Source organism: Lolium perenne, chromosome 3 (assembly GCF_019359855.2).
Source record: "Lolium perenne isolate Kyuss_39 chromosome 3, Kyuss_2.0, whole genome shotgun sequence".
NCBI lineage: Eukaryota > Viridiplantae > Streptophyta > Magnoliopsida > Poales > Poaceae > Lolium > Lolium perenne.
Genome location: NC_067246.2, coordinates 24,236,857 through 24,308,945, shown reverse-complemented (window position 1 = coordinate 24,308,945; position 72,089 = coordinate 24,236,857). Strand labels below are relative to the sequence as shown.

Here is a 72,089-nt window from a genome sequence, read left to right as displayed (position 1 = left end):
AAGGTTGGCGAAGTTTGATGCTATAGCTATTGGCAGGGAGATGGCACCACACTCGTCTATTGAAGGCCACTTGCAAAAGAATGCAACTACATCATCACAAACCACACGAAACACAGCTGCGGAGGTTCGTCCCGCTGCAACCTTCACCATGCCGGAATCATTATCATAGAGGACGGTCACACATATTGGTCCACTCGTTCCATCTTCAACGCGCTACATGCCCGACGTCCATACTGGGGATCGCCTGCTATACAAGGGAAACTTATTTGAGAAACGTAGCAGCATGGTCGGCATCATATGAAGCACATCTTACCGACATTAGAAGCATATACCCAAAAAAGAAAATCTTGATGAACCAAAGGTTGCCGCCAAATCAACACAATGTCTCATTAATATATAATGCTTCAGAAGCATGGACTAATTGAAACATAAAGTTCATGTTCACAGAGGATACTAAACAATATGTAGAAACCAAGGAGAAACATGGATGGCAAGATAAGAATTCATACAATGGCACTAGTTGAAGAAAATCTAGTAGGGGAACTTGCCTTTTGCAAATTGGCATGCTTCTGGATAAATTTAGTAACATAAATTTGTGACTCAAGTGATGTCACGGAACATCTCTATATTAGAAGCATAAGTTAGAAATCAAGGATATGTGCTTGAAAAAGAAGTGAAATCATACCTTTTGAATTGCCAAATTTATTTGCTTGCGGCAGAGCATGCATTAAAAGCACATGCAAGAAACAAATGAAGCATTAGTAAAATAACATGAAACAAAAAATATCTTGCGAAGCATGTAGAAATCGAAGCATAAATTCATGACCATGCATCAATGGAAGAAGTATGTCGAAAAACTTTTTAAATCCTAAAATTAACAATGATTTCTCCAGACATTACGTAATACATGCGAAGAATATAAGGAGACTATATAAATCTCATCTGGATTCGTGTGTGCTTGAAGAAAAAATACCGAGACAGGGACTAGTGGAAGCAGAGCCACCTCCTGCTGTTGATCCAACCACTAGTAGAAAACAGGCTTTTAGTCTTGGTCCATAAAGGCCTTCAGTCCCAGTTTTTCAACCGGGACTAACTATTCGGGACTAAAGGCTCAACCATTTAGTCCCGGTTCAAATATACACCGGGACCAAAGGCCCCGCCACGTGGTGCGGTCAGGGGGCTCGTGGTGGAGGACCTTTGGTCCCGGTTCGTGAGACGAACCGGGATTAGAGGGTCTCTGCCGCGGCAGAGAAAATGGCCGTTTCTCTGCCGCGGCAAAGGTTTAGTGTGGAGCAGCGTTTTTCTGCCGCTGCATAGAAACTGGCTGTTTCTCTGCCGCGGCAGAGTTTCAGGGTTTTATATTATTCATTCAGTTCTGCAATGCATACATCATTCAAGAAACCACAAACATCGTCATGAATATATAGATATCGTCATGAAATACAGTACACGTAATGCATGTTTACAATATAAAGTCGGGCCTCTTTACTATATCTATCTCATATATGCCTAATGATGTTGATCAAGATCTATGAACTCCCTATGTGACAAGGGATTAACTTATCAATGCCTACGGATTGTAGACTAGGGTTTTAGCGGAAGTAGAGGGCAAGTAGATCTCGAAGGTTTCAGCCGAAAAGTACTAGACGATGTAAAAGCTAGGGTTGCGTGAAACAATGAATCGATCCTCTCTTTGTCCCTCGACTTCCCCTTATATAGGAGGTGGAGCCGAGGGATTCACAATATACAGTTTACAGAGTCCGGAAAGGTTTCTAACTCATCCCGTAAGATTACAAGTATGTTTTTCATAATACAACTCTATCTTTCCTTAATACTAACTTGGGCTTCCGAATCTTCATATTCATCGAGTCGTGGGTCTTCAGTAAACCCCGGGTACCATCTTCGGCAGGCCCATTGGGGATGCCTATGTCACTATGGTATTCTCCAGTTCGAGCTATGACCTCGCTAAGGAAGAATCCCGCAAGTTCCTCTTGAATTGCTCGTATGCAATCCTCCGTTAGGAGAGTGTCCCGCAGGCGTTCCATCTAAATTTAAAAAAAAGGAGATCAATATATATGGATGGAACTCAATACAATTGATGGTAATAAAATAAGATTAATTGTGAAATATTGTTCACGTACATGAATGGCTTGTATAGCCTCGTCCGGGTCCCTGTGGCAGGTCATCTCGCGAATGAACTCGCAGACGTAGTATCCACATAAGTTATTCCCGGGTTCCTGCTTCAAACACTTTACAAAAAATAGTTCGATCAAACTAATAATCAAGCATCGTATTGAAATAAAATATCTATATATATAGTACTACTTACAGCGCGATCTTTAAATATAAGCTCCGGTTTCCATTTACCCGGAACAGTATGGATGAACCGTTTCCAAGCCCTGCCCGGTAAAGAAAAAATGAGTAAATGAGTTATTGATTAGTTGATAATATCATCAAATGAGAACAGATGAAGATGTCGATACGATATTGATTGAAATTACCTCTGGAGCAGGGCAGCCATGTTCGCCCATTCCCCATAGTCTTTACGTTTCGAGTCCATGACAAGTACTACTCCTTTGTTAAGCTGAATGATTAGGAGAATATAGTGGAAGCTGCACACGCATAACTCGCCGGATTATTTAGACTGCTTCACATCGAGTAAGCGAAATTGAATGTATGTAAGACAGTTATAACACTCACCCGAAGTTGTAAGGAAAGAATATTTTCTCTTTATTTGCTTGCTTCAGTAAAAACATTAGCAAGTTGTCCTCTGTGTCCTTGGCGTACTGTCGAACCGTAACTTCATGAACGGTGTTTGGGTCAATGAACCCAATGTCATAGAGCCCGCCTCTTTTGCATTCGAGCATCTTCATTCTGCATAATATATAGCGTACAGAAAGAATATAGTGAGGATAATTATTAGTGCAAATGAATGAGCTGACCTACAGACTTAATTACATAAATAAATCACTTACAGGCAGTAGCAACTGATAACAGATTTGTCGAGGGCGTCTTGATTGAATAACTGAAATAGTTCTCCAAACTCAATGTTTATCTCCTCCTTCAAACTCAATGACAGCTTTGGCTCATCGCATGCATTGTATCCCTTGTTTGACTGTCCTGAAATGTTACCAAGAGCAAGCCAATCATTGATGGTTATGAAAAGCATCGCTCGTAGGTCAAATTCCTCCTGCTTGTGCTCGTCCCACACAACTACACCTATTATGGACCACAGCTATAGAAGTTCTTCAACTAATGGCTTCAGGTACATATCAATGTCGTTGTCGGGTTGCTTCGGCCCTTGGATGAGCACTGGCATTGTAATGAACTTCCGCTTCATGCACAACCAAGGACGAAGGTTATAGATACAAAGAGTCACAGGCCAAGTGCTATGGCTACAGCTGTGCTCTCCAAAAGGATTCATGCCATATGTACTTAGACCAAACCTTAAGTTCCTTGCATCCTCTGCAAAGTACAGGAACTCTCTATCGATTTTTCTCCACTGGGACTGATACATCTCAAACGTATCTATAATTTCTTATGTTCCATGCTAGTTTTATGACAATACTCACATGTTTTATATACACTTTATATCATTTTTATGCATTTTCCGGCACTAACCTATTAACAAGATGCCGAAGCGCCAGTTCCTGTTTTCTGCTGTTTTTGGTTTCAGAAATCCTACACAGGAAATATTCTCGGAATTGGATGAAACAAAATCCCACGGTCTTATTTTCCACGGAGTCTTCCAGAACACCGAAGAGGAGACGAAGAGGGGCCACGAGGCGGCCACACCATAGGGGGGCGCGGCCCCACCCCTGGCCGCGCCGCCATATGGGGTGGGCCCCTCGGACGTCCCCCGACTCTGCCCCTTCGCCTATATAATCCTTCCGTCGCGAAAACCCTAGTACCGAGAGCCACGATACGAGAAAAGTTACTGAGACGCCGCCGCCGTCAATCCCATCTCGGGGGATTCTGAAGATCGCCTCCGGCACCCTGCCGGAGAGGGGAATCATCACCGGAGGGCTCTACATCACCATGCCCGCCTCCGGACTGATGCGTGAGTAGTTCATCCTTGGACTATGGGTCCATAGCAGTAGCTAGATGGTTGTCTTCTCCTCTTGTGCTATCATGTTTAGATCTTGTGAGCTGCCTATCATGATCAAGATCATCTATTTGTAATGCTACATGTTGTGTTTGTTGGGATCCGATGAATATGGAATGCTATGTCAAGTTGATTATTGATCTATCATATATGTGTTGTTTATGATCTTGCATGCTCTCCGTTGCTAGTAGAGGCTCTGGCCAAGTTGATACTTGTAACTCCAAGAGGGAGTATTTATGCTAGATAGTGGGTTCATGCCTCCATTGAATCTGGGACAGTGACAGAAAGTTCTAAGGTTATGGATGTGCTGTTGCCACTAGGGATAAAACATCAATGCTTTGTCTAAGGATATTTGTATTGTTTACATTACGCATGCACTTAATGCAATTGTCTGTTGTTTGCAACTTAATACTGGAAGGGGTGCGGATGCTAACCCGAAGGTGGACTTTTTAGGCATAGATGCATGCTGGATAGCGGTCTATGTTCTTTGTCGTAATGCCCTAAGTAAATCTCATAGTAGTCATCATGATATGTATGTGCATTGTTATGCCCTCTCTATTTGTCAATTGCCCAGCTGTAATTTATTCACCCAACATGTTATTTATCTTATTGGAGAGACACCACTAGTGAACTGTGGACCCCGGTCCATTCTTTTACATCTGAAATACAACCTACTGCAATCATTGTTCTCTGTTGTTCTTTGCAAGCAAACATTATTCTCCACACCATACGTTTAATCCTTTGTTTACAGCAAGCCGGTGAGATTGACAACCTCACTGTTAAGTTGGGGCAAAGTATCTTGATTGTGTTGTGCAGGTTCCACGTTGGCGCTGGAATCCCTGGTGTTGCGCCGCACTACACTCCTTCACCAACAACCTTCACGTGGCCTTCATCTCCTACTGGTTCGATAAACCTTGGCTTCTTACTTAGGGAAAACTTGCTGCTGTACGCATCACACCTTCCTCTTGGGGTTCCCAATGGACGTGTGCTTTACCGTCACAAGGAGCTACTTTCTGGCGCCGTTGCAATCCCTGTCGCACGCCAGCAGCTACTTTTCTGGCGCCGTTGCCGGGGAATCTGAAAAAAAGTTACACCACAGAGATTGCCAACTCCCGCGGCAACAGCAGCTACTTTTCTGGCGCCGTTGCCGGGGAGAACAAGACACGCTGCAAGGGGAGTCTCTCACACCCAATCTCTTTACTTTGTTTATTGTCTTGCTTTATTTTATTTTCTATCTTGTTTGCTTTCTTTATATCAAAAACACAAAAAAATTAGTTACTTGCATTTACTTTATTTATCAGTTTACCTTAGTTTATTTCATCATGCTTCTCCCTAAGTTCACTTTGAAAGATATATCAGTAGGACGTGGGTCTATCATTGGAAGAGATAATATAGAAGAATTTTTCACTCATGTTAGTAAGGTTAAAGATTTTGAAGATAGATCCTTGGTGGAACTTGCTCCTAATTATTAAATTGTTACTGCCTCTTTAGTGCACATGTTGGAAGCTAGATTTGTTAATCTTAATCCTATAATGCAATATATGTTTCTTACACTCTGTGATATGGAAGAAGGAGAGAAGAAAGATTTTGTTTTAGAAACCCTTCTTAAAGAATTTGATGATGTAGCTAGAGAAGCTAGAAAAGTCTTTATTCAACATAAGATGCTTGACTTTTATACCAATTTTGCAAGTACCCTTGAAAAGATGGAAAAAGATAGGCTAAAGTACACAAATGAAGCCAATTGTGAGGGGGAGACTAAAGTACCAATACCTTATAAGCTCATAAGAATGCACGAGGCACTAGAAAAGAATTTTGATTGGATTGTTCCTGAAAATTTATTTGAGGAGGATAGTAAGCCTAAAAGTAATGAAAGAGGAGCTTCTGAAACTTACATAGATAAGATACAATGCATTGTTGAGAAAACCCCCAACTCCTCTGTTGATGCTTCTTCTCTTGATGTTACTTGATTTACACTTTCTGCGCCTAGCTGAAAGGCGTTAAAGAAAATCGCTTATGGGAGACAACCCATTATTTTATTTCTGCAATTTTTGTTTTATATTTGAGTCAAGGTGCTTGTTACTACTGTAGCAATACCTTTGTATCTATACTTTATTGCATTGGTGTGCCAAGTAAAGTCTTTGATAGAGAGTTGATACTAGATTTGGATTTCTGCGCAGAAACAGATTTTTAGCTGTCACGAATTTGAGTTGTTCTCTCTGTAGGAGAATCTAAAAATTCTGTAAAAATTCATGAGTAATCCTCAGATATGTACGCAACTTTCATTAAATTTGAGCTTCTTCATCTGAGCATGTTAAGTGCCTCGAAAAAATTCGTCTTTACAGACTGTTCTATTTTGACAGATTCTGTCTTTTATTTCACATTGCCTCCTTTACTGTGTTTGAGTGGATTTCTTTGCTCCATTAAATTTCAGTAGCCTTGGGTAATGTCCAGAAGTGTTGGGAATGATTGTGTCCTCGCTGAACATATGAATTTTCGATTATGCACTAACCCTATAATGAGATTGTTTTGAGTTTGGTGTGAAGGATGTTTTCAAGGATCAAGAGAGGAGGATGATATAATATGATCAAGAAGAGTGAAAAGTCTAAGCTTGGGGATGCCACCGTGGTTCATCCCTGCATATTTCAAGAAGACTCAAGCATCTAAGCTTGGGGATGCCTAAGGCATCCCCTTCTTCATCAACCACTTATCAGGTCACCTCTAGTGAAACTATATTTTTATTCCGTCACATCTTATGTGCTTTACTTGGAGCGTCTGTGTGCTTTTATTTTTGTTTTTGTTTGAATAAATTCGGATCCTAGCATTCCTTGTGTGGGAGAAAGACACGCTCCGCTTTTTCATATTGAACACTGGTGTTCTTAGTTTCACTTTTAATTTTCATGACGAAAGTTGAAAGCTGCTTCATTTATTGCTATTTGGTTGGAAACAGAAAATGCTTCATGTGGTAATTGGTATATTGTCTTGAATAATTTGATACTTGGCAATTGTTTTGAGCTCTCAAGTAGATCATGTTTAAGCTCTTGCATCATGTGGTTTAAACCTATTAGTGGAGAACTACCGTAGAGCTTGTTGAAATTTGGTTTGCATGATTGGTCTCTCTAAAGTCTAGATATTTTCTGGTAAAAGTGTTTGAGCAACAAGGAAGACAGTGTAGAGTCTTATAATGCTTGCAATATGTTCTTATGTAAGTTTTGCTGTACCGGTTCATACTTATGTTTGCTTCAAACAACCTTGCTAGCCAAAGCCTTGTACTGAGAGGGAATGCTTCTCGTGCATCCAAAACCTTGAGCCAAAACCTATGCCATTTGTGTCCACCATAACTACCTACTATGTGGTATTTTTCTGCCATTCCAAAGTAAATTGCTTGCGTGCTACCTTTAAAAATTCATTCCTTGTCTTTGCAATACATAGCTCATGGGAAAGTAGCCTAAAAAACTATTGTAGTAAAGAATATGTCGCTTATGTATCTTAGTTCTTATAAGTTGCTTGTTGAGCGGTAACCATGTTTCTGGGGACGCCATCAACCTGTCACACCTTTGTTGAATATCATGTGAGTTGCTATGCATGTTCGTCTTGTCTGAAGTAAGGGAGATATGCCATGAGTTAAATGGTTTGAGTATGCATATTGTTAGAGAAGAACTTTGAGCCGCCAACCAAAGCCATGTATCATGGTGGAAGTTTCAGCTTGGACATTAATCCTCAAATCTCTTATGAGAATATTATCTGTTGTTGAATGCTTAAAGCATAAAAGAGGAGTCCATTATCTGTTTTCTATGTTGTCCCGGTATGGATGTCCTCAAGTTGAGATCTATCAAAATTGAGAGATCAAATGCGATCTATCTCCTTGGACCTTTGTACAGATGGCATAGAGGTACCCCTTTGTGACACTTGGTTGAAACATATGTAATGCAATGATAATCCATGGAAATCCGATCTAATTAGGACAAGGAGCGGGCACTATTAGTATTCGATGCATGAGGCTTGCAACTTATAGGAGGTTTTATGCATAACACATATGAATTATTACTACCGTTGACAAAATTATTTCCATGTTTTCAAAATAAAAAGCTCTAGCACATGAGTAATCCCTGCTTTCCTCTGCGAAGGGCCTTTATTTTACTTTATGTTGAGTCAGTTTACCTACTTCTTTCTATCTTAGAAGCAAACACTTGTGTCAACTGTGTGCATTGATTCTTACATACTTGCTTATTTACACTCATCATATTACTTTGTGTTGACAATTATCCATGAGATATACATGTTGAAAGTTGAAAGCAACAGCTGAAACTTAAATCTTCCTTTGTGTTGCTTCAAAACCTTCTATTAAGAATCTATTGCTTTATGAGTTAACTCTTATGCAAGACTTGTTGATGCTTGTCTTGAAAGTACTATTCATGAAAACTCTTTGCTATATGATTCAGTTGTTTAGTCATTATCTATTTGTTAACAAACTATAGACCATTGCTTTGAATCACTTCATTCATCTCATATGCTTTACAATAGTATTGATCAAGATTATGATGGTAACATGTCACTTCAGAAATTATCCTTTTTATCGTTTACCTACTCGAGGGCGAGTAGGAACTAAGCTTGGGGATGCTTGATACGTCTCAAACGTATCTATAATTTCTTATGTTCCATGCTAGTTTTATGACAATACTCACATGTTTTATATACACTTTATATCATTTTATGCATTTTCCGGCACTAACCTATTAACAAGATGCCGAAGCGCCAGTTCTGTTTTCTGCTGTTTTTGGTTTCAGAAATCCTACACAGGAAATATTCTCGAAATTGGACGAAACAAAAGCCCACGGTCTTATTTTCCACGGAGTCTTCCAGAACACCGAAGAGGAGACGAAGAGGGGCCACGAGGCGGCCACACCATAGGGGGGCGCGGCCCCACCCCTGGCCACGCCGCCATATGGGGTGGGCCCCTCGGACGTCCCCCGACTCTGCCCCTTCGCCTATATAATCCTTTCATCGTGAAAACCCTAGTACCGAGAGCCACGATACGAGAAAAGTTACTGAGATGCCGCCGCCGTCAATCCCATCTCGGGGGGATTCTGAAGATCGCCTCCGGCACCCTGCCGGAGAGGGGAATCATCACCGGAGGGCTCTACATCACCATGCCCGCCTCCGGACTAATGCGTGAGTAGTTCATCCTTGGACTATGGGTCCATAGCAGTAGCTAGATGGTTGTCTTCTCCTCTTGTGCTATCACGTTTAGATCTTGTGAGCTGCCTATCATGATCAAGATCATCTATTTGTAATGCTACATGTTGTGTTTGTTGGGATCCGATGAATATGGAATACTATGTCAAGTTGATTATCGATCTATCATATATGTGTTGTTTATGATCTTGCATGCTCTCCGTTGCTAGTAGAGGCTCTGGCCAAGTTGATACTTGTAACTCCAAGAGGGAGTATTTATGCTAGATAGTGGGTTCATGCCTCCATTGAATCTGGGACGATGTGAGAAAAGTTCTAAGGTTATGGATGTGCTGTTGCCACTAGGGATAAAACATCAATGCTTTGTCTAAGGATATTTGTATTGTTTACATTACGCACAGTACTTAATGCAATTGTCTGTTGTTTGCAACTTAATACTGGAAGGGGTGCGGATGCTAACCCGAAGGTGGACTTTAGGCATAGATGCATGCTTTGGATAGCGGTCTATGTTCTTTGTCGTAATGCCCTAAGTAAATCTCATAGTAGTCATCATGATATGTATGTGCATTGTTATGCCCTCTCTATTTGTCAATTGCCCAAATTGTAATTTGTTCACCCAACATGTTATTTATCTTATTGGAGAGACACCACTAGTGAACTGTGGACCCCGGTCCATTCTTTTACATCTGAAATACAACCTACTGCAATCATTGTTCTCTGTTGTTCTTTGCAAGCAAACATTATTCTCCACACCATACGTTTAATCCTTTGTTTACAGCAAGCCGGTGAGATTGACAACCTCACTTTTAAGTTGGGGCAAAGTATCTTGATTGTGTTGTGCAGGTTCCACGTTGGCGCCGGAATCCCTGGTGTTGCGCCGCACTACACTCCTTCACCAACAACCTTCACGTGGCCTTCATCTCCTACTGGTTCGATAAACCTTGGTTTTTTATCGAGGAAAACTTGCCGTCGTACGCATCACACCTTCCTCTTGGGGTTCCCAACGGACGTGTGCTTTACCGTCACAAGGAGCTACTTTCTGGCGCCGTTGCAATCCCTGTCGCACGCCAGCAGCTACTTTTCTGGCGCCGTTGCCGGGGAATCTGAAGAAAAGTTACACCACAGAGATTGCCAACTCCCGCGGCAACAGCAGGGACCCATTAGCAGGGTGTCTCAACATCTCGTCTTTCTTACGGTCTTCTTTGTGCCATCGCAACAACCTAGTGTGCTCTTTATTTCTGAACAAACATTTCAGCCGTGGTATTATAGGAGCATACCACATAACCTTGGCAGAAACCCTCTTCTTGGGGCGCTCGCCCTCAACATCACCCGGGTCATCTCGTCTGATCTTATATCGCAATGCAGTGCACACCGGGCATGCATCCAAGTTCTCGTACTCACCACGGTAGAGGATGCAGTTATTAATGCATGCATGTATCTTTTGCACGTCTAATCCTAGAGGGCAGACAACCTTCTTCGCTTCGTACGTACTGGCGGGCAATTCGTTACCCCTTGGAAGCTGCTTCTTAATTATTTTCAGCAACTTTTCAAATCCTGAGTCAGTGATACCGTTCTCTGCCTTCCATTGCAACAATTTCAGTGTGCTACCTAGCTTTTTCTGGCCATTTTCGCAAGTTGGGTACAACAATTTGTTGTGATCCTCTAACATCTGGTCGAAGTTCAACCTTTCTTTTTCAGTTTTACATTCTCTCCTTGCATCAGCAATTGCCCGACCAAGATCATCAGCAGGCTCATCTGGTGCCTCTTGATCTTCTGCTTCATTGTCTTCATTGTCTTCTGATGGAAAACAACCCCCCTTTGCAGTATCACCGTATTCAGGGAACATGGGATAGCTGTCATCATCCTCTTCTTCTTCATTGTCTTCCATCATAACCCCTCTTTCTCCGTGCTTTGTCCAACAATTGTACTGGGGCATGAAACCGGACCGCAGCAGGTGGCCGTGAATGGTACTCGAGGAAGAGTAATTTACGACATTCTTACAGTCAACACATGGACAATACATAAAGCCACCATGTTTGTTTGCCTCAGCCACGACGATAAAATTTCTCATGCCCGAAGTGAACTCGTCAAAGCGTCGGTCAATGTACATCCATTGCCGATTCATCTGCATGATATAATTAAGCTTATCAAAAACCATTAAAGAACATCATGATTAGTGAAACGATGTATATATATACACATGCATTTTATCAATGACAGATGAAAGGATAAAGTTGTTAACCTCGATGGAGAAGAAAAAAGACAGTTAAGTGTGGCTTGTTTTGTGTGAACTCAAGTGACAAAACCTTTTAGGCATTTCATCGAACACCTCTTGTGCATATGAAGAGGGCAAAGCAACATACACCCATCTTGTGCTAAGAAGTGGAAAATGGCTTAGTGTGGCTCACACTTGGGCAGGGACAAGGTATATGTAGGAAGATGGGCACTTGGTCCCGGTTGGTAAGGCAAATCGGGACCAAAGGGTTTCGAGGCCTGACACGGCCTGCCACACCCTGCTGCAGCCCATTTAGTCCAAATCGGGACCAAAGACCCCAAACGAACCGGGACTAGAGGGTGGGGTCACCCCGCGCCGAACGAACCGGGACCAATGCCCCCACTGGTCCTGGCTCGTTTTAAAACCGGGACTAATGCTCTCAGGGGTGCTGGACAAAAGGTATGTTTTCTACTAGTGAACGAGGAGAGAAGGGCGTCATGGTTGGCTCCAGGATACACTGCCTGCAACCCTAACAAACCGGCCCCCGTTAAGCAGGTCGGCGCCGCTGATAAATCCCCGCGGCAGAAGGGCATGGCGTAGATCTTGGAGGAAAAGGGCAGACTGGCATGAGTGCAGGTTGCAGGCAGCGGCGATGGCCAGGCCGGTGCGCCGGGGAGATCAGGGGCGCGTTTGGTAGGCTGTGAAGCCCTTTTTTGCATGGGTTGGAACGTGGAACGGGCCGTTTGGTTGCCTGCAGGCCGCCGCGTTGTTGCATCGCACGATTCTCAAAGCAGTGTTTTGCCTGCATCTGGAGGAACGCCCGAATCGGCAATTTCTCCAGGGTCAGGCCCGTTCTCGCGCCACTTTGGCTCCACTGATGCAACGGTTGCACGTGCTATTGCTTACCCTCACTCTCCCTTACACTACTCCACACACCCTCTCTCAAATCAACACAAACATAGTCCGAATTGAAATAAGCTGTACACGAAAAAGATGCGTGTCGATGATACGAACCAATTCCCATAATCGGTTTCGAGTTTCACCGGTTGTAAATCGTCAATTTTGTCTATGAAGTTTTAAGCGAATTTTGCCAAATTTGTCGCACACGCTCAACCGTTTGAAATTTCCTTTGAGGAGTAGGTTCACCTCACCATTCCGCATGACTTTCATGTTGACAGGTTTTTGTTTTGGTGTACATACACTGATAGATAAATGACTCACAAGTATACTGTAATATGTATCTATGTGTGAGTAAGGTTTGGACTACTTTTGCTCAACTTCTCGCTCGCCATCTTCATGGACGGCGACGTGGTGATGATAGGTGAGAAGTGAGAGGTGATAATCCATGGTGGTGGAGTCATGGTGGTGTTCGTCTTCGTGGTCGGCAATGTGCTGTGACCGACGTGACTGGCGGTGTCATGGTGATGTTCGTCTTCGTGGTCGGCGATGTGCCCATGTTTGTGACCGGCGTGACCGACGGTGTCCTGGTGGTGTTCGTCTTCGTGTTCGGCGACATGGTGATGCTTGTGACTGGCTTGACCGACGGTGTCATGGTGGTGTTCTTCTTCGTGGTCGGCGACGTGCCCATGCTTGTGACCGGCGTGACCGACGGTGTCATGGTGGTGTTCATCTTCGTGGTCGGCGACGTGCAAATGCTTGTGACCGGCGTGACCGGTGGTGTCCTGGTGGTGTTCGTCTTCGTGGTCGGCGACATGGTGATGCTTGTGACCGGCGTGACCGACGGTGTCATGGTGGTGTTCGTCTTCGTGGTCGGCGACGTGCCCATGCTTGTGACCGGCGTGACCGGCGGTGTCCTGGTGGTGTTCGTTTTCGTGGTCGGCAACATGGTGATGCTTGTGACCGGCGTGACCGATGGTATCATGGTGGTGTTCGTCTTCGTGGTCGGCGACGTGCCCATGCTTGTGACCGGCGTGACCGGCGGTGTCCTGGTGGTGTTCATCTTTGTGGTCAGCGACATGGTGATGCTTGTGACCAGCGTCACCAACGGTGTCATGGTGGTGTTCGTCTTTGTGGTCGGCGACGTGCCCATGCTTGTGACTGGCGTGACCGGCGGTGTCCTGGTGGTGTTCATCTGCGTGGTCGGCGACATGGTGATGCTTGTGACCGGCGTCACCGGCGGTGTCATGGTGGTGTTCGTCTTCATGGTCGACGATATGGTGATGCTTTTGACCGGCGGTGCCATCGCCGACGTGCCGAAGCTTGTGAACGGGGGTGCCATGGTGGTCTTGTGATAGGTGAGGTAAGGTCACCATGTTGCCATATAGGTGAGGCTAGGAAAACCATGTGACCAACCAATCAAAGTTTCACTTGGGTGCCACCTGATGCAACCCAGCCTATCATACGATGTGCGATTCGTGAATAGGAGCTGATACGTCTCCGACGTATCGATAATTTCTTATGTTCCATGCCACATTATTGATGTTATCTACATGTTTTATGCACACTTTATGTCATATTCGTGCATTTTCTGGAACTAACCTATTAACGAGATGCCACAGTGCCAGTTCCTGTTTTCTGCTGTTTTTGGTTCCAGAAAGGCTGTTCGGGCAATATTCTCGGAATTGGACGAAATCAACGCCAAACCTCCTATTTTTCCCGGAAGGCTCCAGAACACCGAAGAAGAGTCGGAGAGGGGCCAGGGGGCCACCACACCACATGGCGGCGCGGGCCAGACCCTGGCCGCGCCGGCCTAGGGTGTGGCGCCCCCAGGTGCCCCCCTGCGCCGCCTCTTCGCCTATAAAATCCCTTTCGACCTAAAAACGCAGGACCAATTGACGAAACTCCAGAAAGACTCCAGGGGCGCCGCCGCCATCGCGAAACTCCAATTCGGGGGACAGAACTCTGTTTCGGCACCCTGCCGGGACGGGGAATTGCCCCCGGAGCCATCTCCACCGCCGTCTTCACCGCCATCTTCACCGCCATCGCTGCCTCCATGATAAGGAGGGAGTAATCCACCCCCGAGGCTGAGGGCTCCGCTGTAGCTATGTGGTTCATCTCTCTCCCATGTACCTCAATACAATAATCTCATGAGCTGCTTTACATGATTGAGATTCATATGAGTTTTGTATCACTATTCATCTATGTGCTACTCTAGTGATGTTATTAAAGTAGTTTTATTCCTCCTGCACGGTGTAATGGTGACAGTGTGTGCATCCGTGTTAGTACTTGGTTTATGCTATGATCATGATCTCTTGTAGATTGCGAAGTTAACTATTGCTATGCTAGTATTGATGTGTATTATTCCTCCTACATATGCATGAAGGTGACAGTGTGCATGCTATGTTAGTACTTGGTTTAGTCGAATTGATCTATCTTACACTCTAAGGTTACTTAAATATGAACATTGAATTGTGGAGCTTGTTAACTCCGGTATTGAGGGTTCGTGTAATCCTACGCAATGTGTTCATCATCCAACAAGAGTGTAGAGTATGCATTTATCTATTCTGTTATGTGATCAATGTTGAGAGTGTCCACTAGTGAAAGTGTAATCCCTAGGCCTTGTTCCTAAATACTGCTATCGCTGCTTGTTTACTGTTTTACTGCGTTACTACTGCTGCAATACTACCACCATCAACTACACGCCAGCAAGCTATTTTCTGGCACCGTTGCTACTGCTCATATATATTCATACCACCTGTATTTCACTATCTCTTCGCCGAACTAGTGCACCTATTGGTGTGTTGGGGACACAAGAGACTTCTTGCTTTGTGGTTGCAGGGTTGCATGAGAGGGATATCTTTGACCTCTTCCTCCCTGAGTTCGATAAACCTTGGGTGATCCACTTAAGGGAAAACTTGCTGCTGTTCTACAAACCTCTGCTCTTGGAGGCCCAACACCGTCTCTACAGGAAAAGGAGGGGGAAGTAGACATCAAGCTATTTTCTGGCGCCGTTGCCGGGGAGGAAAGGTAAAAGGTACTCACACTCCGGACCTCGGCTACCAAGCTATTTTCCGCCGTTGTAAGTACTCGAAGCTATTTCCTTTAGATTCTGCAATTGCATCTTTTTGTTTCTTGTTTACACTAGTTAGGCATAATGGAAAACAACAAAAAAATTGGTGAGCTTTTTAATCTTTTTCCTGATTTAGAATTGTTTGATGCGAAAATTAAAAAACCTATGGAACCTTATTTGCATGCTAGTAGCGATGTTATTAGTATGAATGCAATTACTGCTAATACTATGGATAAGTCTAAGCTTGGGGAAGCTAGTTTATATAAAAATAATCTTTTTTGCTCCTCAGCTTTGGAAGAAATATTTTGCTCTGATAATGCTTTATCTCCCATATGCGATAACTCTAATGATGCTTCTGATATTTTAAATCCACCTGCTGAAAGTATTCCGTATAAAATACCTATGAAAATTATTGAACGTGTTATGGACAACCACTATAAAGGGGATGGAACTGTCCATCCTGGAGATCATTTACTGTTTTTGCATGAATTATGCGTGTTATTCAAGTGTGCAGGTATCTCTATGGATGAAGTGAAGAAGAAGCTATTCTCCGTTTCACTGTCTGGTAAAGCGGCGCATTGGTATAAATTGTTGGAGAATAGCCATTCTCTTAGTTGGGAGGAAATTGTACCTCTCTTTTATTCTAAATTTTATCCTCCTCATGAAGTGCATATTGATAGGAATTATATTTATAACTTTTATCCTCGTGATGGAGAGAGTATTTCTCAAGCGTGGGGGAGACTGAAGTCACTAATGCTCAAATGTCCCATTCATGAGCTCCCCCGTAATGTTATTGTTAATAATTTTTATGCGAGGCTTTCAGGACAACATAAGGACTATCTGGACGCGTGTTCGGAGGGATCTTTCACAAGCAAGGAGGTTGAAGCTAGGTGGGATCTTCTTGATCGGATTGAGGACAACGCTGAAGGATGGGAGAACAACAAAGGTAAAGAGTCAGGTATAAATTATGATTATGAATGCATTGAAACTTTTATGGATACCGATAAATTTCGAAATATGAGTGCTACTTATGGTCTTGACTCTCAAGTTGCTGCAAATCTTTATAAAGCCTTTGCTTCTCATTTTGAATTGCCTAAAAAGAATTTTGATAAGTATCATGAACCTTTTAAAGAGGCTTGCATGAAGAATGAAATTGTTGTTAATTATTGCAATAAGCATGCTCAAACTCCTAAGAATGCTATTTCTTATAAGCATGTTAATTTTTGTGGAATACATAGACCTTGTGGAATTAATGAAATCAAAGATGAATATTGTATCCATCATACTACTGAAAAAACTAGAAAGTGGCTTAGGGCTCTAGATGATCTTGGTAAAAAAGTTTGTGCCCTCTATCCTTTTATTTGTGAAGTTTGCCATGAAGTGGGTCATTTTAATTTTCAATGCTCCTCCAATGATAATTTGAACCCAATGAGTGCTGCAAATTTGTATTGTGATGGTAAAATTACTCTAATCAGCATGATGAACTTACTTTATTTTTGGGGTGTGAAGAACTGTCGAGAAAAATCTCTTTGTTACATATGAGTGATCTTGATATTGATGATGTCCTGCATGGGTGTTTTTCTTATTGCATTGATAATAGCCATACAAATACTTACATACAAAATATTTTAGAAGATGACACCTTGCCAAAATATGATAGGACCGCTGTGTGTTTTCAACTAATTAATGAAAAGGAGGGATCCTCCCAAGTTTCTTCTATTGTTTCTGAAAGTAAATCAGGTTATGCGGACAAGCCACCCTTCAAGCCTCTTCCTCCTAAAGAAGGAAACGAGGAGAAGGAAGAGAAGAAGAAGAAGAAGAAGAAGGGAACGAAGAAGAAGAAGAAGAAGAAGAAGAAGAAGAAGAAGGAGAATAAAAAGAAAGAGGTAACGGCGTATCCCCGCGTGAATGAGATAACGCTAAGTAACCGTAAGTATGTTGCTCCTAATGATTATTGTGATAATGAATCTAAATATGATGATCTTCCTATGTCCTTTACATACATTAGAGATCATGATTTGAATGAGCACACTACTTTTGATATTGCAAATCTCTGGGAAACTAATTCTGAAAATGATGATGATAATAATTGCCATAGTGTCAGTGCTATCCATGCTTCCTCCCATAATGATATAGAAAGCTCTAAGCTTGGGGAAGAGGTGTTTGAAAATCCTTTTGCTACTGATCATTATGTGTTTGATACATCTCCTTCTAATAACAACGATGGTATGGTCATAGATAAACCGACTGTGAAAGATAACTATTCTATTTCTTATGATGACACTGTGCCTCCGATCTTTGATGATTATTATAAAGAATGCTATGATATAGGTTATAACTACCCTCATGAAACTTGTCATAGTCATGATTGGATTACCAAAAACAATTCTTTTAATATGCAACTTGTTTACCATGTTCAAATTCTTGATAATAATCTTGCTCCAATTACTATTAATGAGAATAACTTTTCTTATGCCAAATTTAATGATACTTCTATGCATATGAACCATGATAAGAATATTTTAAGTGATGGGTATATTGTGGATTTCATCAATGATGCTACTGAAAGTTATTATGAGAGAGGGAAATATGGTTATATGCATCTTAATAATATTAAGTTTCCCCTCTTTATGTTGAGAATCTTGAAGTTACTCGTGTTTTATCCTCTTATGCTTGTCACTTTGTTCTTCATGAGTTCATTTGTGTACAAGATTCCTCTGCATAGGAAGCATGTTAGGCTTAAATTTGTTTCATACTTGCCTCTTGATGCTCTCTTTTGCTTCAAATACTATTTCTTGCGAGTGCATCATTAAAACTGCTGAGCCCATCTTAATGGCTATAAAGAAAAGAACTTCTTGGGAGATAACCCATGTGTTATTTTGCTACAGTACTTTGTTTTATATTTGTGCCTTGGAAGTTGTTTACTACTGTAGCAACATCTCCTTATCTTAGTTTTGTGTTTTGTTGTGCCAAGTCAAGCCTCTAATCGAAGGTTGATACTAGATTTGTATTTCTGCGCAGAAACAGATTTCTATCTGTCACGAATCTGGGCTGTTTTCTCTGTAGAAAAATCAGACAAATATGCCAATTTACGTGCGTGTTCCTCAGATATGTACGCAACTTTCATTAGTTTTGAGTTTTCTGATCTGAGCAACGGAAGTATTTATTAAAAATTCGTCTTTACGGACTGTTCTGTTTTGACAGATTCTGCCTTTTATTTCGCATTGCTTCTTTCGATGTGTTGGGTTGATTTCTTTGTTCCATTACCTTCCAGTAGCTTTGAGCAATGTCCAGAAGTGTTAAGAATGATTGTGTCACCTCTGAACATGTGAGTTTTTGATTATGTACTAACCCCTCTAATGAAGTTTATGAGAAGTTTGATGTGAAGGAAGTTTTCAAGGGTCAAGAGAGGAGGATGATATACTATGATCAAGAAGAGTGAAAGCTCTAAGCTTGGGGATGCCCCGGTGGTTCACCCCTGCATATATCAAGAAGACTCAAGCGTCTAAGCTTGGGGATGCCCAAGGCATCCCCTTCTTCATCGACAAATTATCAGGTTCCTTCTCTTGAAACTATATTTTTATTCGGTCACATCTTATGTACTTTACTTGGAGCGTCTGTATGTTTCTTGTTTTTGTTTTTTGTTTGAATAAATACTTGTGTGGGAGAGAGACACGCTCCGCTGGTTCGTATGAACACATGTGTTCTTAGCTTTACTTTTAATGTTCATGGCGAAGTTTCTCCTTCGTTAAATTGTTATATGGTTGGAATCGGAAAATGCTACATGTAGTAATTGGTATGATGTCTTGAATAACTTGATACTTGGCAATTGTTGTGCTCTTGTTTAAGCTCTTGCATCATATACTTTGCACCCATTAATGAAGAAATACATAGAGCATGCTAAAATTTGGTTTGCATATTTGGTCTCTCTAAGGTCTAGATAATTTCTAGTATTGAGTTTGAACAACAAGGAAGACGGTGTAGAGTCTTATAATGTTTACAATATGTCTATTATGTGAGTTTTGCTGCACCGGTTCATCCTTGTGTTTGTTTCAAATAACCTTGCTAGCCTAAACCTTGTATCGAGAGGGATTACTTCTCATGCATCCAAAATCCTTGAGCCAACCACTATGCCATTTGTGTCCACCATATCTACCTACTACATGGTATTTCTCCGCCATTCCAAAGTAAATTGCTTGAGTGCTACCTTTAAAATTCCATCATTCGCCTTTACAATATATAGCTCATGGGACAAATAGCTTAAAAACTATTGTGGTATTGAATATGTACTTATGCACTTTATCTCTTATTAAGTTGCTTGTTGTGCGATAACCATGTTCACTGGGGACGCCATCAACTATTCTTTGTTGAATATCATGTGAGTTGCTATGCATGTTCGTCTTGTCTGAAGTAAGGGAGATCTACCACCTTATGGTTAAGCATGCATATTGTTAGAGAAGAACATTGGGCCGCTAACTAAAGCCATGATCCATGGTGGAAGTTTCAGTTTTGGACATATATCCTCAATCTCATATGAGAATAATAATTGTTGCCACATGCTTATGCATTAAAGAGGAGTCCATTATCTGTTGTCTATGTTGTCCCGGTATGGATGTCTAAGTTGAGAATAATCAATAGCGAGAAATCCAATGCGAGCTTTCTCCTTAGACCTTTGTACAAAGTGCATAGAGGTACCCCATTGTGACACTTGGTTAAAACATGTGTATTGCAATGATCCGGTAGTCCAAGCTAATTAGGACAAGGTGCGGGCACTATTAGTATACTATGCATGAGGCTTGCAACTTGTAAGATATAATTTACATGATACATATGCTTTATTACTACCGTTGACAAAATTGTTTCTTGTTTTTTTTAAAATCAAAGCTCTAGCACAAATATAGCAATCGATGCTTTTCCTCTATGGAGGACCATTCTTTTACTTTTATGTTGAGTCAGTTCACCTATTTCTCTCCACCTCAAGAAGCAAACACTTGTGTGAACTGTGCATTGATTCCTACATACTTGCATATTGCACTTATTATATTACTCTATGTTGACAATATCCATGAGATATACATGTTATAAGTTAAAAGCAACCGCTGAAACTTAATCTTCCTTTGTGTTGCTTCAATGCCTTACTTTGAATTATTGCTTTATGAGTTAACTCTTATGCAAGACTTATTGATGCTTGTCTTGAAGTACTATTCATGAAAAGTCTTTGCTATATGATTCACTTGTTTACTCATGTCATATACATTGTTTTGATCGCTGCATTCACTACATATGCTTACAATAGTATGATCAAGTTTATGATGGCATGTCACTCCAGAAATTATCTTTGTTTATCGTTTACCTGCTCGGGACGAGCAGAAACTAAGCTTGGGGATGCTGATACGTCTCCGACGTATCGATAATTTCTTATGTTCCATGCCACATTATTGATGTTATCTACATGTTTTATGCACACTTTATGTCATATTCGTGCATTTTCTGGAACTAACCTATTAACGAGATGCCACAGTGCCAGTTCCTGTTTTCTGCTGTTTTTGGTTCTAGAAAGGCTGTTCGGGCAATATTCTCGGAATTGGACGAAATCAACGCCAAACCTCCTATTTTTCCCGGAAGGCTCCAGAACACCGAAGAAGAGTCGGAGAGGGGCCAGGGGGCCACTACACCACATGGCGGCGCGGCCGCTGCACTCGGCCGCGCCGGCCTAGGGTGTGGCGCCCTGTGTGCCCCCCTGCGCCGCCTCTTCGCCTATAAAATCCCTTTCGACCTAAAAACGCAGGACCAATTGACGAAACTCCAGAAAGACTCCAGGGGCGCCGCCGCCATCGCGAAACTCCAATTCGGGGGACAGAACTCTGTTTCGGCACCCTGCCGGGACGGGGAATTGCCCCCAGAGCCATCTCCACCGCCGTCTTCACCGCCATCTTCACCGCCATCGCTGCCTCCATGATAAGGAGGGAGTAATCCACCCCCGAGGCTGAGGATTCCGCTGTAGCTATGTGGTTCATCTCTCTCCCATGTACCTCAATACAATAATCTCATGAGCTGCTTTACATGATTGAGATTCATATGAGTTTTGTATCACTATTCATCTATGTGCTACTCTAGTGATGTTATTAAAGTAGTTTTATTCCTCCTGCACGGTGTAATGGTGACAGTGTGTGCATCCGTGTTAGTACTTGGTTTATGCTATGATCATGATCTCTTGTAGATTGCGAAGTTAACTATTGCTATGCTAGTATTGATGTGTATTATTCCTCCTACATATGCATGAAGGTGACAGTGTGCATGCTATGTTAGTACTTGGTTTAGTCGAATTGATCTATCTTACACTCTAAGGTTACTTAAATATGAACATTGAATTGTGGAGCTTGTTAACTCCGGCATTGAGGGTTCGTGTAATCCTACGCAATGTGTTCATCATCCAACAAGAGTGTAGAGTATGCATTTATCTATTCTGTTATGTGATCAATGTTGTGAGTGTCCACTAGTGAAAGTGTAATCCCTAGGCCTTGTTCCTAAATACTGCTATCGCTGCTTGTTTACTGTTTTACTGCGTTACTACTGCTGCAATACTACCACCATCAACTACACGCCAGCAAGCTATTTTCTGGCACCGTTGCTACTGCTCATATATATTCATACCACCTGTATTTCACTATCTCTTTGCCGAACTAGTGCACCTATTGGTGTGTTGGGGACACAAGAGACTTCTTGCTTTGTGGTTGCAGGGTTGCATGAGAGGGATATCTTTGACCTCTTCCTCCCTGAGTTCGATAAACCTTGGGTGATCCACTTAAGGGAAAACTTGCTGCTGTTCTACAAACCTCTGCTCTTGGAGGCCCAACACTATCTACAGGAAAAGGAGGGGGAAGTAGACATCAGGAGCTCGTTCGGAACGAGATGGGAATCCCATCTCGCTGACGCAGTGAGCAATGAATCACATGCAGCCTACCAAACTCCCCCCAGCTGGCGGACGTGGGGAGAGGAGGGTGAGAGGTGATTTGGAAACTGATACGGAATGGTTTGCAAAAAATCCGGTTGGAGATAGCTTCCTGTCAGGCGTGATTAATGGGTGTTCTTTTTTATCGTTGATTAATGGGTGTTTTAAACGGCGGAAGCTACGACTGAGAGCCGTGCGATCAAATAAAGATGTAAGTTGGTCGATACGTCCGATAATTTGTTTCCAATCGGGTTCTGATATGTAGTGTTTACCTAACATTTACCCTCCTTTAAGATTTCATGCAGCCTCTTTATTACGACAACATTAATTGATTTATTGTGCAACGGCTTATTGGGTAAATCGGCATATAGAAAGGGATGCATTCAGGCGTAATAATATCATGGGGCAACTTTATTACCATGAAAAATGAAGAATACAAAATCGCCCGCTATATAATGTGCCAAGTACAAATAATCACTAGGCAACCTTAAAAAAAGATCACTTGGCTTTCTGCCCAAATATTCTATTGAGAGTAGCGGCTAATCGGACGCCGCCTTGGGCCAGCCTCAAGTTGACAACTGGCAGCCTGCTATCAAAATAGTCATCTGCAGCAACAAATCATGGAATTAATTTAGTTAATTAAGTAATCAATTTTATACATTAAAGGCCTAATTATAAATTACATAGATAGACTAATAAATTATATAAATATATCGTGATTGATATATACCTGATAGAGTTGAATCTTCCGTCACATTCTTGTATGCCCAGTCACATGCTGCAGTGATGCCCTCGGACGCATATCTTGCGGTGGGAAGTGATTGGTCAAATCATTAATTGAGATATAATACAATAATAATTTGTAATAACATGATCAAATATTTTTATTTTTATTTTGATGTGCTTCTGATGAAATATTTATTGATTGCCGCTAATCTTACATAGGAGTAAAATATTTCTGGATACGATTTGAATCCAATAATACTGATCATTTTTGTTTGTTAGATTGTGTGTGAGATGGAAATAATAATTTGTAACAGAAGGAAATATTTACAGGCTGTTGGTAATTATACAGAAAATATTCGTGGATACCAATTAAATCGAATCAATGGCATTTTTAGTTACTACCTCCATACCGGTTTACAGGGCAATTACGCATTTTGAGAACGAAATTTGACTATAAATTTGGTCAAGAAAATATGAGATATATGCCATAAAAATTATACCATTGGATTCACATTCAAAACAAGTTTTCATAGTATAATTTTTATGATATATATCTTATATTTTGTTGACCAAATTAGTAGTCAAAAGTTTTTTTAAAAATACATAATAGCCCTTTAAACCGGTACGGAGGGAGTAGTTTTTTTGTGCGAGAACGAGCGTGTAGAACATACATATCAGGACACGCCGTCAGGTTCTTGCTGCACTCTTCCCACCCCTGCACTTTCCCTGACCACTCTCCCTGCGAGGAATTAGTCAGTGTCTGTCAGTTACCGTGTCAAAAATATTGAAGAGCAGATCCACGTGATGAGGCCGCTGAATCAGCTATATATAAATCATAATAAGAAACAAATCGTCAAAACAATTTTGCAATCCCCACCGTTATGTTCTTGTTCAGAGCGTCGACGAATTCGTCCGTTCCTTGATCATAGTAGTCCTTTTCTGCCGTCTCGATGATATTCACGTCCCAGACCTGACGAAGCATAACAATGGTCAGAAAGTAAAAGATTTCAGCACTGACATGCATTTTATCAGTCTGAACTATGAAATAGGATTACATGGTGCAGCACGGTCTTCCTCCTGTACCAGTGGACGTCGATGGTGTTGCCTCCTCTGTCAGAGCTGAATCCGACGTGCAGTGGCTGCAGTTGCGAATTTGCAGTACGCAAACAAATATGAGACAACAGCTAAACTTGCAAACTGGAAAAGAAACACTTGCAAAATTGACAGTCGTTGAAACAATTCGATCGTGACGTACCTGGTGGACGTCTCCTATGAAGTGCGAGAGGAACAGAAGTGCCTCCGTCAGGTTATCTTCAGTATTCGAGGACGATTTTATCATCAGTAAAGACTAAAGTCCCTGGCTAACTGTGCAAACAACGATAAATTGTGCTGAACTGTACTAGGATCGAACTGAACATTACATTGACCGGAAGAAGAAGATGATGATGGTGCGTAGGTGAGGAGCTGGGAGGTGTAGTTGTTGATGGCGCCGGCGACACAGCGGTCTTTCACACCCTCCTCGTCCTTGCAGTCCCCTGAACCCAAAACCCCCGTGAGAAACCGTGGCCATTTCACTCGCTACGCAGAGATCTAGTCTGAGTGGAAGTGCAGAGCGTGGCTTACTGTCGTAGTTGTAGGTGCAGAGGTTGTCTGGGGTGTCGATGAAGTGCAGCGGCGCGGACCAGTGGTACCTGAACCGGACCTTGTCGGCCCAGGAGCAGAGGCTGCTCAGGTTGCCGCTGGCGTCCGACGGCAGCAGGTCGTTCACGGCCTTCGTCGCCGCGTCGCTCAGCCGGCCCTGCACGCACACACCGCCATCATCATCAGCCGCTCAGTCGCATCTTCCTCGACAAGATTCAGAAACCAACGGGGAACGACGGAGGAATGGGCAAGCATGCGTGCGTACCTGCGCGATCTGGCAGATGATGAGGTGGCCGTCGACGCCCCAGCCGTGCGACGGCGCCGGGAGCGCGGCGACGACGACGGCGAGGAGTAGCAGGATCACCGCCGTGCGTTGCTCCATCGTGTTGTTCTGCAGATGGAGTCTGGGAGAATGGCGATGATCTCTGCTGCTCTTTTTATGCAGGAAAATTGGAAACGGCGATGCCGCGTTTAAGGAAAGGAGGAATCTCTTGAGCGACAGCGTACGCCGTAAAGTGTGCAATATCTTGAGAATTAATAGTGGCCATGTACGTACGTACGCCACCATGTTTTTCCTCCTTTGGAGACAGACGTTCAGAGCATCCCCACTCGTTGGCGCTCCCCACGCCTAAATCCGGCGAAATTTTCGTCCGGATTGGAGGAAGATTTGGCGTGGGGGGTAGTATATTTCCAGTCGTGTGCTCCCCAAGCGGCGTTTTTCGGGGAAAAATAGGACGGCTCGGGGAATCCGGACGAAAGAGGAGACACGTGGGCGTGGGCGTAGGGCTGGAATTCGAGCCGAGCCGAGCCAGCTCGGCTTGACTCGCTAAAGCTCGATCAACAATCGAGTTAGCTCGACTCGACTCGTTTAACAATCGAGTCCAGATTTGAAACTCAGCTCGACTCGCAAAGCTCGCGAGTAACTCACGAGTAGCTCGTTTAAAACAGTCAAATAGAACATGTAAAATGTACAGTGCATTTTCTCTGAATATTTGAGCATAAATGATGAACAAAGAGCATTAGTAATATGGTACCATAAAAATATAAACCACAACGATCAATATATCATCAGCATAATATTGCCAAGTTGAGAAACGCCAAATATACTTGCGCATTTTGGTGGGCCTGGGCCGAATTCATTTTTACCGAGCTAAACGAGCTACTCGCGAGTTCGATGAACTCGGCTCGTTTAGCTTGAACTCGTTTAACGACAAAATATAAAACTCGGCTTGGCTCGTTATACACCGAGTTCGAGTCGAGATGAGTCGAGTCACGAGTTACTCGTTTAGCTCGCGAGTTTCGAGTTTTAATTCCAGGCCTACGTGGGCGGTTGGTTTAGCTTCATCCGGAGTCCCCGAGCGCTCCCCGGGGGGCCGGGGATGGCATGGGGAGTCCGGACGAAAATAGGCTCAAATCCGGATCAAAACGAGGAACCGGGGGCCTGACTGGGCCGTTTTTCGCCGTCCGGATGAAAAAAAGTGGCCGTGGGGGGCTCTGTGGGGAGACGAGTGGAGATGCTCTCACACCTCGCCGGAAAAAAAATGCACGCAGATCATGTTCATACCGACGCGCGCGACGCCCGGATTGTCTCGTATCGGAGCATTGAAGTTCGTGAGCAGCACTGCAAGCTGGTCCTGCTGCTCATTCATGTCAACATTATGATTTTCTGTTTTTGATCTTTCCAGAGTCATACTACATTTTATTCAGAGAATCTCTTCATGGGAGATGATGGGGTCATAATTAGTTGCCAATTTGAATAGACTATTAAAAAAAGAATTAAAAAATATAACTTAAAATCCGACCAAAAATTAAGTTTGACTTAACATGCATCTTTATGTTTCAATTGGTGCCACAAGCAGGGCATCAGATGACCATCGTGCCACCTGGAAGGCGATACGGTGGTGCCATGTCCTCTAAAGGCACCACTTTCGCCTGGAAAGTAGCTTCAAAAGCGCTCGCAATATGGGATAACAACGTATATAGGTTTCTGATATACTCCCTTCGTACTCAAATAAGTGCACATCTAGTTTTCAAACTTTGTCTTTAAAAGAGTGTACTCACATCTTTCCAATGCACTTTAAAGTAGCTAAAATTTCTTCTCTCTCATCGCAAAAAAATCAAACCCAATGATATTAAACACATGTTTTCCTTATTTTCTACATGCACTTAGCTCATTGGAGCTGAAAGTATTAAAGAGAAGAGATGCATCTGCCCAATGTATTTTTTCACTCCACTTCATAATTATATTTATCTTGAAAAATCCGTATAAACATTTATTTGTAAACGGAGAGAGTATGTGTTTTTTTGATAGATATACAATACTCAAAGGGCGTTGCATGCTATATATTTATCAAGGAAACGGAAGATAGCACAAGTGACAAATAACAAGCCGCAGAACAACCAGTAACAAAGAAAATCATACTGAGCATCTTCTTCCTTTGATTGCTCTTAGACAACCAGATTTTGAAAAATACAGTGAACCTACAAGCATATATCCTCGCCATAAAAGACTTGGAGATCGCAATAGCCACTTTATTGGCGGAGCTACTGTTATATTGTGATTCAAATTAATAAGAATACTAACTTCTAGCAAATAAAATGAGGCCCGTCACCGAATAGACTTGGGCTGAAGCGGTCTAATGTTAGCCCACAACATGGCCAACAGGGATACCTGGGCCCTCCTGCGCACTACTAGGAAAAAGTCTATAGCCGCACGTGGTACCGCTGGCGCACCAAATAAGTGGTACGCCGATGGTATTTACCGCTGGCGCACCAAATATGTGGTGCGCCGGTGATACGAAGATACTGCTGGTGTACTTGAAATATATTGCGCCGGGGATAATTTTTTCTTAGACACACACCTATGCACTTCAATACAGCCGGCGCACCATACTTTTAGATGTTACCGCTGGCGCTCTAACAGAGAGATACGCGGTAGCACTTGGTGACCGACCCACTTTTTTCTGTCAATCTCTGTCCACTGCATTTTCTTCTCTTTCCTTATCCTCTCTTTCCTTCCTCTGAATGCACTCCAGCACGAGTGCCCCTCCAGCTACACCTGGGCATTTCTCGGGCCAGGCCCGAAAAAGCCTGAACGGAAATTCCCAGGCCCGAGCCCGACCCGGCCCGACCATCGGGCTTACAAATTAGGCCCGAACCCAGCCCGAACTGCCAAAAGCCTGGCCTGGCCCGACAAGCCCGGCCCGAACTAGGCTTAAACTGTGCTTTATGCAAGGCCGAACCCGGCCCGACCCGACGTTTGGGCTCGAAAATCAGGCCCGAACTCGGCCCGATGTGCAAGCCTGACCCGGCCCGGCCCGGGATTTTCGGGTCGGGCTGCCCATGCCCTCCAGCACACATACCAGACACGCAACTTTCCCCAAATCAAAGCGCGCAGACGGTCGCGGAGGTGGTGCATGGGCTAGCGACGACGACGGCCGCACGAAAGCTGCTCCGGCCGGCGAAGTACTCGCCTGGTCTATTTTCCGCGGCCGCAGCCCCGCCGCGCCCGCCGGCCACCGCCGCCCTCGACCTCCCTTCCACGGCCGCAGTCCCGCCTCACCCCTGCAGGCCGCTACGCCACTCCCGCACCTGCCGCCACCTCCGCCATCCGCCGCCCCTGCAGGCCGACGTGTTGTCGCCCCTGCAATCCGTCGCGCTGCTCTCACACCTGCCTCCACCTCCGCCAGGTTGATGAGGAGGACGCGCCTACCTCTATTTTCCGGGCCGCCACCTCCATGGATGCCATCTTCGTGGAGGCGCCAACTAAAGGGAGGCCGTCGACGCATCCCGCTCTGGATGGTAGCTGCCGGAGCCGATGGCTTCGACCGCGCATCTACGACGGCCACGGCGGCGAGCAGCGGCAAGGGCGACCACACGGAACTTCGGCCGGCGGTGGTGGAGGAAGAAGCTTGAGACTTGATTGCGTTTTTTTAGGTTGTTCTTTGTAAAAATTTCCTGCCAGTTTTTAATTCTTTTTACTACTTTGTACTGTGATTTGACCAAGCGCAGCCTGCGGCCACGCGTAGTGAGGCCGAGTGAGGCGGGCGCTTGACCCTTTTTTTAATTTCAGAAAAACGGATCGCTGGCGAACTTAACCTCGTGCGCCGGTAGTATGTCTATACACCGCTTGCGAGCTAACATGTGCGCCAACGGAAGATAGTTAGCATCGGCTTGTTCCTGCTGGCGGCGGGCGCTAGTGCGCCGTCATAGCTTATTTTGGTACGCCACCAATAGCTGTTTTCCTAGTAGTGGCGGGTCCCCCTCGCACACACACACACCCAGGTACGGATCGTCATCATCGCCTATTTCTACCTCTTGTAAGCTGTCGGCAAGAAAAAGATAACCATGGTGTTTATAAACACTCCTCAATTTGGATAGTTGGTGCTAGTGGTTTTTACCTCTTTTTGTTGTATAGGATTTTCCATTTTTAAATATCGTGTTTCATGCATGTGTTCTTTTACGTTCTTCCTTATTTGGTTGTCGCGTTTATGCCAGCTATGTAGAGGCCAAACCAGGCTACATCCCACCCAAGTTTTTGGCAAAAAAAAATAATACTAAGTAATACGATCTCAAACGTATCTATAATTTTTGATGCTCCATGCTTGTTCTACACCAATTTACATATGTTTTGTTTACATTTTGTTTCACTTTTATACATTTTTCGCAACTAACCTATAGACAAGATGCCACAGTGTCAGTTCCTTGTTTTCTGTTGTTTTTGTATTTCAGAAAAATTGTACAGGAAATATTCTCGGAATTGGACGAAATAAAAGGGAAAGTTCCTATTTTACCAAAACGAAGACGGAGTCCAGAGGAGAGACGGAGGGGCGCCAGGAGGTGGCTATGCCAGCCCTAGGCGTGGCCCCCTAGCCGCGCCTAGGGGTGGTGTGGGGCCCCTAGCCACCCCACCGACCTCGCCCTTCCGCCTATTTATTGACGATCTCGGAAAAACCAAAACACCTGAGCCTCCATCCACGAAAAGTTTCGTCGCGGCCACCATCACCGAGCCTAGCACGGGAGGGTTTTGAAGCTCTTCCTGGCACCCTGTCGGAGAGGGAGATCATCACCGGAGAGCTCTACATCGCCATGCCCGCCTCTGAAGTGACGTGTGAGTAGTTCATCCCTGGACTAAGGGTCAATAGCAGTAGCTAGATGGTTGTCTTCTTCAATTTGTGCCTCATGTTTAGATCTTGTGAGCTGCCTATCATGATCAAGATCGTCCTTATGTAATGCTACATGTTGTGTTTGCTGGGATTCGATGAATATTAAATACTATGTTGAGATCGATTATATACTTGTCATATGTTATTGTGATCTTGCAAGCTCTTCGTTGCTAGTAGATTCTCTGGTCAAGTATGTACTTGTGACTACAAGAGGGAGTATTTATGCTCGATAGTGAGTTCATGCATCTAGTAATCTGGAAGAATGACAATAACTTTTAAGGTTGTAGATGTGTTGTTGCTACTAGGGAGAAAATAAAAATGCTTTTTCTAAGGATAATTCTATTGTTTACTTTACACACATTCCTTAATACGATAATCTGTTGCTTGCAACTTAATACTGAAAGGGGTATGGATATGCTAACCGGAAGGTGGATTATTAGTCATAGATGCAGTTGGATTATGGTCTATGTATAATGATGTAATGCCCAAATGAATCTCATAGTAATCATCTTGTCATGTATGATCTTTATTCTATCAATTGCCCAACCGTAATTTGTTCACCCAACATCCTATTTATCTTCATGGAGAGACACCTCTAGTGAACTGTGGACCCGGTCCTTTCTTTTACACTGATGAAATCATCATGTTCTGTTTACTTACCGCAAGCACTATTCTCTTTAATTCCACTGCAAACAAACATCTCTTTCCACACTATACTATTAATTATTTGTTATCAGCAAAATCAGTGAGATTGACAACCTCACTGTGAGTTGGAGCAAAGTATTGTGGTATTGTTGTGTGCAGGTTCCACACGTTGTTGCTGACGCCGGTAGTGTGCCCTGCCACAAGTCAGCCAGCAATACCTTCAGAAGTCACTCCTTTCTCCTACTGGTCGATTAAAACTTGGTTTCTAACTAAGGGAAAACTTGTTTTTGTGCTCCTCGCACCGTCCTCTATGTGTTTCCCAACCTCTTTTATCAAGCACCATCGAGATTTTTGGGCACCGTTGTCGGGGAGAAAGAGGATTTTGATACGTCCAAAACGTATCTACTTTCCCGAACACTTTTGCTATTGTTTTGCCTCTAATTTGTGTATTTTGGATGCAACTAACACGGACTAACGCTGTTTTCAGCAGAACTGTTCTGGTGTCTCGTTTTTGTGCAGAAATCCAACTTTCAGGAAAATCCTCGGAATTTATGCAGAAGGTCCTATTTTCCCAGAACATTGGCGGAGCCAGAAGGGCAAGCCAGGTGGGGGCTCGAGGGCCCCACACACTAGGCCAGCGCGGCCCAGGAGGGGCCCGCGCGGCCCTAGTGTGTGGCGGCCTCGGTCGGCCCCCGACGCTCTCCTTCGGACTACTTATTGCCTTCGACCTAAAAACGCACGGGGAGAGGCAGAAGTCGCCAGAAACCCTCCAGAACGCCGCCACATCGCGAAACTCCGTCTCAGGAGCCAGAAGTCTCCGTTCTGGCACTCCGCCGGGACGGGGAATTGGAGGAGATCATCGCCATCATCACCACCGACGCCTCCCCATCAACCAGCCATGTTTCCCCCATCCATGTGTGAGTAATTGCCCCGCTGTAGGCCGAAGGGGATGGTAGGGATTGGATGAGATTGGTCATGTAATAGCATAAGATTGTTAGGGCATAGTGCCTAGTGTCCGTAATTGGTACTTAGATGATATTGGTGCAACTTGTTATGATTAATGCTTGTCACTAGGGCCCGAGTGCCATGATCTTAGATCTGAACATGTTATTGTTTCATCATGATATTCATTATTTTATGATCTTACCTGCAAGTTGTATACACATGTCGCTGTCCGGAACCAATGGCCCCGAAGTGACAAGAATCGGGACAACCGGAGGGGATGGTAGTGATGTGAGGATCACATGTGTTCATGGAGTGTTAATGCTTTTCTCCGGTACTCTATTAAAAGGAGTACCTTAATATCCAGTAGATTCCCTTGAGGCCCGGCTGCCACCGGCTGGTAGGACAAAAGATGTTGTGCAAGTTTCTCATTGCGAGCACGTACGACTATATATGGAACACATGCCTATTGATTGCTTTGTACTTGGACACCGTTTTATTATTATCTGCAAATGCCCTGCTATGATTGTTACATGAGTTTCTCTCATCCATGCAACGCCCGTTATCCGTCCCCGTGCCTACAGTATTTTAATCCTGCTGTTTACTATAATTACTACTGCTGTCTCTGTTACTCTGCTGCTGTTATTTCACTACTGCTACTGCTATAAAACTGTTACTACTGATAAACTCTTGCGAGCAAGTCTGTTTCCAGGTGACATAGGCATCCCAAATGGGACTGCCGAAGATAGTACCCGGGGTTTACTGAAAGCCCATTACCCGAAGAATAAGAAGATTCGGAAGCCCAAGATATTATTAAGGAAAACTAGAGTTGTAATAGAAAGTCTTATTTGTAATCTTACGGGATGAGTTAGAAACCTTCCCGGACTTTGTAACTTGTACAGCACGAATCCCTCGGCTCCGCCTCCTATATAAGGGGGAGTCGAGGGACGCAGAGATCATCGAATCATTGTTTACAAACCCTAGTTTTCATAATCGTCGAGTACTTTTCGGCTGAAACCTTCGAGATCTACTTGCCCTCTACTTCCAACTAAACCCTAGCCTACAATCCATAGGCATTGACAAGTTGATACCTTGTCAATTGGCGCCGTCTGTGGGGACTAGAGGCGTAAGGATCTGATCTCGATGGCACGTTCAAGATCTTCGACATCATCAACCGCAAGCAACGCAATGGATCGAGGTAAACAGATCGCTGCTGGTTCTGTCGATTTTGTTCCTCACCCACCCTCCCGTTTGGGTGCATATGCGTATCTGGCGGAGCCTATGGAGATGACGTTCGGAAGGTTTCACTTTCGCGTCGAGAAAGAAGGATCGTATCGTGTCGAAATTCCGATTTCGTCGGGATCATCGGCGGTCGATTCCGATTTTTCAAGCTATACATCATCAACCAAATCAGGAGAAGAAGAAATTTCGTCGTCACGCTACATCAGCATCAGGGCAAGAGAGAAACTCGCCAAGATCTTCAGCGACATGTCGTTTGAGTCATCTGCGGACTCATATATAAGCGATGGCTCAAGCAAAGGTTTACGCTACGACTTCATCGACAAATCTACTATAGTGGGCAAGGTCTTCACCAATCTCAACGATGGTGTCACCAAACCCAACATAGATCTGAATACAAAATATCATCAGATTTATGTCATTGGAGAGTCAAGCAATGACCAAGAGGAAACATCCGAGGCTTTCGACGATCTGGGAAATCCATACGTCGATCCCTCCGATCTGCGACGAGGTTTGGGCAATAAATACGTCGGGCCACAGCCGCGACACAGAGTTCGACTCCCGCAAGCAGCATGGGATAGAGCCGCGAGAGCTATGGACGGCTCAGAACCAATGGCCACCACAGCCACGCCAGAGGAATTACAAGCATATCAATATAGGCTCGCACGATCTGCAAGAGAATTGGAAAAACAGGCAGCTGAGTTAAATAGAAGAAAGGAGGCAGCTTCTGCATCCAGCAGGAGAAGGGCAGAGTTGAGTCGACAATCTAGAACTTCGGGTGATAGCCACAGGGAAGCTCGGAACAGAGCAAGATCAAGGTTACAACACATACCCGAAGCAGAAAGAGAGCACCTGGTCCAAAACCTCGACATGTCCTTTATGTCGATAGATACAAGAGGAAACATCACCCCTAAGACACCAGAGGCTGGGTATATGGCGACACATGCTTTTATCCTCGCATCTAAACCACCTCCAGGAGATCCAAGGGAAACACTTTACAACATGGCGATAGCAGGAGTTGGTGCCATGGGGACGGCGTTTGTATCAACACCTCCCGAAGGAACAACAAGACAAAATAGTCCACGACCTGCGGCAGCAGCAGCAGCTCCTGAAGGACCAAGTGGAGCAAGAGATACGGCAGCACAAGCAAGGGTCGACAGAGCGCGACAAAGCAGAAGAGAACATCGACAGTCCCCAGAGTTAAACGATGAGGATATGTGCGGTTTGCCGTGCTTCACGAGGAGAGTGCGAAAAACTCGAGTACCTTCGGGATTCAAGTTGCCTGATAATTTCAAAAAATTCGACGGCCTTCAAGATCCAGAAGATTGGCTAGTTGATTATCTCGAGACGGTGAAACTCACAGGAGGAACCAGAGCAACAGCTATGCAAAGCACCCAGGTGCATTTGAGTGGAGCCGCACGGTCTTGGATAAAGAAACTCCCTCCAGGATCTATCGACAGTTGGGAAAGCTTCGAGGACGTGTTCGTCAAGAACTTCAGGTCCACGTGCAAAAAACCTGCGTCGTTAGAGGAGTTGAGAGCATGTCGACAAAAGCCAGACGAGCCAATGAGAAAATATATCCAAAGGTGGAACATCATCAAAAACTCGGCAGAAAATATATCTGACGAAAGATCGATAGATGCGTTTGTCGCAGGAATCAGGCGTGGAGATTTTGTCGAGGACTTGGGAAGGACCAACCCAAAGACAGTATCCGCGTTAATGGAAATAGCAAACAGATGGGCAGATGGAGAAGATGCTGTCCACAACAAACGGCACAGGTCGCCAGAGGAGGACCGTGGTCGAAATTATCAACCAAGGCGACGATTTCCTCGGCAGTACCCGAACTATGATGCTCCAGGATAGATTTCGGCAGGTTTTCGGGCAAACACACGAGGAAACAACAGAGATGATTATCAAAGAAGCAATGAGCAGCGAGGCGATAATAGAGACGATTCTCGAAACAACAGGCAAAATAGCGGGCCTAGGTTCCCGAGGCCTTTCGTGTCTCCTGAAGAGATGATGAATGGGCCGTGTCAGATGCACTTTTTCCTCGACAAGAACGGAAAAAGACAAATAGACATCTGCAGAAAGATTGTCGCAATTTCCAGGCAATGTTAAGGTGGGCAGAACACGCTAACGCTCGGGCAGCACAGAGAAATCCTCGAGAACCCAGGAGCGAGATTCACTTGCCACCTCCTCCCGCGATTACAGAAGATAATCGACATCAGCTCAGAATAGCGGCAGCACCTCCACCACCACCTTACGTTGATCCTAACTCTAATGGAGCGGTGTCGATGATTCAGAAGGGAAGGCCATCCAATAGAGCTCAGAAAGTAATCTCACGACAGGTGTTCATGGCAGAAAAAATGCCTCCACCAACGGTCGAGTATCTTAATTGGTCAGGGCAAGATATTGGCTTCACCATAGCAGATCATCCGCAGCAAGTTCCTCGACCAGGGCAGTCAGCACTTATCTTACCAGCAGTTATTGCGGGATTTGATGTCTCTCGAGTGTTCATAGATGGCGGCAGCAGCTTAAACCTTATGTATGCAGATACATTGAGGGAAATGAACATATCCCTAGCAAACTTGAAGCCAACAGACACGAGGTTCCATGGTATCACACCGGAAAAACCAAGTTATCCATTGGGGAAGATCAATCTCGACGTTCAGTTTGGAACCCGAGAAAATTATAGAATCGAGAAGCTGGAGTTTGAAGTTGTGGATTTTCCGTCGCAGTACCATGCTCTATTGGGACGACCAGCATATGCTAGATTTATGGCGGTACCACACTATACATACCTGTTGTGGAGGATGCCTGGACCGAAGGGACCAATCACAGTCAAAGGAAGCTTCGCCTTAGCCGATAAGTGCGATAAGGATTTTCATCGGATATCAGAAACTTTCGGGATGCAAGCTGAGTATTTGGCGTCAAGGAGTATGACCGATCTACGACGTGCTGCCGTACGTTGGAAGGCCAAATAAAGAATCAACTTTCAACACCGAGAAAAATTCTAAGGAGGTGCAGATTCACCCGACGCACTAAAAAAGATGACGTCCATCGCAAACGACATGGACCTCGCATAGGAAAGCGCGCTCGTCGAGTTCCTCCGTGAGAACTGGAAAATCTTTGCATGGTGTCCAGCTGACATGCCAGGAGTACCCAGGGAACTTGCCGAGCACCACCTAAACTTGGATCCACTAGCGAGACCAATCAAACAACCCTTGCGGCGTTTTTCGGAACCAAACCGCAAGGCCATGCTATCAGAAATCGATCGACTACGAGAAGCTGGTTTTATCAAGGAGTTGCACACAGAAGCCACATGGGTAGCAAATCCTGTGTTGGTGCCGAAGAAAAACACTAAGGTCCTTCGCATGTGCGTCGACTTTACGTGTCTCAATAAACATTGTCCAAAGGATCACTTTCCCCTCCCGAGGATCGATCAAATTATCGACTCCCCGGCTGGATGTGAACGTCTTTCCTTCCTGGACGCATATTCTGGTTACAACCAGATCAGATTGAAAGAAGAAGATGAAGTAAAGACAGCGTTCATCACACCTTATGGCGTGTTTTGCTACAGAACAATGCCCTTTGGTCTGAAAAACGCGGGAGCAACATATCAGAGGATGATGCAGAAGTGTTTGGCGACACAGATTGGGAAAAACGTGCAAGTATACATCGACGATGTCGTCATAACGTCAAAAAAGGGGGCAACGCTGATCGAGGATCTCAAGGAAACCTTTGACAACCTCGACAAATTCTGCCTCAAGCTGAACCCGACGAAGTGTTCTTTTGGCGTTCCAGCAGGAGAACTTCTGGGGTTTCTAGTTTCAGCAAGAGGGATTGAAGCAAATCCCGACAAAATACAGGCTATCGTAACAATGAGGAAGCCAACAAAGTTGAAAGAAATACAGCAGCTAATCAAGTAGTCGCAGCTTTGAGCAGATTCGTCGCCAGGCTGGGAGAAAAAGCGTTACCATTTTACGCTCTGATAAAGCAAGGAGAGAAATTCCAGTGGAACGAAGAGGCCGACAGAGCTTTCGAGGATTTGAAGCGCACAATCTCGACACCACCAATCTCGAGGAAAAGGAACCTCTCCTACTGTATATTGCAGCCACGCCCCAAGTGGTTAGCACGGTGCTAGTCGTTGAAAGAGAAGAAGAAGGAAAACTCCATGGAGTGCAGAGGCCAGTATATTTCATCAGTGAAGTTTTATCGCCTTCCAAACAGCGGTACCCGCAGTACCAGAAACTAGCATATGGAGTAATTGCAACGGCAAGGAAGTTGCGCCACTATTTTTCGGCACACCCGATAATAGTAGTCAACGAAGCACCTCTTTCAAATATACTGAACAATCCAGAAGCTACAGGGCGTGTCTCCCTTTGGGGAATAGAACTTTCCCCTCGGGACATCACGTATGAAAAAAGAAAGGCAATCAAGTCGCAAGTTCTGCCAGATTTCATTGCAGAGTGGATGGAGCTACAAAATACGGGACCCCCAGATTTGTCGAGAACTTGGACCATGAACTTCGATGGGTCCAAGAGAGCAGAAGGAGCTGGCGCAGGAGTAGTACTTATATCACCTGAAGGCGACAAATTGAAATACGTCCTTCGGATGACGTTCCCTAACGCATCCAACAATGAAGCGGAATATGAAGCCCTCATACACGGGATGAAGATGGCAAAAGCTTGCGGTGCAACTCGACTAAAAATCTTTGGCGACTCACAATTGGTGGCTCAGCAAGTTATGAACCAATGTGACACAGTCAATGATAGCATGATGGCATACAAGGAGGTGTACAATGAGCTTGAGAAGCTGTTTGATGGGTGTGAGGTAAATCACATCAGTAGATTGAGCAATGATGAAGCCGACGTTCTCGCAAACATCGGATCGCAGTGCCTCCCAATCCCGCCAGGAGTATTTTGGGAAGAAATAGCGGAGAGATCCAAGAAGCCGAAAAAGGTGCAGAAAAAAGCAAAGGAAGGAAAAACTTCGGCGCCCCTCAAAGAAACTACGGAGGATGAAGAGGACCAAGAACTTGTGATGATGGTAGAAGTTCCTTGGATGCAAGCGTATATATCATATATCCTCAGGAAAGAAATACCCGATGATCCAGTTGAGGCCAGGCGAATTATTCGACGATCCAAAGCTTTCACAGTGATCAAGGGGGAGTTATACAAGCGAAGTATTTCAGGCGTTATGCAAAGGTGTGTCACACCCGAGGAAGGAAGAATAATTCTGAAGGATGTACACGAAGGAATATGTGGCCACCACGCAAGTAGTCGAGCTATTGCAGCCAAAGTTTTTCGGGCAGGATTCTATTGGTTGACAACAATCGAGGATGCCAAGGAAATAGTAAGAACTTGCGACGCGTGTCAAAGATTTGCCGCAAAACCTCACTCTCCAACAAGTGAATTAACACCAATACCATTGTCGTGGCCCTTTGCCCAATGGGGACTTGATATGGTGGGCAAGTTGCACAAAGCTTCGCCAGGAGGGTATGAGTACTTGCTGGTCGCTATCGACAAATTCACCAAGTGGGTAGAAGCGAAGCCAATAAATTCACCAGATGCAGCATCGGCAATAAAGTTTGTGAAAGGCCTGGTTTTTCGGTTTGGAGTGCCTCATAGCATTGTCACAGATAATGGTTCAAACTTCACATCCAAGGAATTCAAGGAATACTGTGCAGAAGTAGGCATTAAATTGCACTTTGCGTCAGTTGGGCACCCGCAAACTAACGGACAAGTCGAGAAAGCCAATGGAATCATCTGCAACGGCCTCAAAAAGCGCCTGCTAGGACCGCTTGAAAAAGCTCGACATACTTGGCCAGAGGAATTGCCAAGTGTTTTGTGGATCATCCGAACAACACCAAATACGGCGACACAAGAAACTCCGTTTTTTCTCGTCCACGGAGCCGAAGCAGTACTACCAATTGAAATAGAGCATGATTCTCCAAGAGTAACAGAGTATGACGAAGAAACATCACAAAAAGCTCGGGAGGATGATATGGACGCACTCGACGAAGCTCGAGATGAAGTACTTTCACGAGTCACCAAATACCAGCAAGATCTCAAAAACTACCACAGTCGATGGTTAAGGCCGAGATCTTTTCAAGTTGGGGATTTGGTCTTGCGGTTAAATCAAAAAAGTACTGAGAAGCTCGAATCACCATGGTTGGGGCCTTACGTTGTCACGGAAGTCATCGACGGAGGCGCATACAGGATCAAGGACAAGAAGACAGGGGCTCCCGAGAAAAACCCCTGGAACGTGGCGCAGCTCAGGCGGTTCTACGCCTAGAGCTGAAATATAGTCCTTCTCTGTAAAAATACAATGTACTGAAACGCCCGCGAGTTTTCAGACGCACTCTTTTCCTTTTCGGGGCACCGAGTGGGGCCGGAAAGGTTTTTAATGAGGCGGGCTCGCGGTGCTGCAATATAATAAAGATAGTGGAGATATACTTCTTATTCTTCGACACGCTCGGGGGCTCAACGCCTTCAAGTCTCAAAATACGTACAATATAGACAAACTAGACTTACCGAAATATTTCGCCTTGGTACACTAATACCTCGCCAAATATAAAAATCGGAAGCTAACAATTATAAATATAGTGTACACGTCAAAAATCTTATTGCTTTGGTCCAAGAACCTCGCAACAAAAATATAGAACTTCGACACTAAGATACTCGAGGGCTTGCAATCCATCAATGAAAAAACAAAGATGTCTTATTACAACAGAAGGAAAAATCTTCGAGATGGAAAAAACAGTACAAACTCTAGCCAGAAGGCTCGGGGGCTCCAACAATATAGAGCACTTTGCAATATACAACAAATTTCTTCGGAAATAAAAAAGAAATCAAAAAAGATAGAGACACAAGGTTTTGCAATATGGTACAAATCAGTCAAAGCCTAAAATACTATCTATGGACAAGCCTCTGGTTGTTTTATGTTCAGCATAGGACCCCTTGACGAAGAATTCTGAGTCCATCCGAAGAAGCTCATCTATCATCGACTTGGCCACAGGAGTTACCATCTCATTGATTGTGTCAATATCATTTTTTCGCCGCGATTTCTTGGCCAGGCAATCAGCAACAATCTTCGTCAGGTCTAATTTTGGATGACAAATATTTATCATAATCATGGCGAACCTTGCTCCAAAGAGTCAATTGAGCTCGCACAAAATTATGAATGCGGGAGCATCTCTGAATATCTCCAGCAATTCAGAAGAGTTTTGGGAACCTCATTTCGAGGAAACAAAGTCTTGTAAACAAGGGTTAATGTTGTCGTGCAAAAATTGAGAAATTCGCGCACTTGGCAAGCACAATCTTGGAACCTCGACAATTTGCCGGGTTCGTTCAGGTGGCCCGTAATAAACAGCCATGGTTAAGGGAAAGATTGACAAGAAGATTCGTTCTCTCGTTTACTCTTCGATCTTCGCGGCAAGATCAAGAACCGAGCCTATTAAGCGACAAGGCAAGAAATTTGAAGGGGGCACAAAGAAAATAAAGAGGAGGCATTGTGAGGTTGGAAAAACATACCTAACATATCTATGCTAGCTTCCAACATTAGCTCGAGCATGCTATTTTCTCGGGTAGTGGCTCCCTTTGCTTCCAATACAGCAGTATCCTTGGCAGCCATAGCCTCTTTGGCTTGTTGGAGAGCAAGTTTTTCTTGTTCGGACGCTTTCCGAGATTGTTCCATCATTGCCAGAGTTTGTTTCTTCATGGATTGAAGTTGTTGTCGAAGTTCTTGCAAATCTTCCGACAAATGTTTGCTTGAAGAACCTTCGAGGGGATTATCATCGACTAGTATTTTCTTCGAGAAGGAAGACGTAGGTGAAGCATCGGCAGAGCAAGGGTTGGTCGAATAATTATCAAATATTAACTGGAAAAGAAAGTCCCAGGATCAATGATAGTACCAAGAGGAATTTCATTGATTTCTAGAAAGTTTACACGGACATTACAAAAGAAGTTCTCCAAAGGGACTAACAGGGTAATTGTTGCCAATGCTAAAATGGCGACAACAGCAAAAGAAATAGAGAAAACAAAGGAAAGAAAAAGCAAAGGCATTCAACTAGACCTCCGGCCTTGATGAGCTAGGAGTTGAAGATGGCTTGATCCCGAGATAGGCCAGGATTTTCATCGTGTTGGGCTTGGCTGCCTTGATCAACGACCTCCATTTTGATTGTTCTATCTGCTCGGTGTCGCCTACCTTCATCCAGTCAACAGTTTGTTGACTGTCAGCGACCAAGGCAATAGTGTTCTCAATAGCAACCTTCATGTTCTCCTGGCGCATCTTCAGTCCAAGATCCTCTGGTGGATTGAAGTCCTTGGCAAGGGCAAGGAAAGTCTTCGGCTCCTCTTTCTTCGGGAAGAAGTAGGGGAACAATTTCGACAATCCTGCGTCAGCATTCACCACGCCTTCGCGAATTTCTTGGCCATGAAACTCCAGATAAGACAGTGCGTCAAGCAGAGGATTGATGACCCACAAGTATAGGGGATCGCAACAGTCTTCGAGGGAAGTAAAACCCAATTTATTGATTCGACACAAGGGGAGACAAAGAACACTTGGAAGCCTTAACAGCGGAGTTGTCAATTCAGCTGCACCTGGAAACAGACTTGCTCGCAAGAGTTTATCAGTAGTAACAGGTTTATGGCAGTAGCAGTAGTGAAATAACAGCAGCAGAGTAACAGAGACAGCAGTAGTGATTTTAGTAAACAGCAGGATTAAAATACTGTAGGCACGGGGACGGATAACGGGCGTTGCATGGATGAGAGAAACTCATGTAACAATCATAGCAGGGCATTTGCAGATAATAATAAAACGGTGTCCAAGTACAAAGCAATCAATAGGCATGTGTTCCATATATAGTCGTGCGTGCTCGCAATGAGAAACTTGCACAACATCTTTTGTCCTACCAGCCGGTGGCAGCCGGGCCTCAAGGGAAACTACTGGATATTAAGGTACTCCTTTTAATAAAGTACCGGAGCAAAGCATTAACACTCCGTGAACACATGTGATCCTCACATCGCTACCATTCCCTCCGGTTGTCCCGATTTCTGTCACTTCGGGGCCATCGGTTCCGGACAGCGACATGTGTATACAACTTATAGGTAAGACCATAAACAATAAATATCATGATGAAACAATAACATGTTCAGATCTGAGATCATGGCACTCGGGCCCTAGTGACAAGCATTAAGCATAACAAGTTGCAACAATATCATCAAAGTACCAATTACGGACACTAGGCACTATGCCTTAACAATCTTATGCTATTACATGACCAATCTCATCCAATCCCTACCATCCCCTTCAGCCTACAAATGGGGGAATTACTCACACATGGATGGGGGAAACATGGCTGGTTGATGTAGAGGCGTTGGCTGTGATGGCGGTGATGATCTCCTCCTATTCCCCGTCCCGGCGGAGTGCCAGAACGGAGACTTCTGGCTCCCGCGACGGAGTTTCGCGATGTGGCGGCGTTCTGGAGGGTTTCTGGCGACTTCGACCTCTCTCCGTGCGTTTTTAGGTCGAGGCGAATAAGTAGTCCGAAGGAGGGCATCGGAGGCCGGCCGAGGGGGCCACACCACAGGGCCGCGCGGCCCCCCTGGGCCGCGCCGCCCTATGGTGTGGGGCCCTCGGGCCTCCACCGACTTGTCCTTCTCGGCTCCGTCAGTTTTCTGGGAAAATAGGGCCTTCTGCATAAATTCCGAGGATTTTCCCGAAAGTTGGATTTCTGCACAAAAACGAGACACCAGAACAGTTCTGCTGAAAACAGCGTTAGTCCGTGTTAGTTGCATCCAAAATACACAAATTAGAGGCAAAACAATAGCAAAAGTGTTCGGGAAAGTAGATACGTTTTGGACGTATCAACTCCCCCCAAGCTTAGCTTATTGCTTGTCCTCAAGCAATTCAGTTAACAACTGAGCGATAAAAGAACTTTCACGAACACATTTGCTCATATGATGTATATATTCTCATGCTATGGCTAATACTTAAACAGTTCATAATGAAATACATGCAAATAAGATCATCTAACAGCTATGCCAAACATGGAGAGGTACCAACAATTAATAATAAGCATCATGAATCATGTATATAAGCAGGATTGCAATGTTCATAAGAGAGTATGATAAAGTGGTATCTCGCTTGCCTGTATTTGATTGGCAAAACATAAATGCCCGGGCACCTCTGGAGTTCATAGAAAGACTAGAAGTAGTGATTGTCAAAAGATAAATGCATCAAAGTTATACCACAATCAATCATATTTTGAGACAAGCATATTGTACTAAGAATGACAGTTGTGCTCTCAAGATAGTGCTCAAAGAAATAATGGAGACACAACATAAAAGTAAAAGATTGACCCTTCGCAGAGGGAAGCAGGGATTAACATGCGCTAGAGCTTTTTATTTTCATAAAGACAGGAGTAAAATTATTTTGAGAGGTGTTTGTTGTTGTCAACGAATGGTAATGGGTTCACCAACTACCTCGCCAACCGGACTTTTAAGAGCGGCTCCCATGAATTATTGCATGTTTATTTGGCACTCCTTCCAACCTTTCTTACACAAACCATGGCTAACCGAATCCTCGGGTGCCTGCCAACAATCTCATACCATGAAGGAGTGCCTTTTTATTTTAGTTTTGTTATGATGATGACACTCCCCCCAACCTTTGCTTACACAAGCCATGGCTAACCGAATCCTTCGGGTGCCGTCCAACAATCACAAACCATGGAGGAGTGTCTATTTAAGTTAATTAATTCGGGACTGGGAATCCCATTGCCAGCTCTTTTTGCAAAATTATTGGATAAGCGGATGTGCCACTAGTCCATATGATAGTCCGTCAAAAGTAAATGACAAGGTTGAAAGCTGAACACCACATACTTCCTCATGAGCTATGAAACATAAACACAAATTGAGAAGCATTTTGAAGGTTTTAAAGGTAGCGCACGAGAATTTACTTGGAATGGTTTGAAATGCCATGCATAGGTATTTATGGTGGACACTTTTGGAACAACTTGGTTTTCATGTGGTTGGAAGCACGAGCAGCGTTCCCGCTCAGTACAAGTGAAGGCTAGCAATAGACTAGGGAGCGACAAATCAAGAGAGCAGTAACTGTCATAATCATGCTTGCGGCAAAATAAATTAACGGAGGCATAAAAGTGATACAAGAACTCTGAAGCAATATAGATCATCGAGGCTTAATTGACTTTTTGTTCAGTCATATGCATGCGTGAGCATGTGCCAAGTCGATATGAATGAATTATTCAGAGGAGGATACCACAATGCCATACTTACTTATGAATAAAACAATGCAAGCAAACATCCATGACATGCTACTCATATTAATAAATTGGTGCTAAACATGAGAGATCATGAACTACTAGACTTTCTCAAATAACATATACCTCACATGAACCAACTAAGCATGCTCACATGGATGAGTATATGTACAAAAATGAAAACAAATAGAGTTCATACCAGCCTCTCACCACAATCAGATTGTCGTAGATCGTCATTATTGCCTTTTCACTTGTGTAGCTTGGATAATATGAAATGAAAACCACGCTCCAGCCACCGAAGACCATTGAACTCATAAAGAACTTTACAAACCAAAGAAGAACAGCAAATATTTTTGGTGTTTTCAAATTAGAAACAAGAACAAGAGGAAACAAACAAACAAAGCAAAATCTTTTTGGGTTTTCTTATAGCAAACTAGCAATAGCAAATAAAGTGAAACAAATGCAAGAAACCAAAGCAAACAAATGGTGAAGAGAAACAACAGAAATATTTTTGGTCTTTTTGTGTTTTGGGGAAGAAACAAAGCGAAAACAAGAAATAGCAAACTAAAAGAAACACATAAAAGCGAGATGGCAGAAATCTGCCAAAACCTGACAGCAGTACAGAAATCGATTTTTACAAAAATCTTACGTTGCTCAGATCGAAAAGTGTTCAACTAATGAAAGTTAGATAACAACCTGGGGAACCTGCACAAAAATTGGCAGCTCAAAATAACGCTCTGTATGTGCATACGAATGTTTCTAGTAACAGTCCAGAATCTGTTTTCAGGCAGCACTTCCCCAAATATCATCTTCCTCTCATTAGAAAACCACTCAAACGAACAAAACAAGTATGTACAAGTATCCAGCAACCATAATATGCAAAGAATGAGTGATGCCGGTATACCTCCCCCCAAGCTTAGGCTTTTGGCCTAAGTGGAGTTCAATCCCATTGATCCCATGAAGTAGTGTCTCCGTAATATGAAGATGGGTCGTATTCCGGGTATGTGCTAGAAGAAGCACCCGGATATGTGACGGTGTGGTCGTAGGAGGTCCCGACGTCCTCGGAGTCATGTTGCTGGTGGAAGTCTTTTATCTTCAAATGTTCATCCACTTCCTCCTTAGTGCACGACCATGACTGCCTGTCAATACTCAACAAACCAGGTTGGGGAAGAGGGATTTCCTTCTCCTCCCCGTCAGAAAACAACATTCTATACACCATATTATCTAAAGTAGAGTCAGTGGTAACAAAATGATGACTCTTCATAGCAGTAATATCGAGTCTCCTAGGGGCCAATGGCACATCATTAGGATCAACAGGAAGATTAAGAAATGTTAAAACACGCAGTGCAATGGTTCCTCCAAAAATAGGCCCCCTGGTAGTCAGGCGGCGAGCAATAAGAGCACCAAGGTGATAGGAGGTTTGACCAGTAAGTGCAATATTCAGGAAAGCAAGATGGTAGCTAGAGATATTACTAGTGTTCTCCCTACCAAGAATGCTAGTAGCAATGTAGTATGCAAAATACTTAATGGCGGGGAGTTGAATGTTCCTTATCTTGCCCCGCTGAATGGTGCGACAATCATCATCAGTGATCCCTCGGTAGAGCTCCAGCAAGTCCCGGGGGTTGTCATCAATCCTACTTGCTGTACCTACAGGGGCAATATCCAAGGCACAACAAAAATCCTTCAATGGCATAGTCACAGTATTACCATAAATCCTGAATGCAACTATTGGCTCATAGTGTTTGTTGTTGAACTGGAAACTCTCAACGAAGGTTTTGGTGAGCAAGTAGTATTGCTCCCTTTCATCGCCCATATAAGTGGTTAACCCTGCCCTGTTGACAAGGGTTAAGAAATCCTCCAGTATCCCTGCATTCCTTAGAAAATCATAGCATGGAAAAGTAGAAGCATTAGGAGGCCCGTTGTCCTCCTCGGGCGCGAAGCTAGGCGCGAGGATGTCTTCATTGTATGATTGCCTAATCCAGGTGGCGGCCCTTGAAGGCCTCCCGGTGCTGGTTGTCCCCTTCTTGAACAACTCTCCAAAGCTAAACTTCTTCATAGCTTCTCTGAAATTTTCAACAAATGACATAAAAATTTGGTTTGGTGACATATAATTGAGGGAAACTACCATGGGAACTTGCTAGAGTACTAATCATGCATCAAAACTAGTTTCTACCACTTAGAACAAGCATGCAAGCTCACTAAACATGTTACCTACAGCAGCAAAATATTCAAGATATACTCAACCAAACGAAATTCTACTAGGATGGGTGGAGGAGTCACATACCGAAGAGCAAATGTGCCAAATTTCAGACAGAAATCTGAGCTGAGCAAAGAGATCGAGAAATCTGGAGCTCTGGAGCAAAAACGCGAGAGAGAGGAACTTGGTACGAGTTTTTTCGGGAGAGAGAAGGTGCTGGGAGAAAGAGATGACAAAGTGGGGCAGAGGGGGACCCACACCACATGGTGGCGCGGCCACCTCCTTGGCCGCGCCGGCCTGTGGTCTGGCGCCCTCTGGTGCCCCACAGGTCATCCTCTGGTGCTCCCAGGTGCCTCGTCGAAAAATAGGACCAACGGTATAATTTTTGTGAATTTTTGAAAACTTTGAAAAACGCACATTTCTGGGTATTTAGTTTATAATTACTGGCCAGGAAAATTTTTGAAATCTCCAATTAACTAAGGAACTTTGCAAATTAAAAGTGCTACAGCAACTAGAGCAAGTGGAGGAAGAAAAAGATGTTGTTTACCTCCTCTATGCACATAAAAGGTATTTGTTAACAAGGTTGATCAAGTCTTGCCACCAAATAAATTTTACATAGCATAAGAAGAAATAAACCTCAAATCAATCATGTTACCTTGAATTGTATTGATATGGATCCAATCACGAGAGTTTGATATTCTTCTTTATGCTCATATATAGGACAATCAATAGTTCCCACTTTAATACTTCTCACATTAGTAATAGTATTGACTCCACATACTTTATCAATCTTCTTGGGGAAATAGACGGTATGCTCCTTATCATCAACATTAAAAGTAACCTTTCCTTTGTTGCAATCAATAACAGCCCCTGCGGTGTTAAGAAAGGGTCTCCCAAGAATAATAGACATATTATCATCTTCAGGCATTTCCAACACAACAAAATCAGTTAATATCAAGCAGTTAGTAGTAACTTGAACAGGAACATTCTCACATATACCAACAGGAATAGCAGTAGATTTATCAGCCATTTGTAAAGATATATCAGTAGGTATCAACTTATCTAAGTAAAGTCTCTTATAAAGAGAAAAAGGCATAACACTAACACCGGCTCCCAAATCACATAGAGCAGTTTTAACATAATTATTCTTAATAGAACAAGGAATAGTAGGTATACCTGGGTCGCCCAACTTCTTTGGAATTTTGCCATTGAAAGAGTAATTAGCAAGCATAGTGGAAATTTCCTCATTGGGGATTTTCCTTTTGTTAGTAACAATATCTTTCATATACTTCGAATAAGGTGGCAATTTAATAGCATCAGTCAAAGGGATTTGCAAGAATAAAGGTTTCATCCAATCACAAAATTTATTATAGTGTTCTTCTTCCTTTGATTTTAGTTTCTTAGCAGGAAAAGGCATTTGCTTTTGCACCCAAGGTTCTCTTTCATTACCATGTTTCTCAGCAATAAAATCTTCTTTAGTGTACTTTTTATTTTTAACATGCTTTTCAGGTTCTTCTTCTACCTCTTCTTTATCAGGAGTATCATTCTTATCATTATCTTTATCATGTTCATTACCACTTTCAGTTTCAGCATCAGAAATAGAAATACTATTAGGATCATTAACAAAGTTCGTGAGGATTCTAAAACATTTTTATGTTTCTTCTTCTTTTTCTTCTTAGAATGAGCACTAGGTTCAATGCGTTGAGAATCTTGTTCAATTCTTTTGGGATGCCCTTCAGGATATAGAGGATCCTGGGTAGAGACACCACCTCTAGTTGTTACTTCATAAGCATGTTTCTCTTTAGAATTATTCCCTAACAAGTCATTTTGCACTTTAGTGAGTTGATCAATTTGAGTTTGAATCATATGAAAATGTTTAACAAGCATCTTAACATCATTGGAGGTTCTCTCCACAATACCATGCAATTCACTAATAGCTCGAGAATTTTCCATTAAATGATTCTCTACTCTCATATTAAAATTTTCTTGCTTAACAATATAATTATCAAACTCATCTAAGCATTGTGCAGGAGGTTTTGAATATGGAATATCTTCCCTAGTAAAGCGCTGAAGGGAGTTTACCTCAATCATGGATGAAGGGGGAATTATCTCACATATATCTTCTATGGGAGGAAGGTTCTTCACATCTTCAGATTTAATACCTTTCTCCTTGAGAGATTTCTTGGCTTCCCTCATATCTTCATCATTTAATTTAATCATACCCCTCTTCTTCAATATTGGTGTTGGAGTTGGTTCAGGCGTAGTCCAATCATCATGATTCCGGCTTATTTTAGCCAATAATTCTTCAGCGTAAATGCCCTGGAGTTCTTTTCCTGAAAACACAACCAGCACAACTATCCAGGTATGCCCTAGACTCAATGGTTAGTCCACTATAAAATATATCAAGTAAATCATGCTTTTCTAAATCATGGTCAGGCAGAGCTCTAATAAGAGAGCAAAATCTCGCCCAAGCCTCAGGCAATTTCTCTTCATCTCCCTGATCAAAATTATAAACTCTGTGCAAAGCAGCATGTTGAGCACTAGCAGGAAAGTATTTCCGGAAGAAAACAGCAAGCAATTCTTTTGGACTTTTAATAGAGCTAGGTGGCAAACTATTATACCAGGTTTTAGCGTCATCCTTTAATGAGAATGGAAAGATTTTAGCAACAAAGTAAGTACGCTTCTTAACATCATCAGAAAACAAGCTACTCAGAGTAGATAACTCAGTCATGTGTTCAACAGCACTTTCTTTTTCAGTACCACAAAAGGGTGTTTTCTCAACAATAGCTATATGAGATAGATCAAGAGAAAAATCATAATCTTTATCCTTAATGTTTATAGGAGATGTGGCAAATTTAGGATCAGGAGACAGTTTATATCTAACAGTATGTTCTGCAAGCAACTTTTTAATTTTTCTTGCATCAGTAGTAGCATGGCATTTTTCAATAAAATCATCATCAAGTTCCACATAATCTTCATCAAGATCATCACTAGAGTATTCAAGTTCAGGTGAATTAACAGGTGTAGTAGCATCAGGAGTTTCAGTATTTTCTATTTGTCTAGACCTAGCAATGGAAGCATCTAGAAAAGTTCCCAATGAACCACTATCATCAAGCACAGCAGAAATATTATCAGTATTATGAGAGTTTTCAGATTCAGCAGAAGTACCAGCATTTGAAGCATGTGGCGGTGAAACAAGTTTATCAATCACAGATGGCGAATCAAGAGCAGCAGAGGTACTCAGAGTTGTACCTTTTCTTGTAGTGGATGGTAATATGGCGACCTTAGTATCGCGAGGTTTACCCATGATGAAGAATTTGCAGCGAACAATATCAATCCAAGTGAACTTCCAAATAAAGCTATGCTCCCCGGCAACGGCGCCAGAAAATAGTCTTGATGACCCACAAGTATAGGGGATCGCAACAGTCTTCGAGGGAAGTAAAACCCAATTTATTGATTCGACACAAGGGGAGACAAAGAACACTTGGAGGCCTTAACAGCGGAGTTGTCAATTCAGCTGCACCTGGAAATAGACTTGCTCGCAAGAGTTTATCAGTAGTAACAGGTTTATGGCAGTAGCAGTAGTGAAATAACAAAGAGTAGTAATGAGAGACAGCAGTAGTGATTTTAGTAAACAGCAGGATTAAAATACTGTAGGCACGGGGACAGATAACGGGCGTTGCATGGATGAGAGAAACTCATGTAACAATCATAGCAGGGCATTTGCAGATAATAATAAAACGGTGTCCAAGTACAAAGCAATCAATAGGCATGTGTTCCATATATAGTCGTGTGTGCTCGCAATGAGAAACTTGCACAACATCTTTTGTCCTACCAGCCGGTGGCAGCCGGGCCTCAAGGGAAACTACTGGATATTAAGGTACTCCTTTTAATAAAGTACCGGAGCAAAGCATTAACACTCCGTGAACACATGTGATCCTCACATCGCTACCATTCCCTCCGGTTGTCCCGATTTCTGTCACTTCGGGGCCATCGGTTCCGGACAGCGACATGTGTATACAACTTATAGGTAAGACCATAAACAATGAATATCATGATGAAACAATAACATGTTCAGATCTGAGATCATGGCACTCGGGCCCTAGTGACAAGCATTAAGCATAACAAGTTGCAACAATATCATCAAAGTACCAATTACGGACACTAGGCACTATGCCCTAACAATCTTATGCTATTACATGACCAATCTCATCCAATCCCTACCATCCCCTTCAGCCTACAGCGGGGGAATTACTCACACATGGATGGGGGAAACATGGCTGGTTGATGTAGAGGCGTTGGCTGTGATGGCGGTGATGATCTCCTCCAATTCCCCGTCCCGGCGGAGTGCCAGAACGGAGACTTCTGGCTTCCGCGACGGAGTTTCGCGATGTGGCGGCGTTCTGGAGGGTTTCTGGCGACTTCGACCTCTCTCCGTGCGTTTTTAGGTCGAGGCGAATAAGTAGTCCGAAGGAGGGCGTCGGAGGCCGGCCGAGGGGGCCACACCACAGGGCCGCGCGGGCCCCCCCTGGGCCGCGCCGCCCTATGGTGTGGGGCCCTCGGGCCTCCACCTGACTTGTCCTTCTGGCTCCGTCAGTTTTCTGGGAAAATAGGGCCTTCTGCATAAATTCCGAGGATTTTCCCGAAAGTTGGATTTTTGCACAAAAACGAGACACCAGAACAGTTCTGCTGAAAATAGCGTTAGTCCGTGTTAGTTGCATCCAAAATACACAAATTAGAGGCAAAACAATAGCAAAAGTGTTCGGGAAAGTAGATACGTTTTGGACGTATCAAGGATCATTGGTGTGATTCTCAAGGTCAAAATCTTGGCTTGTTTGACCTGCCATAGAAATTATATGTTAGTTGACAGCAAGTAAAAACAAAAGAAAGCAAGTCTTAAGAAAAATAGAAGGGATCAACAAAGTTACCGAGGAAGCGACGATTTTGTGTGTTCAAGCGCTTGAGGATTCCCTTTTCACGGGTGTCCTGTGCGGCTTTGTGCTCGTTTAAAGCAGCTTCAGCATCATCAAGTTTCTTCTGCAGTTCTTCGACACTAGCAGCTTTTGCTTTGGCCTCATCAGCCACTACTTTTGCTTGGCTAGCATCAAGTTCGGCTTTCTTGCGAGCCGTTTCACTTTGCTCCAATTTCTGAGCAAGAGTGTCGGCAAGCCTGTTGGCCTCTGCAAGTTTCTCTGCCAAAATAGAAAAGAACAGTCAAAATTGCGACAAAAATAGGAGCAAGAAGATTAGAAACAATGACAGCAAAAAAGTTGTTACCTTCAGTCCTGCTGGCATATTCACGGTACCCAATGAATTGGGATCCAATGCGAACAAGCTCTTTGATCATGGGCTGTCAAAGAAGAATAGAGAAAGAAAATATCGGTACGAGAAAAATATGAAGGCACAAAAAGAAGTAAACAGAGGAAATATAGATACTAGCAGGAAAGTCAAAAACTTACATCATCTAAGAGCGAATGAGAAGAGCTACCCAATTGAGGGGCAGGCTCGATGATCGTTTCAACCCTTGTCCTTTTTGGTGAAGGAGCAAGGGGGCTTGAAGGAGGAGTGGTGGTGACGACGTTTTGTTGAGGAGGCGAGGATTCTTCTCCTTCAATTGGCGTCTCCGAAACAAGTAAAGTATGTGACGCGCTCGTCCGAGGAGCCACGTCACGAGTTGGTACTTCTTCCTCATCATCACTGCGATTAAAGATCGACAGCATAAAAAGCAAGATGAGACAAAAAACTTCGACTACAGAAATAAGGGGAAATCAAGGTGACTTACGAGCTGACGAGGGATGCGAGATATGGATCATAAGTTGCCTTCTGATGTGAAGGATCAACTTCTTCGGCTTTGGAAGTGCCGGAATCTTCGACGTCATTCCTCTTCCTTTTGCCTTTTGGAGAAACAGCGGGAGGAGGAGATAGTGCCGACGCAGTGCCTTCGGAAGATCCCGCAGATTTTCGAGAATCCACGGGTTCATTCACAAAAGACGGAGCTTCTTGATTGTCATCAGTGACAATGGCCCTTTCTTCGACTTCTCCACCTTCAGGAAGAGGAGGAAGCGAGACAAGGTCTGGATGATTCTGTGCAAAATAAAACAGGGAGAGATGTCAGAAAAGAAGTTACAAAAAAGATAGCAAAGCAACAACAAGACAATAGACAAAGATTACCTTGGGAAGTGGATTGGCGGCGCTGAATGGTGTCACACGGCAAGAAGAAGGGACAGCATCTTTTTTGCTGAGAGATGAAATTTTTCGGACAAGTCTTTCTAAATCCTTGACCTCCAAATTCACCGACAGCCGATCTACGTCCTTATCGCCGGCATATTTCCAGAGAGGATATTTGCGAGCCTGAAGCGGCTGCACTCTAGTCCTAAGAAAGTATGCAGTGATTTGGACACCCGATAACTCTTTGCCGCGAGTATTTTGCAACTCGTGGATACGAGCCATCAAGGTTTCTGTCGACGCCCTTTCTTCTTCGGTGGCCTCCGCGTCCCAGGAGCGGCGGCGAAAGATTTTCTCGGCGCCATCAAAAGGAGGGATGTTGTCCTCCGCACATCCATGGTTCTCCTCCTGAATGTACAACCACTTCTTGCGCCATCCTTGAACTGAGTCAGGAAGCTTGACGTCGAAGTAGTCAACAGTGGGCCGAACAGAAATTACAACGCCGCCTATATTATAGGCGACATTGGGCGAGCCATTACGGCGGCAGAAGAAAATGCGCTTCCATAGCGCCCAGTTAGGCTGGACGCCAAGGAAGGCCTCGCAAAGAGTGATGAAAATGGAGATGTGAAGAATGGAGTTTGGCGTGAGGTGGTGGAGTTGCAGACCATAGATAAAAAGCAGTCCACGGAGAAAAGGATGAATGGGGGCGGACAGACCGCGGATGAGGTGATCGACAAAACTTACCCGATACCCCATTGGAGGGGTTGGGTAGCTCTCCTCACTGGGGAAGCACAATGCCTTGGGTTTCTTGCTGATCCCCAGCTTCTTCAGCATGTTGATGTCTTGAGTGGAAATTTTCGATCTTTCCCACTCCGCCGCCCCAAGATCCACGGCGGCCATGGAGGATTCCGGCGTGCTGTGCCTTGTCAATCGACGCTGTGGCATCAACAATGGCGCATGGTTTGCAGTTTGGAGGCGAGGAGCTTAGGAGGTTGTGGATCGCAGGAGGAAATTTGCAGATGAGAGAAGGAGGACGGCGCGAGCGGAAGTGCTCAAGGAGGAAGAAGACGATCTTATATAGGGGTGCCGTGAAACGACGAACCGTTGGATAAGGAAAATGTGTGACAGATGATAGCCACGTGGCAACAAGGGTAAAAAAGTAATTCAACGTTTGGGAAGTTACGGTGCGTGCGCCAGAAAAAGCGGAGGACGTGTGTCCCCCACTTGCACGACGTGTCAAGATAGTGGATCAATTGGGCCCGCATGGCAGCGAGAAAAGACTTGTCGCAAATTTCTGACTAGCAATCGTGGTTATCGTCAGCAATAACGTCACCTTGGCAGAAGAAAAAATTCGACTGAACAGCTTCATAAAAGGCGACACGGAAAAATAATGCTGAGCCTTTGATCAAATACAAGTTTTTGATCAAATGCTCGGGGGCTACTTTGGAAAAAAGGAAAAGATCCAGAATGACAAGATAGAAATGGCGTGAGCCTATGACCAAATACAAATATTTGTTCATAGCCTCGGGGGCTACTCCCATCGGGAGCGCTGTTCGCGCACCCGAGAAATTATAAAACTTTGGGAGATAAAAGAAGATATAGCGGCATAAGGCGTGGAGCCTACACCCAAGTACAAGTCCTTGGCTGTAGCCTCGGGGGCTACTCCCATCGGGAACGCTGCTCGCGTGCCCGATGAAATTATAAAAAAGAAAGAAAGAAAGAGAAAAAGAAAGATAGAAGAGCAAAAAAGTATATTTCGAGTTATAATTAACTCTACATACACTCCCATCGGGAGGGCAATATAAGTCATTTTTGACTCGATAAAATGTGCCATTCCAATAGCCGAAAAAGCACTCGACAATATATTCTCAGAACGCCGAAGTTGCGATCAATTTCTGAATGCCGCAAATTTGCGAAGGTAAGACCCCAGATCCGTTCTGCTGGGCGTGGCATCGCCAAAGACTGCGCTCTGCTACTTTTATCCGTATCAACAGATATGAAGAAAAATCCTAACGGACGCGTTAGGTACCCGATAAATTTTACTGGGACTCGACAGAATGGTAAGACCTTAAGCGGCACCTGTCGAAGTTTACACCAGTATCCCGAGGTCATGTCCAGGGACGTGATCTTGAAGTAGGTTTTTGCGGATTGCCACTAGAGCAGTTAACTAGTACCTGATCCGTCAGATGAACTAGCCCCAACTACCATCATCCCTGTACAATATAGATGTTTATGAGAAGAAATATAGAAAAAGTCGAAGCTGTCGAATAAAAATAAACATTAGAGATTTTCCTTGACCCTACGATTCAAGCAAAATCTCGGGGGCTACTGACATAGGCATCCCAAATGGGCCTGCCGAAGATAGTACCCGGGGTTTACTGAAGGCCCATTACCCGAAGAATAAGAAGATTCGGAAGCCCAAGATATTATTAAGGAAAGCTAGAGTTGTAATAGAAAGTCTTATTTGTAATCTTACGGGATGAGTTAGAAACCTCCCGGACTTTGTAACTTGTACAGCACGAATCCCTCGGCTCCGCCTCCTATATAAGGGGGAGTCGAGGGACGCAGAGATCATCGAATCATTGTTTACAAACCCTAGTTTTCATAATCGTCGAGTACTTTTCGGCTGAAACCTTCGAGATCTACTTGCCCTCTACTTCCAACTAAACCCTAGCCTACAATCCATAGGCATTGACAAGTTGATACCTTGTCACCAGGTGCAGCTGAATTGACAACTCCGCTGTTAAGGCTTTCAAGTATTCTTTGTCTCCCCTTGTGTCGAATCAGTAAATTGGGATTTACTTCCCGCGAAGACTGCTGCGATCCCCTATACTTCACTAAGAGAAAAGTTGCCATGGCCGACGAAGTTGAAGTCGCGCCGTGGTTGCTGGTGTACCATGGCCGACGATTTTGGTCCCTCCGTGGTGCATGTCAAAACTTTTTTTTTTCTCGTTTTTGAGGCCACCTAGCCCGACGAAAGCGGCCAAAACGTCGCGTATGGTGGCCCGGGACGTGGTGCATCGCGAATTCTCGGGTTCGCCGGCCGAGTCAACGCAAATCCGCACCGCCGAGGGATGTAGGGCCCAGATGGCAGCCTCTCTGGCATTGTTTTTTTTCTCGATCGCGCCATCTCGTTCAACGTTCTCCGATCGAGCCGTTTACGATGCAGGATCATGGGTCCCGCATGTCATCCTCTATGAACCAAAATTCTTTCTATTCTTGGATTTTTTTTGACCCCCCTGATTTCTGGCTACTTCCTTTTTCTTTTGATCCCTTGCCGCCTTGGAAACGTTGAGACCGCTGCTGCTAAATGGGACCCGCATGTCATCCTCTATGTGCAATCAACTTTCTTTTCTTGGAGTTTTTTTTGGCACCTCAAATTTGGTCACTTGCCTTTTTCTTTCGATCCCCTGCCGCCTCTCAAACGGTGATACCGCTGCTGCTAACTGGGACCCGCATGTCATCCTCTATGTACTATAAAACTTTCTTTTCTTGGATTTTTTTTGGCACCTCATATTTGGTCACTTGCCTTTTTCTTTCGATCCCCTGCCGCCTCTCAAACGGTGATACCGCTGCTGCTAAATGGGACCCGCATGTCATCCTCTATGTACTATAAAACTTTCTTTTCTTGGAGTTTTTTTTGGCACCTCATATTTGGTCACTTGCCTTTTTCTTTCGATCCCCTGCCGCCTCTCAAACGGTGATACCGCTGCTGCTAACTGGGACCCGCATGTCATCCTCTATGTACTATAAAACTTTCTTTTCTTGAATTATTTTTGGCACCTCATATTTGGTCACTTACCTTTTTCTTTCGATCTCATGCCACGTTTGAAACGTTGAGGAACCTGCAGGCTCATGGGACCCGCATGTCATCCTCTATGTACTATAAAAGTTCATTTTCTTGGTTTTTTTTTCACCCTCTGATTTTTGGCAATTTCTTTTTTCTTTTGATCCCCTGCCGCCTCTCAAACGGTGATACCGCTGCTGCTAAATGGGACCCGCATGTCATCCTCTATGTACACTCAAGTTTCTTTTCTTGAATTATTTTTGGCTCCTGATATTTGGTCACTTGCCTTTTTCTTTCGATCTCATGCCACGTTTGAAACGTTGAGGAACCTGCTGGCTCATGGGACTCGCATGTCATCCTCTATGTGCTATAAAAGTTTATTTTCTTGGGTTTTATTTCACCCTATGATTTTTGGCTATTTCCTTTTTCTTTTGATCCCCTGCCGCCTTGGAAACGTTGAGTAAGCTGTGACTCATGGGACCCGCATGTCATCCTCTATGTACAATCAACTTTCTTTTTCTTTTGATCTCAAGCCGCATTTGAAACGTTGAGACTGCTGCTGCTAATTGGGACCCGCATGTCATCATCTATGTACAATAAAGTTTCTTTTCTTGGATTACCTTTGGCTCCTGATATTTTGCCACTTGCCTTTTTCTTTCGATCTCATGCCGCCTTTGAAACGTTGAGTAAGCTGCTGGCTCATGGGTCCCGCATGTCATCCTCTACGAACAATAAAAGTTTCCTTTCTTGGAGTTATTTTTGACCCCTAATTTCTGGCTATTTGCCTTTTTCTTTTGATCTCCTGCCCCTTTGAAACGATGATGACGCAGCTGGCGTGTCGGTCCCACATGTCATCCTCTCGTGAACAATAAAAGTTTCCTTTGATGGATTTATTTTGAACCCCTATTTAATTTCGGGATATTTCCTTTTTTCCTTTGATCCCCTACCGCCTTGGAATCGTTGAGGATGCTTTCGCCTCATGGGTCCCGCATGTCATCCTCTCAGAACGGTAAATGTTTCTTTTCTTGGATTTTGTTTACCAAATGATTTTTGGCTAATTTTTTCTTTCGATCTCCTGCCGCCTTTAAAACGTTGAGGACGCTGCTGGCTCACGGGTCCCACATGTCAGCCTCTATGAACAATAAACACTGAGGATGCTGCTGCCTCATGGGTCCCGCATGTCATCCTCTTAGAACGAAAATGTTTCTTTTCTTGGATTTTGTACCAACATATTTTTGGTTTATTTTTTCTTTCCATCCCCTGCCGCCTTTAAAACGTTGACGACGCTGCTGGCTCATGGGTCCCCCATGTCACCTCTCCCGTACAACAAACATATGATATCTTGATTATTTTGCAGACAATAAATGTGTGTATTGCGCTCTGAGCTATATCAAACGGATAATTAAATCTTTATTTTTACATAAAAAAACTTGTATGTTGAATCTCCTTGTTTTTTTGTCTTTGCGAAGCATAGGACTTTCCTGTTTTTTTTAGAAAATTCGGAACTTTCCTGTTTTGGAGTGGGCTGAAATTGTACGAGTCAAAAGGCCAAGCAGGATAGTTCGAAGGCCCAGATGTCCAGATGCAGCCCAATTGAAATCTTTCTTCTTGGATTTTTTTCACCCCCTTATTTCTGGCTACTTCATTTTTCTTTTGGTCCTGTGCCGCCTTGGAAACGTTGAGACCGCTGCTGCAAAATGGGACCCGCATGTCATCCTCTATGCACAATAAAGTTTCTTTTCTTGGATTATTTTTGGCTCCTGATATTTGGTCACTTGCCTTTTTCTTTCGATCCCGTGCAGCCTCTCAAACGGTGAGACCGCGGCTGCTAAATGGGTCCCGCATGTCATCCTCTATGTACAATCAAGTTTCTTTTCTTGAATTATTTTTGGCTCCTGATATTTGGTCACTTGCCTTTTTCTTTCGATCTCATGCCACGTTTGAAACGTTGAGGAACCTTCGGGCTCATGGGACCCGCATGTCATCCTCTATGTGCTATAAAAGTTTATTTTCTTGGATTTTTTTTCACCTTCTGATTTTTGGCTATTTCCTTTTTCTTTTGATCCCCTGCCGCCTTGGAAACGTTGAGTAAGCTGCTGACTCATGGGACCCGCATGTCATCCTCTATGTACAATCAAGTTTCTTTTCTTGAATTATTTTTGGATCCTGATATTTGGTCACTTGCCTTTTTGTTTCGATCTCATGCCACGTTTGAAACGTTGAGGAACCTGCAGGCTCATGGGACCCGCATGTCATCCTCTATGTACAATAAAACTTTCTTTTCTTGGATTTTTTTGGCACCTCATATTTGGTCACTTGCCTTTTTCTTTCGATCCCCTGCCGCCTCTCAAACTGTGATACCGCTGCTCCTTAAATGGGACCCGCATGTCATTCTCTATGTACAATCAAATTTCTTTTCTTGAATTATTTTTGGATCCTGATATTTGGTCACTTGCCTATTTCTTTCGATCTCATGCCACGTTTGAAACGTTGAGGAACCTGCTGGCTCATGGGACCCGCATGTCATCCTCTATGCACTAAAAAAGTTCATTTTCTTGGGTTTTTTTCACCCTCTGATTTTTGGCTATTTCCTATTTCTTTTGATCCCCTGCCGCCTTTGAAAGTTGAGGACTCTGCTGCCTCATAGGTCCCACATGTCAGCCTGTATGAACGATAAACTTTCCTTTCTTGGAGTTTTTTTACCCCCTAATTTCTGGCTACTTTCTTTTTCTTTTGATCTCAAGCCGCATTTGAAACGTTGGGACAGCCGCAAAATGGGTCCCGCATGTCATCCTCTATGTACTATAAAATTTCTTTTCTTGGATTTTTTCACCCTCTCGATTTTTGGCTATTTCTTTTTCTTTTGATCCCCTGCCGCCTTGGAAACGTTGAGTAAGCTGCTGACTCATGGGACCCGCATGTCATCCTCTATGTACAATCAACGTTTTTTTCTTTTGATCTCAAGCCGCATTTGAAACGTTGACACCGCTGCTGCTAAATGGGACCCGCATGTCATCCTCTATGCACAATAAAGTTTCTTTTCTTGGATTATCTTTGGCTCCTGATATTTTGTCACTTGCCTTTTGCTTTCGATCTCATGCCGCCTTTGAAACGTTGAGTAAGCTGCTGGCTCATGGGTCCCGCATGTCATCATCTACGAACAATAAAAGTTTCCTTTCTTGGAATTATTTTTTACCCCTAATTTTTGGCTACTTCCTTTTTCTTTTGATCCTCACGCCTGTGAAACGTTGAGGATTCTGCTGGCTCATGGGTCCCACATGTCAGCCTCTATGAACAATAAACATTTCCTTTCTTGGAGTTATTTTGACCTCTAATTTCTGGCTATTTCGCCTTTTTTAAAATCCTGTGTCGCCTTGGAAACGTTGAGAATGCTGCTGCCTCATGGGTCCCGCATGTCATCCGCTCAGAACGATAAATGTTTCTTTTTTTGGATTTTTTACCAACTGATTTTTTTTCCGATCCTCTGCCGTCTTTAAAAACGTTGACGACGCTGCTGGCTCATGGGTACCCGATGTCAGCCTCCCCGTACAAGAAACATGTGATATCTTGATTATTTTGCAGACAATAAACAATGTATTTCGCTCTGAGCTATTGCAAACGGAAAAAAATAAATCTTTAATTTTAAATAAACAAACTTATATGTTGAATCTCCTTGTTTTTTGTTTTTGCGAAGCATAGGACTTTCCTGTTTTGGAGTGGGCTCAAATTGTACGAGTCCAAAAGCGTCCAAAGCAGATAGTTCGAAAGCCCACGGCCGTATACATGCCAAATTGAAATCTTTCTTTTCTTGGATTTTTTTGAGCCCATGATTTCTGGCTACTTCCTTTTTTTTGGAAACGTTGAGAACGCTGCTGCAAAATAGGACCCGCATGCCATCCTCTATGTACAATAATTTTTTTTCTTGGATTATTTTTGGCTCCTGATATTTGGTCACTTGCATTTTTCTTTTGATCTCATGCCGTCTTTGAAACGTTCAGACCGTTGCTGCAAAATGGGACCCGCATGTCATCCTCTATGTACAATAAAAATTACTTTTCTTGGATTATTATTTTTGGCCCCTGATATTTGGTCACTTGTATTTTTCTTTCGATCTCATGCCATGTTTGAAACGTTGAGGAACCTGCAGGCTCATGGGACCCGCATGTCATCCTCTATGTACTATAAAAGTTCATTTTCTTGGGTTTTTTTCACCCTCTGATTTTTTGCTATTTCCTTTTTCTTTTGATCCCCTGCCTTCTTGGAAAAGTCGAGTAAGCTGCTGCAAAATGGGACCCGCATGTCATCCTCTATGTACAATCAACTTTCTTTTCCTGGCTACTTTCTTTTTCTTTTGATCTCAACTCTCAAGCCGTATTTGAAACGTTGAGACCGCTGCTGCAAAATAGGACCCACATGTCATCCTCACTGTAAAATAAAATTTTCTTTTCTTGGATTATTTTCACCCTCTGATTTTTGGCTATTTCCTTTTTTCTTTCGATCCCCTGCTGCCTTGGAAACGTTGAGGATGCTGCTGCCTCATGGGTCCCACATGTCATCCACTATGAACAATAAAAGTTTCTTTTCTTCGATTTTTTCACCCTCTGCTTTTTGGCTATTTCTTTTTTCTTTTGATCCCATGCCGCCTTGGAAACGTTGAGGATGCTGCTTCCTAATGGGACCCGCATGTCATACTCTATGTACAATAAAAGTTTCTTTTTTTGGATTATTTTTGGCTCCTGATATTTGGTGACTTGCCTTTTTCTTTCAATCTCATGCCGCCTCTCAAACGTTGAGTAAGCTGCTGGCTCATGGGACCCGCATGTCATTAACTATGTACAATAAATTTTCTTTTCTTGGATTATTTTTGGCTCCTGATATTTGGTCACTTGCATTTTTCTTTCGTTCTCATGCCGTCTTTGAAACGTTCAGACCGCTGCTACAACATGGGACCCATATGTCATCCTCTATGTACAATGAAAGTTTCTTTTCTTGGATTATTTTTGGCTCCTGATATTTGGCACTTGCCTTTTTCTTTCGATCTCATGCCGTCTTTGAAACGTTCAGACCGCTGCTACAACATGGGACCCATATGTCATCCTCTATGTACATTAAAAGTTTCTTTTCTTGGATTATTTTTTGCTCCTGATATTTGGTCACTTTCCTTTTTCTTTCGATCTCATGCCGCCTCTGAAACGTGGAGTAAGGTGCTGGCTCATGGGACCCGCATGTCATCTTCTATGTACAATAAAGTTTCTTTTCTTGGATTTTTTCCCCCTGATTTTTGGTCACTTGCCTTTTTCTTTCGATCCTATGCCGCCTTTGAAATTGAGTAGGCTGCTGGCTCATGGGTCCCACAGGTCAGGCTCTATGAACAATAAACCTTTCCTTTGTTGGATTTATTGTTTACCCCTAATTTCTGGCTATTTGCCTTTTTCTTTTGATCCCCTGGGGCCTTTAAAAACGATGAGGACGATGCTGGCAGGTCGGTCCCACATGTCTTCTTCTATGAATAATAAAAGTTTCCTTTGTTGTATTCGACCCCTAATTTCTGGCTATTTGCCTTTTTTTCTTTTGATCCTCTGCCGACTTTGAAATGATGAGGATGCTGCTGGTAGATCTGTCCCACATGTCAGCCACTCTGAACTATAAATGATTCCTTTCTATGATTTATTTTTGACCCCTATTTTCGAGATACTTGCCTTTTTTTTGGATCTCCTACCGCCTTTGAAATGTTGAGGACGCTGCTGGCTCATGGGTCCCACATGGCATCCTCTTTGGACGATAAACCTTCATTCTTGTTAATGACAGGTTTTTCTGTATTATTTTTGCAGTCTAATACAAGCTCTTTCGCTCCAAGATCTTGCAAGTTAATAGAATAAATCATGGAATTATTAGGATATGTTTTAAATTTCAAATCCACTTTATGAATTTTTTAAAAATACCGTGATCCGTGTGGGTATGGAGCGATCAAGGATTTTCATATTGGCCATGAGCAGTTTCAAAAATTGCAACCGGATAATTCTAAATAAATAAAAACAACTTTTATGCAGAATCTCCGTGTTTTTGTTTTTTGCCATCATAGGATCTATGGTTCATTAGAAAAGGACCGAAATTTCATGAGCAGAAAAGCCCATTTCTAGTTATTGGGCTTCGACAGCCTGAGCAAGTAGGCCTATAGCAAATACCATGTAGATGGCCGTTGGAACCCAAAAGTATTTGTTGCCTAGACTTAGATGCCAAACTCAGGCACTCAGCCTTATTGACATGAACCTTGCTATGCACACGACAATTTCAGTCCGATCCGTGTACGCAACACAAGATCAAACCCAACGTGTGAGGAAGCAGTGGCAAGACACCTCCGGATGCTCAATCGTACACATATCATATAGGAGTTGTCGTATGTACATTAGTTCCGTATTGACATGTTTGTTTCTTTGGTTAACATGTGGGGTCCGTGACAGTCACCTAGGTCGCACATCAACTTCTTTGCTCATAGTTGATGCATGTTTAGTGGCTCGCAGCAAGAATCGATGCCCCAGGGATGTACTTTACCCTTTAGCAGCGAAAAAAATAGGAATGGTCCTCTCACGACTATGATCAACAAGAGGTGGCTATATTATAAAGGACGTACACACATTGTAATTATAGTGCTGAAATAAAGTCAATCCTAAAACAACCATGCATGGGTTATAATATGAAGGCAACACGAAATACAAAAGCAGCGCAGTGTTCAAATAAACTGATTCAAACTAGTAGATACCAAAAACAGTGTACTACTTCTCAACACTTCAAGCATAATAAAAAAAGTGTGTCAGTGTTTTTTTTAAGGTAACACCGAACGGGCAATGTTTAAAGCAGGCTTAAACCACATAGCCGCTTGTCGGACACTACCCCAACTAACTCTGGGAAGGCTGATAACTCCCACAGTCTCACCTTCATCTCGGCTGGAGGTTGCAGCGCAAAATTTTAGGGTATTGATTATGAAGATACTTCCGGTATGTCGTGTAGACGCAGCTTTTTCCTCATGAATGGAACCAATGTGCCATCAGGAGCTTTGGATTCACGCTTCTTCAAAGTTGGCAATGATCGGGTAATTGAGTCCGAGGAGAGAGTGGTCGCCGAGGCTGTTAACCTGCCTCCAATGAAAGTCCTCGCACGTGTCGCAACGAACAGAGATATGGGATCCTGCTCAAAGACGTAGGTGGCAACAGAGGATATCGCCGTAGCTGAAGCCCATTAGCAGCATAGGGAATGTCAGGAGGTACTTCAGCATTGGCAATCCCAATGTTGTTTACTGTAAGGATGATCATCAATCGCTTGCCATCAGCAGTTGGAGCGAGGAACCAAGCGTACTGCTGATCATCCACCACCGGTGGCGGGATTACGAACATGGACATCGGGTTTTCTGCAATATTAGAAATGGAGACGAATAGGGTGTTACTGGCAACCATATTCAAACAAAGACTGTTCATCGTTCATGCTCACAGTATAAATACGACTATGTAAGCTAAGGACATTGGTCATTCATGTGTTCAAATCGAGTGTCCAATATATCAGTTATACTGCATGCATCCCACGAAACTAGTCTTAACTTCGCCAAAACTAGACACTAGTTTTGGCATACACAGTTATATACTACCTCTGTCCCACCGAAAGTGTCTGAGATTTGTCCAAATTCAGATGTATCTAGACAGTGAAAGCATATAGATACATTCAAATTTTGACAAATATATCATCTTAAGTTTAAGTCCTGTGCTGTAGTTAATTTCCTTTGTCTTAAGTGATCCAACGGTGTATATGATTAGATATTTGTATACAATATAGGAGTACAGACAATCTACCAGTTGGTCCAGTTTTAAACTGAGTATAGAGCTTCAATCATGACCCTTGGAGTGCTAAATCTAACGGTGCACAACAGCAGGATTCTCTGTGAAGAGTGCACATAGCTAACTCTACAATATTTTAGAACCATCACGTGAGCCTTGGGTCTACCCCAAAAAATGACCAAATATATGAAACCCTGAATCATAGGAATAACCCCGTTCAAAGAAATCGCTATTCAAAGACCGCTACATGGATCAATGGAAGGTTCTTACGGTCTCAACTCTCAAGGAAACATCAAAGGAAAAGGTAGATAAGAAACGAGTGAGTGTTAGATGTACACATATTTTTAATTTTTTATTTGTTCCCTTCTGCTTGCAGTGATGGGAAGAAACATCATTTTTTGTAGGACCACTCTTGTTTTCGTATTTTATATATGCATTGTTGGCAATATTTTCTTTCGAAAACCATGAATATAGCTCGAGCTACATGTAGCATGGTTTTTGAAAATTTTGAGAGCTGCATTTTGAAGTTCCAAAGAAAACGGAGATTAAATACGGGTGTCAACAATGTTGTGTTCTACCAACATTCAAATGTCCAAATCAAAATATCTTATATTTAAGGTTTTGCAACAACAAAAAAATCTGATATATATTTTCCAACATTTTGTAACTTCAAAATCTATCAGATTCTGTCATTTTTGTGCGGCCCGAATATAGGGTATCTCAATTTCAGATTTTACACTGGTAGAATAATACATTCTCTACATCTATTTTTTTTAGATTTTTTATATATTCTTTCAAAACTTGCGAAAGGCATGCTATAAATATTCTTTTGATTATCAAACAGAATCTTTAATGGTTTGACGTGCATACATACTAGTAATATAAAAATATAAAAGTTCTCGCCTTGTACACATTTTGTAGATTTTTTGGAATGAATACAACATTCAATTTGGTAGATAGAGTACTAAACATTTCATGGGAAACTTAAAGCAGCTTGCCAAACAAAGGCTAATAGAAAAAAAAATAGAGGTATGATAGGCATAACATCCACGATGGGGTTGAAATATGCATAAGCTTCGGGCAATTTGGCAAAGAAAAATCTAGCCGGATAAAGAACAGAATTATAAAAGGTACAGGTTAAACTAAGTAAATTAGGCATAACAAGTATTTCATTCTTGTTTAGTAAATAATTGGATTTTGATTGAGTTACTTTTCTAAGGGAAAAAAGGAGAAGGCAGATATTCAAGACACTTTTGGTGGGACAGAGGGAGTAAATCAAAAGTAAGAAATAGTTACAACATGTTTCATGAGATGGAGTACTAAATAACGGCCATATTCATCTCTTCGATGCAGAGGCCGGGGTACCTCGCCCTCTATTTCGAGCAAAAATCAACTAGTTATATGAAACAATGGGTGTAAAAGTTAATCAAGAAGGGTGCCTTCATTGTGCTACGTTAACATTTGAGATACTTGTTAATTACATCCATATTCTGCAGTGGATAGAGTTACTAATTCAGGATTGTATTCACATACGGAGTATACTATGTTTGCTGATGACTGATTAGTACTAATTCGTTGCAAGCAATTGTTCATTCATATTCAGATAAAGGATGTGATCGTTAAGTCATATACTTATGAAAGTCCTTATGCATCTCTCTGATGCAGATGGCGGGGGTCTCTCGTCCTCCTTTTGGAGCAAAAATCAATTAGTTATATATGAAACAATGGGTGTAAAAGGTTATCAAAAAGGGTGCCTTCATAGTGCTACCTTATCTTTTGAGATACTTGGTTAATTACATACATATTCTGCGATGGCGTAGAATTACTAATTCAGGAATGCAATCACATACTGAGCATACTATGTTTGTTGGTGACTAATTAGTACTAATTCATTGCAAGCAACGGTTCATTCATATTCAGCAAAAGGCGGTGTGATCATTAAGTCATTTATGAAAGGTAAAATATAAACAAGGTAGTTCATGAATAACTTCATTGATTAAGGCAGTGTATCATGCAATGCAACATAAGGACTGAAAAATACCATTTGGGGTGTCCCAAAGAAAGACGTCCAGCCCCTAATTTCGTCCACCGCAAAAACTTGGCCACCGAGTTCAATGGCATCACGTAACGCCGGCACAATTTGTTCAGGTGTAGGGTTCTTCAAAGCATTCTCCGCCGCCACCCCCTTCAAGGTAGAAAATCCTTTTGTCGAACAAGGCGATGAGCTTGTAATCTGCGTACCTCCCACCTTTTGTGGGCACTTGGCAGATTACAATCTTCAACAAATTAATTGCTCGACTCCAGCAAAGATAGTATAACCAATCTTTAGTAGCAGGTTGATATGTAACACCATGAACAATCTTCGGATCAGGTGGGGATGGAAGGGGGATATGTCGCTCGGTGTAGACGTTCACAAGGCACCACTGGCACCCATGATGATCGGCGGCGGCGATCCAGTCGCCGTTCGCGCCAAGCCATTTTCTGTCGTGCATGAACGGCAGGGTGACAGAACGACGAGGATGGTCGAGGGGCACCAGGTCGTACACGGTAACATGCAGACGAGATGCTGTTGCCACGAACCAGGGTTCATCGAACCAATAAGCAGGTGGAGGCATCAGCAGGCAGGGTTCATCCCAATGGTGCATCTTACCTTCATCATTGCTGATCTGGTCGTAGAGCTCCCTGGAACATGCGGCAAGTCGGACGGTGTAGGTAGCGTCCAGATGCGCAGCGATGAGGTCGATGTTGTCGCCGGTGAGAGCCTCCAAGTGGCCGTCCCCGCCGCCCCGGCAAAGCCTTGAATATTCCATCACGTGAAGATGGATTTAGGTGGATGGCGGATGCAACTGCGCTTGGGGTTTTCGGAGGAGAGGGCGAGCGCTATGGAAGGAACGATGCGCGCCGCGGCCGGCTGGGGTGAAGAGAGAAAGGTATAGTGGAGTACTAGTGATGCGGCGTGGTGGGGATCGAGATCCTGCGCGTGCGCGTGATTCTGGGAGGGTGAAGAAAAAGATGATAGACATGCAAGGGGCAAAACCTAGGCAGTACTCTAGGCTACTGCTGCTGCGACTGGGCGCCGATTTGACAGTTGGTAGATGGTAGACTAGCACGCCACCCATCTATAAATTTGTGACGACGTTTGGTGCAGTGATGTCTCGTCACATCAGCTTGAGCAGAGAGGTTTTTTTTTACAGTTTCCATTATGATATATTTTTCGCCGATAATCGTAGTACTCTATGCCAGAGACACGTACCTTAACACGTGGGCAGCATGCAACCGCGCGAGCACCAAAATGAAATGAGAGATGTTTTAGAGCAGAACTTCATTTTTAATGCCTTTCCTAGCTTGGTTTGGAAACCGGACGGAGCTTCAGTGACTAGGTGCCACCATCTACCATCATTCGAGATCCAACGTTCCAAACTATCTGTTATTTCGAAGCTAAAAAAGAAAAAACTATTCAGAAAATTTTGAAAAAAATCCAGTAATATGTAGATGCCTTGTTTTAAAATCTATGAATATTTCATCCCATTCGGATGACTAGCTTGTGATTAAATAGCTTCTTACGTATTCGAGCACTAGTTTAAACTAAATATATATTTTCTCACAAACCTATGATTCAAATCGAATGAAACTCCACCAAAATATAAATCGAAATATGCATGATTTATTGCAATGTGAGCGGATAATTCAATCCCACGAAAAGACAATATGCTCCAAGACCAGTAATCTCTTCCCTAGCTTATCTGAACATAACTGACAGTGTCCTTAGAGAACATCCTGCAGCCTCAGGTATGAACAAGAAGCATATTGCCATCTACAGATCACGCTAAGAACCACAACCCAGGATCATCCTCATAGTCTATATCATCAAGGTTTTCCTCCAAAATGCTTATGTTTTTCAAAAGTTTTCTTGACGATAGGGAAGATTCTGAAGGGCTTAGATTAGCTACAATAGCAACAAATGGAAAATTTTCGCCGCTAAAAAGAGTATCCCGCCATTTTAATATACACTTACTAGTAGTTGATCAATTGTGCATTGCAAAACACAAAGTTCAGATCAAATGTGCAACATACCAACAGAAAGTTAACTAGCAGTTTTACGAGCACATGGCGATATTAAGGTGATGAAGCAGTTAACTAGCGTAACAAGATCTCCTACTCAGGGACGCTCTTGGTGGACGCCCAGATATAGGTCGCTAGCTGTGCACGGAGATCCTCCTTCTCCTTGATAATCGCCTTAAGGACGGCGGTTTGTCCGCGCATTAGCACCCTCGAGATCTGCCTCTTGAGCTTTAATTTCAACTTCTGTTCCATGAGATACTTGATGAGGTTGCTTCCAATATCCATCCATGTGACGCTCTTGTTGTTCAGTTCCACCCAGTAGGCGTTCTGCTGCTTAAGCATGTCGACGCATTGCGCAAGATGAAAGGAGATCTCCTTCTCAGACGCCAAAACTCTGTGAAGACGATCACACTCAAGGGTGAGGGAGTGTTCATTCTCCAGCTGGCTGCCTATGTGGGCCTTGTTCTCCTCCTTTTGCTACAACAATCATTGTATGAAAAAAAAAGAAATCAACCCATTCATATATGAGTATTAATTACCCGCAAACAATAGGACTAGAGTACTAATTTCTAGCATGGATATTGATAAAGGAATGGACAACACTCGGACGCTCCACAAATACCACAGGGTTCATCAACACATAATAATCGGAAAGCAGTGATTACATAAACTATAAAAAAACAAGTGGACAGAGGCATACAGCCTACCTGGCTTGGCCGGGAAACGGGGCCGAACTTAGCTTCGGACGGCCGGACTTGGGGCGCCACCGTCGTTGTGGTTACCGGGGAGACATTTGAACCGCCGGCCTGTGAGATGTAAATAAATGTAAAAACGGTTAGAAAATAAGAATCATCTGAAGGACACCCGTCTTGAAACTTAGCCTGTCGAACCCTCGCCCTTGATGGTGGTGTTTGCATCATCATCATTCATCAATGTGACGCTCTGGTTATGCAGTTCCACACAAACGCAGTTCTGCTCATTAAGCCTGTCGAGCTCGGCAGTAAAGGTATTGATGCCTTGCTGAAGATTATGGCAGATCTTATTCTCGGACACCAAATCTACGTGAACAGGCTCAAACTCTGGGGTGAGGGAGAGTTCATTCCCCAGCTGGCTGCCTATGTGGGCCATGTTCACCTCCATTTGCTGGCACGATCATTGTATGGAACAAAAAAGAATCCAACCAATTCATATATGAGTAATTACACGCAAAAAATAGGAGTACTACTAATTTCTAGCACAGATCTTGATACAGGAATGGACATCACTTGGACGCTCCACAAATATCACAGTGTTCATCAACACATAATTAAAAGGAAAGCCGTGATTACATAAACTACTCCATCCTATCCCTTTTAGTAGTAGTAGTAGTAGTAAACACGGATTTAGTAAAGTTGTATTCTCCCTATGATCCATTTTAGTTGACTCGGATTTAGTACAAAGTTGTACTAAATTTGAGTCAAATAAAATGGATCGGAGGGAGTACTAAATCTGAGTCTATTAAAATGGATTGGAGGGAGTATAAAAAAAAAGTGGATAGAGGCATACAGCCTACCTGGCTTGGCCGTGAAACGGGGCCGAACTCAGCTTCCGACGACCGGACTTGGGGCGCCACCGTCGTGGGGGTTACCGGGTAGACGTTTGAACCGCCGGCCCTGTGAGATGTAAATAAATGGAAAAAACAGTTATTAGAAAATAAGAATGAACTGGAGGACACGCCACTAGAAACCTACCCGGACGAACCCTCGCCCACTGGCTCGCTCTCCATCGAATAGAGGATAGACTGCTCTGCGAGAATGCTCAGGCGATCATAAGTGGCCATACAACGACGCGCTAGCTGGCTAGATGAGTTTTTCTCGGCGGTCCTAGTCCTCATCGTCTTCCCTAGGATATCCTGCCGCCGGGCCGCCCGGCTCAATGGAGCCATGGCTTGCGAGGTACGTAGTACTTTACTACTCAGTAGTTAGGGTGGAGGGCTGGTGAAGGCTAGTTACTAGCTACCAGCAGAACAGAAAGAGAAGAAGGGCGGAGGGCTGGTCAAGGCTAAATCTTATACACCCAGAAAAGACCATCGTGCCCTCGTGGGGCTTCTGAGCAATTATAGGGACGTGTGTTCTCAAATGGGCAAGATAGGGTACCTTCCCGAGGAAGCACCTAGCAGTCTAGCACCCAAGCCGATGGACTGCGCGTTGAACAATGGTTACAGTATGTGTAAAAAGAAAAGATAACAAGGGAAATGCCTGGCAGGGTCCAGAGGTGCATTTAATCGGACATGGGATTCCATAGTATTTTACACCATAGAGTATGTGAACATAAACACATAATACAATCAAGCGCTTAGTGTTTACATAAAGGGCCCTAACTGAAGATAGGAAACGCAAGCAAGTCCCTCTCCGCCAAATAAGATCATATATCGTCGTTAGGGCCGCCCTGGTGAATCCTCTGAATGAAAAAAGCCCATAGTTGGCAACCAGGGGCGGCGCCAGGGGTATTCTTGGGTATGCAACTGAATACCCAAGATTTTGACAAAACCTTATAATTTCCTCATAAATCAGTGAAAAATTTAGCAAATACATGAGAATTTTGGCAAAATAAATACCCAAGTTGAAAATGAATACCCGGCCCTTCCGAATAGGAACTTCCGTCCGACGAGAACTTTCTGACAACAAAAATTAATTAATTCAGTACTGCATAAACCGCAATTTCAATTAGATAAACACGAAGATTAAGATAGGCGCATGTATCACCTGTCGATGCGAACCCAGATAGTCAGCTCCGTGCACGGTTGATACCATTGCAACGACCGCTCTAGTTCCGACCATTTGGCGGCGCCCGGCGTGGTCGTGCTTTGTTCGCCGTAATAGTGGCCGTATAGTTGGGGAGCATTAAACCAATCTCAGAGCGATTAAGTAATGGCTTGCCGTGCGACGACATACTCACCTTGTACTCCGGCCACACGCACGCCGCCGACCTAACGCACTCAACGGATAGGCTGGCCAGCACGCATCCATTTTTCGGCTGGACTTGCGTATATGTGTGCCAGACGAACACGGTACCATCGTTCCCGTAGAAGATGACCGGACGTCTTGGCTCTGGCGGTGCCAGCACCGGGATGATGAACGCCATCGCGGTGCCGTACGGGATCATGTCCACACAAATCGAATGGATTTCTCTGAGGTGGGCGATGAGCGCTGCTGGCGAGGCGGAGAAGTCGCAGCCGGCCTCTGTGCAGTCGCACGGGCCGTGCGGGCACGCGAGCTCGTGGTCGTGGAGCTCGTTGTAGGCGACCACGCTCCCGCACCCGTCGTGGGGGCACTACATCCTCTTTAATCTGCTTTGAAGAGGATATTGATGGGGAGGGGAGGGGCGAGTGGAGAAGAAGGATGGTGGTGGCTTTATTAATTCGGGCCTCACCGTCCCACCAGTTTGGCTAAGGGCCCTTTTGTTGTGGCTTTTTTTCGGAAATTCAATTCGGCTCCCGGGTGCGTATGCTCCCTCTACCAAAAAATCATATTTCGAAATGTCGAAGAATTTGGATAAAAAATTCTATATCTACATCTCCATAATATACGTGCGTTCGTCAAGTTTCACGAAAAACCAATATTTTGTGTGGTCTATATAAAAAAGAGAAAGTTTATCTTGTGAAAAGCATTATTTTTAGCACTGAATTTTGTCTTTTTTACACACGTCACATGAGAAGTCGATTTTTTATGAAACGACTTTGTGAGCATGTAGCACGTGAAGATGTAAGTACGAACTTTTAGTTTCAATTTTCTTAAAATTTAAAATGTATGTAAGATGCTTTTCAAAATATAGGGTGCATATGCACAAATGTTCCAAAACACCGCTCCCGCTTTTCTTGGCTTTTTGGCTTTGGCAAAATCCAAAAAAACACCTAAATAGGTGCTTTTTTGGCTTTTGGATTTTGGAAGCCAAAAAAATAGGATCTTTGTTTTTGGCTTCCAAAATCCAAAATCCAAAAAA

The 72,089-nt window shown here is 43.5% G+C and overlaps 1 protein-coding gene across 1 annotated transcript; it reads right to left on the bottom strand.

Moving 5' to 3' along the window:
* Positions 1-22,822: 22,822 nt before the first annotated feature.
* LOC127340957 (endonuclease 2) lies at positions 22,823-25,277 on the bottom strand. The gene is made up of 9 exons (XM_051366725.2): positions 25,065-25,277; positions 24,782-24,956; positions 24,580-24,693; positions 24,414-24,469; positions 24,214-24,297; positions 24,036-24,128; positions 23,830-23,897; positions 23,163-23,236; positions 22,823-23,037 (listed from the first exon to the last, which is right to left on the bottom strand). Exons 1-9 carry the CDS (start codon positions 25,179-25,181, stop codon positions 22,931-22,933), a joined length of 888 nt encoding a protein of 295 aa, XP_051222685.1. The 5' UTR covers positions 25,182-25,277; the 3' UTR covers positions 22,823-22,930.
* Positions 25,278-72,089: the final 46,812 nt, after the last annotated feature.

What these genes read in the sequence shown, in the direction of transcription:
- LOC127340957 (XM_051366725.2), bottom strand. Translation starts at nt 25,181, where the DNA reads ATGGAGCAACGCACGGCGGTGATCCTGCTACTCCTCGCCGTCGTCGTC. An exon ending in TCATCTGCCAGATCGCGCAG is followed by an intron (nt 24,957 to 25,064) that starts GTACGCACGCAT and finishes GTGTGCGTGCAG; the next exon opens with GGCCGGCTGAGCGACGCGGC. An exon ending in CTCTGAACAAGAACATAACG is followed by an intron (nt 23,898 to 24,035) that starts GTGGGGATTGCA and finishes AATTCCTCGCAG; the next exon opens with GGAGAGTGGTCAGGGAAAGT.